General features: G+C 34.8%; 5 protein-coding genes and 1 non-coding gene across 6 annotated transcripts; 3 read left to right on the top strand and 3 right to left on the bottom strand.

Annotated features, from left to right (window-relative positions):
* The first annotated feature begins 10669 nt into the window (after positions 1-10669).
* On the top strand, positions 10670-10776 carry LOC141662361 (small nucleolar RNA R71). Its single transcript, XR_012550482.1, has one exon. It is a non-coding gene; the product is annotated as a small nucleolar RNA R71 (small nucleolar RNA).
* A 6859-nt stretch (positions 10777-17635) lies between these two features.
* LOC141660797 (uncharacterized) lies at positions 17636-18229 on the top strand. The gene has a single exon (XM_074467781.1). It carries the CDS (start codon positions 17636-17638, stop codon positions 18227-18229), a length of 594 nt encoding a protein of 197 aa, XP_074323882.1.
* Positions 18230-23035: 4806 nt separating this feature from the next.
* LOC141724944 (ribulose bisphosphate carboxylase small subunit, chloroplastic-like) lies at positions 23036-24272 on the top strand. Its single transcript, XM_074527270.1, has 3 exons — positions 23036-23261; positions 23583-23717; positions 23816-24272. The coding sequence occupies exons 1-3, from the start codon at positions 23088-23090 to the stop codon at positions 24038-24040; spliced, it is 534 nt and encodes a 177-aa protein (XP_074383371.1). The 5' UTR covers positions 23036-23087; the 3' UTR covers positions 24041-24272.
* A 1518-nt stretch (positions 24273-25790) lies between these two features.
* On the bottom strand, positions 25791-28144 carry LOC141724943 (uncharacterized). The gene is made up of 4 exons (XM_074527269.1): positions 27870-28144; positions 26889-27095; positions 26711-26774; positions 25791-26504 (listed from the first exon to the last, which is right to left on the bottom strand). Exons 2-4 carry the CDS (start codon positions 27020-27022, stop codon positions 26199-26201), a joined length of 504 nt encoding a protein of 167 aa, XP_074383370.1. The 5' UTR covers positions 27023-27095; positions 27870-28144; the 3' UTR covers positions 25791-26198.
* A 2997-nt stretch (positions 28145-31141) lies between these two features.
* On the bottom strand, positions 31142-36328 carry LOC141724942 (large ribosomal subunit protein uL15c-like). The gene is made up of 4 exons (XM_074527268.1): positions 36172-36328; positions 35480-35846; positions 32560-32711; positions 31142-31474 (listed from the first exon to the last, which is right to left on the bottom strand). The coding sequence occupies exons 1-4, from the start codon at positions 36235-36237 to the stop codon at positions 31253-31255; spliced, it is 807 nt and encodes a 268-aa protein (XP_074383369.1). The 5' UTR covers positions 36238-36328; the 3' UTR covers positions 31142-31252.
* Positions 36329-37482: 1154 nt separating this feature from the next.
* LOC141724941 (caffeoylshikimate esterase) lies at positions 37483-41723 on the bottom strand. Its single transcript, XM_074527267.1, has 8 exons — positions 41328-41723; positions 41172-41201; positions 40312-40441; positions 40046-40192; positions 39634-39764; positions 38906-39043; positions 37944-38042; positions 37483-37837 (listed from the first exon to the last, which is right to left on the bottom strand). The coding sequence occupies exons 1-8, from the start codon at positions 41574-41576 to the stop codon at positions 37619-37621; spliced, it is 1143 nt and encodes a 380-aa protein (XP_074383368.1). The 5' UTR covers positions 41577-41723; the 3' UTR covers positions 37483-37618.
* Positions 41724-60087: the final 18364 nt, after the last annotated feature.

Here is a 60087-nt window from a genome sequence, read left to right as displayed (position 1 = left end):
ACATAAGCTGGACATCCCCAAATCTTAACGTGTTTAAGACTCGGTTTCCTTTCTTTCCATATCTCATACGAAGTTTGAGGAACAGATTTTGGAAGGCACCATATTCAGTAAATATGCTGAGGTTTCCAATGCATAACCCCATAGGAATAATTTGCATAGCTCATCATGGACCGAACTATGTCTAACAAAGTTCGATTTCTCCTTTCAGATACTAATCTGGAGGAGTCCACTGGGAGACTATACCATTTACTTTGAGATAATCCAGAAACTCTCCATTCAAGTATTCACCACCTCGATCTAATCGAAGAATTATAATACTATATTTAGTTGTTTCTCCACTTCATACTTATATTCTTTGAACTTTTCAAAGGCCTCAGACTTGTGTTTCATCAAACACATATCCGAATCCAGATCTATCATCTATGAAAGTAATGAAGTATGAAAATCCACCCATGGCTTGCGTAGACATTGGTCCACATACATCTGTGTGTACCATTCCTAGCAAATTTGCAGTCTTCTCTCCATGTCTACTAAATGGAGACTGGAGTGCCACTATGAAGTGAGATTTTCATCATCCCTTTTCTTTTATTAGTTTGTTCAATCTGAAGTAAATTATGTCACATTTATACAGACCATTATTTAAAGTACCACGTCCATAAAGAATATTATCTCTAAGAATAGAACATTCATTATTCTCAATAATAAATGAAAATCCAGCCAAGTCTAACATGGGAATAATATTCCTCACAATCGAGGGAACAAAATAACAATTATTTAAAACAATAGTCTTGCCCGTAGGCATATGTAAATGAAATGATTCTACATCTTCAGCAGCAACTCTTGCTCCATTTCCATCAGTAGAATCACCTCCTCTTCCTCAAGAGTCCTACTTATCCTTGGTCCCTGCAACAAATTGCAGATTTGAGAACCACAGGCGGTATCTAATACCCAAGTAGAAATTTGATTTAATGACATATTCATTTCTATCATGAACATACCTGAATCAGAAGCGGTAGTCTCACTACCCTTCTTCTTCTTCTTCAATTCTGCAAGTTAAACCTTGCAGTTACTCTTCCAGTGCCCCCACCTTGTTACAGTGAAAGCAAACAACTTTGCTCTTGGGGTCTTCAGCTTTTGGTAGAACCGGCTTTTCTTCACCTACTTTCTTCTTCTTGGAAGAGTTCCTCTTCCTTTTCTTAGGATTGAAACCTTCACCAATTAGAAGAACAAAACTCTTCTTAGGGGGAAAATTCGATTCCGCAGTCTTCAACATGTTGTGGAGTTCAGGCAAGCTGACATCCAACTTATTCATGTGAAAGTTCACAACAAACTGCGAGAACGAACTCGGAAGCGATTGCAAGACCAAGTCTTGGCTCAGCTCCCCATCCATGGCAAAACCAAGTTGTCCAAGACGTTCAATCAAATTGATCATCTTAAGTACATGGTCATTCACAGATGATCCCTCAGACATCCTACAACCGAACAACTCCTTCGATATCTCATATCGAGCTGTCCTCCCCGCCACATCATACAACTCTTGTAGATGCATGAGGATAGTGTGAGCATCCATATGCTCATGTTGCTTCTGTAGCTCAATGTTCATGGAAGCTAGCATGATGCATTGAGCAACATTTGCATCATCTATCCACTTACGATACACAACATGTTCATCATTATGTGCATCATTAGCAGGTTCAGTAGGCTTAGGTGAGTCAATCACGTATTCCAGCTTCTCAATCCTGAGAACAATTCTCAAGTTTCGAAGCCAGTCAACATAATTAGGACCAGTCAATTTGTGAGCATCTAGTATGCTCCTTAGTGATAGTGCAGAAGACATAATGTATGTTGTAAATCTGTAAATGATAAACACATAACAACACTTAGCAAATATTCGATTTCATTTCAAAACACTATATGAATCGGGTCTTTATTCATAAGTGGCTCCCACTAGTTTATCTAATTTATTCAACCCCCTACGTGAAAAATTAAGCATTCATAATGCTAGTGGGAATAGGGATCCTACATTCCATCACACAACCCCGGCTGTGGCACAAAACGCCATGTAATGTTCAATAGGCAGACAACTCTTGTCAATTACATCTAATGTTATTCCCTAATTAAACTTTAGCCTCTTGAATAATTGAGTCACGGCTGTGGCACGACAAACTCAATATTCTAAGTCAAGTCTAACCCAACATTCCGTACAATTGAATCAGTCCCCAAAGGCCCACGGCTGTGGCACGTAACGACCTTTAGATTCTTATTCAATGTACACATCTCTATGTAATAGACAAGTATTTCTTATTTCGAAATCAAAGCCCTCGGCTGTGGCACGAAATGACAATGATTCAAAAATAAGAACTACTTTCTACCATGTTGGAAGGCTATGACCGACACAAGCCCGTTGTGTCATTGGCCAATTACTACTTGATATTATTTAATTTTAGAGGGGTTATATTACGTTACAATCATAATCATATTATAAAGAAATTCTTCCTTTTAAATTAAATATTTCAAATCAATAATCAATAATCAGATGATTCCCAGATCGGGTGGAGCATTGTCAAGAGGCGTCACTTAATAACCCTTTCTTACATATAGAAATCTGTTGTTGACAGAATCATCCTTTCTCTCATATCGAAAATTCATATTCAATTACATGTTTCATAAACACAAGAATCTCATGATTGTATTCATAATATTATTATTAAGGTTATGAAACAATTTCACTATACTAGGTTATCTAACGAACGCCTTATGTTCATTTAAGTTCACCTAAATCTATCATCGCATGATAAACTAAACATATATCACATATATCAACATGAATAAACATCAAGGTAGGCATGTTAAATCATCTAGCACATTAGTCTAAGCATTATACATCTCTATGTATCACATGAAGCATTTAAAAGCAATTAAAACAGTCAAAAACAACTTTAAAACACTTCATAGAAATATAAACAGTTCAAAACTTTTATATAAACTAAAATTGATCACACCATTAGATCTGTCTCGAAAAAACGAATCCAACGGTATATTGCACGCCCAAAACGGAGTTACGAAACTCCCAGAAAATCAATTTTAAAATCTACAGAGGGCTGTAACGCATTTCAGGAACGCGTTACAAGCCCTGTAACGCATTCCGGTGATGCGTTACACCCCTTTTAAGCCATTAAAGGGTGTAACGCATTCCGTGAATGCGCCACAGGTGTGTAACGCATTCCCGGAATGCGTTACACCAATGCGTTACACCCCTATATTTATTTTTTTTTGCAGCCGCCATTGCTTTCTTCCTCGGTTTGCGCGCCTGACAGTCACAACAGTACAGCCGCCTCACATGTCTGTTCTCTGTCTGCCTCCTTTTCCGTGCAGCAACAAACAACACAGCATATACAGACATATATATATATACTATATATACATATATTGGGCTGAGTTCTATGGAGTCCACCTTTTTATCGGAGTCCTCGGAGTCCATCTACGTTCTGCAAATAAAATATATTGTAAAACGTGTTATTTTGCAAAACATGTTACACAAATAGCATAACTTCAACAAAATCATGCAAATCTCATATATTTACGGTACAATATGTATGTTCTGCAATATGTTCTGCAACATGAACATTTATGTTCTGCAAACTAAACATGTTTTGTAGAATATATATTTTTGCAATGTTCTGCTTGTAAAATGTATGCAATCTACAAGATTTTTGATAGAATAGTGATGTTTGTCGAAAAATAATATGTTTTGCAATATTTTAAGCTATATTTTACTTGCAGAACATATATGGACTCCGAGGACTCCAATTAAAGGTGGACTCCATAGAACTTTACTCTACATATATTTATACTTATTTAATTACGAATTTAATTGCAAGAACTTCAAAAATTCATAATAAAAAATCTATACATCCTAAAATTATGAAAAAAATACCCAGACGATCTACAACACTTGTAGAACCCAGATAAATATTCAAAATTATTCTGAGAAATGATTTCTCATCAGGCAAAATTAATCAATAATATAACTTGTAAAAATCATAATTAATTCATACAAGCACATAAAATTCTGAAATTTGTACCACAGATCTATATGCATACAACCTATGCTCTGATACCATTGTTGGATTTTTAAACGCAGCAGGGCGTGGCAAAACACTTTTACACATACAAAATCCAAATAAAAGCATACAGATCATGAATAAAAATTCGACGGATCGAATCTAACCTTTTAAAATAATTCGGAGACAACGATCAGAGATCCTTAGCAGTTGCTCCTCAAGTGTGAAGCACTCCACCGGTATCCACCAAGAAAACGATGTTAAGGAGGAGGAAGGAGGTGGAGAGAATTGGGTTTTCCAAACTTTTTGGATTTTCGGGTTCGATGTGGGTTGGAATAAAATAGGGTCTATAATAGTGTATTTATAGGCAAAATTTTCAGCTGAAATTTTCCCATAAATAATATTATTATTATCCCATTTATTATTCTCATTAATAATTAAAACACCTTTTAATTATTAATCCTTTTTCTAAACACTTTAGAAATAATTCTCTCTCTTGATTTAATTTCCAAAAATTAAATCTTTAATTAATAATATTAAGAACTTTTCTTAATTAATTTATAATCAATTAAATCTCATTTAATCAATTATTAAATTTACCAATTAATTATTTATTTCATAAATAAATAATTATTAGTCATTATTAATTAATTCCTCCACCATTAAATCATTCTCTTTTTATGGTGTGACCCTGTAGGTTCAATATTAAGCCGGTAGTAGAAATAAATAATAATAAAACTATTTTATCATTATTTATATAAATTCTCTAATTTATTAAATATGATTAATTAATTAATTACATTTATTCTACATCGTGAGTGATGTTTCTCAACGTATCGCGACTATCCGGATAATATGAATTCACTGCTTAGAATACCAAGAACCTTTCAGTGAATAGTTACCGTACAATAAACTCCTTCTACCCTACAATGTTCCGATTAAATACAAGACATGGATCTCGTGTCAAGCCTATCTAATTCAATCACTTGCTTACCATTTACTATGCGTAGTTCTATGCAAATTAGAAACTCCTTTCTAATTTCATTCACTCTGGCCAGAGATTCCTGAACTAGCATAAGTGGATCAGCCTTGAACATTCGCTTCCTTCACTGGAAGGGGTAGATCCTATATTGATCATACACTATCTTCGTGTACAAATTCCTATACCCAGAAGAGCCCTAATAATTGTCCCTGGAGACTAAGAACTAAACCAAAGCATAGTTCAGTGTACACAAGATGACTATGATGACCTCAAGTCTAAGGATACTTATACAACTATCACTAGGTGAACAACTGCTGACACGTGAGTGAACTCCATCAGTTGTTCAGCTGTGCGAGTCATGTTCAGTGAACTTATTCTATAATAAGCACCTACATACTAGCTATAGTGTCACCACACAAATGTCTATGAGAACAGACATCATTCATAATGAAGCAAGCATAGTATGTACCGATCTTTGCGGATTATTAATTACCAGTTAGTAATCCTATGACCAGGAACTATTTAAGTTTAGAGTTATCATCTTTTTAGGTCTCACTATTATGATCTCATCATAATCCATAAAAATCTTTACTCTAAACTATGGTATATCTTATTTAAACACTTAAATAGATAAAGCCCGTAATAAAAACAAAACAAGTCTTTTATTAATATCAATGAAATCAAAACAGATTACATAAAAGTTATTCTTAAATCCTTATACATGATTGGACTTAGGACATATTCCTTTCAATGTGCCTGAGAATGGTCCTGGTCCTGGGTACGCGTGGAGGGTCTCTGTTAGGGCGAAAACACACGCTAATATTCACGCAAGTATACGCGTTCCCAAGTAGTTTAAGATATAAATCAGATTCGTTCCCACAGAGACTGGTTTAGGTTAAGTTCAATTTATGCACCTATGCAACAATGTATGGTTATCGCTCAATGCTAAGACAAATAACAAATTGGGTTTTTATTAAACTAAGAGATTATACTAAATAACATTAACTAAGAGAATTGAAGTTGAATTACTATATATGACAAACATGGGATCCTAACTTCATTAAATACTTCATTCAATAGCCTTATTGTTCTTAACCTTAGCATGTGATGGTGATGACACTAATCAGATAACACGAAACTGATAAACGCCAACTTTCATTGCACGAGTACCATTCTACCAGACATCCACAAAAGAGATAGAAGCTGAATAGGCACCAATTATATTGAGACCCTATATGTCTATAGAATTTGACAACATAACGGTTTAAGAACAAGTTATCTATCTTGATTACATAGGGCAAGTAAAACGGTTAGAGTTACCTACGAATCATGCATACACATACATGAACCTATGCTAGCATGGCAAGTTCTAAACCTCTATATTCATTGTCGCTTCAATAGAGATTAACACGCTATCTTATATGTTAGCTACGCACATAAGACGAATAAGCACAACCAATACTAGGATATCAATCAATTACCACACACCAAGATATCGAAATAATTAATTATTGAAATCCATAAGTAAATCCGCTAGAATCCCATGACAACGATTAGCCCATAATCGAACTCATCGTCACCATGGGTTCCAATGAAAGAATGGTATAAACAAGGTCTTAATAAACTAAATAATAATCAAAGTACGAATAAACGATATCTAGGTTCAACAAGAACAAAAACGAGCATCCAAAGTTACAACTAATTCAAAGAATCACAAGTTGAAAACAAGATCTTCTTTTTCGGAGTTGTTCTGTGCTTCTAGGTCTTCTCCTTGGTATCCCAATCTTCCCGGATGATGAAAACCCTTTTTTTAAGTATATATACGCCCCTAGTGGACCTGGACCCTTAAAATCGTCAAATTCTACTCAAAAAAGGCTTTTTCAGCGAAATCAGCGACCAGCCGCGCCCTGAGCGGCCGCTCAGCTCTCCTGAGCGGGCGCTCAGCTCTCTGAGCGGGCACTCAGCTACTGACTGGAAAAATATTCTGATGAATCTTGTTTTGACCATAACTTGAGTTCTACTTGTCAGAATTAGGCGATTCAACTGCCCACGCGAAGCTATTGAGATTCTCTACAACTTGACAATGGCCTTGGCTTCCAATTCTGATCATTTTTCATCATATTTCCTTTAAAAGCTCTTTTCTTCATTTAACTAATACCTGAAATGCAATAACACAAAAACACATCAAAATACCAACAACTTGAGTCCAAAACACCAATTTAAGCTTGTAATAAAGTATTCCAAGTGGATATAAAATCCACTTATCACACCCCCAAACTTGAATCGATGCTTGTCCTCAAGCATAAACAGACTCAAAACTACAAAACAAACCTAATACATGAATGCAACTACGTGAATGCAACTAAATGATAATGCAATCGATCCCCTCAGAATAACCATAACCAAATGAATAAGCCAATGCCTCTAAGAATGCAATAACTTGAAACAGAGTTTGAATAAATCCCACAAACCAACTCACAAACCAGAAACGTGCGTGTGTGGATGCTTAACAGATATACTCTCGATACTAGATCAATAACCATAACTTATCTATCATCGAAACAATCAAAAGTTTATAAATAGAATAGACAATAAACGCATTATGACTCACAACACCTCCTTTCTACTAGAGTTATACAAGGATTCACACTATTATTGAACACATAACAAAGATGCTTATTTGATCGTGCAATGAATGAGGTCCCAAAAGACTTATACAATAATACCCATGTAGCGAGCGTTAGGTTAGTGGATCCCAGACTATAAAAGCCTTAGGTCACTAGGCACAAAGTCCCCTAAAACTTAATAACTCGAGTATTAAAGAGCTCACTCTTGATCAATTATGCATAAACACATACTTTTTTCTTTCTTTTTTTTTCTCTTTTTTTTCCTTTTTTTTCAACAATTTCTGAATGAGTGCGTTTCGCTCCATCTCATTCAACCCTAGACTACTCATAAAAATATGAGCCGGCTACTAGCCATTTGACGCCTAGCCTTACAACAACTAGCAATGAAATCCAAGTTTTTCTCCAGATAAAAAAAATCAGTGTTTTTACGTCACTACGAGAATATCACAAATTCTAAATATAACCAAGTGATTAAATCTCAACAACAAACAAGTATGATCTTGATCTAGATCAAAAGTAACCCTATAAGACTTTGTGAAAATATTTGTTTCTGGCATGCAAATCAATTCATTAGGACTTAAACATCCCTCTATTTGTCATCACCACACTCAAATCAACATCAACTTATCAAATATCATAGTTCATCTTAAGGGATCATGCTAAATATGCATGCAAATGCAACTATATGAAATCACATAAAAAAAAACAAATATGTCCTAAATGAACAATCATGCAAAAATATGAATGAACTACAACTAAACATGCAATATGAATCTATATGGACACACACTACTAATCCTTACTTTATCACCCCCAAACTTAAAATTTTCAATGTCCTCATTGAAGGTAATAATAAGGATTTCAGGCATACCTAATTAGCGGGAGATTCACCCTCGTCGGGTGGAGGATCAGGTGGCCAATCAACCTCGCCACCAGTGTCTCGAATAACAGTACCGAAAGCATGTGTCAAATCTGCAACAAAATAACGGTGAATGTCGTGCATGGCCTCCATACGCCTAGTTACTCGCCTGTACTGCTCATCACCAACACCAGTCCTATCAACTACCTGCTGCACATGAGAAGAACCCTCTATAGGCACTGGAGGATCCGTTCGGCTACCCTCTACATCATCAAAGATATATCCCAACCCCTTGTCAGGGGGTGCACCTAAGAATGAATAACTCAAGTGATCTGGTAGTGGGTGAAGCTCAAGTGTGGGAGCATCTTCAATAGACGGCTCGAGACGCTCCTGAGAAATTTTCAGCTCTGCTAACCCAAGAGAATCGAATGGCATATCCAACTTCATCTTCCACGGAGGTGCATTCAAAACCTGAATTTGCTCTACTTTAAAGCACTCCTCTTTAGCTGTGGGTAACTTTATTTCCTTGAACACATTGAAAGTGACCTTCTGATCATGAACCTTCATCGTAAGCTCTCCTTTTTGCACATCGATCATAGTTCGGCCTGTAGCCAAGAATGGTCTTCCCAAGATAATGGGAATCTTCTTATCTTCCTCGAAATCAAGAATTACAAAGTCAGCAGGGAAGAAGAGTTTATCCACCTTGACCAAGACATCCTCCACTATACCTCGTGGATAAGCGATGGAACGGTCAGCTAGTTGCAATGACATGTACGTTGATTTCGGCTCAGGCAGACCAAGCTTCTTGAAGATAGATAAGGGCATCAGATTGATGCTAGCTCCTAAATCACATAAACACTTGTCGAACGACAAGTTTCCGATTGTACAAGGAATAGTGAAGCTTCCAGGATCTTCAAGCTTCGGAGGCAACTTCTGTTGCAGCACAGCACTGCATTCCTCCGTTAGAGCAACGGTCTCTAAGTCATCGAGCTTCACTTTCCGAGAGAGAATACCTTTCATAAACCTCGCATAGCTAGGCATCTGTTCAAGAGCTTCAGCGAAAGGTATGTTGATATGAAGTTTCTTGAACACCTCCAGAAACTTCTCAAACTGCTTATCCAGCTTTTTCTTCTGCAGCCTTTTAGGAAAAGGAGGTGGAGGATAAATCTGTTTCTCCCCTGTATTACCCTCAGGAGGAGTGTGTTCCACAGTAGTCTTCCTTGGTTCCACCTCTACTTCCTTCTGCACATCTTCTTCAGCCAAAACTTCAGATTCTGGAACTTGAGACTTTTCAGGCTCTTCGTCTTGCTGAACTTGGGGGCTTGCGACCTTTCCAGACCTTAAGGTGATGGCGTTCACCTGTTCTTCAACTTCCCTCTTGCCTGGATTTGTTTCTGTATCACTAGGAAGCGTTCCTGGTGGTCGATTCAATAAGGCATTAGCAATTTGCCCTATTTGGTTCTCCAGATTCTGGATAGAAACAGCCTGGCTTTGGCATATAAGAGCCTGGTTTTTGTACATAAGCCTCAACTCCTCCAATTCATATTTTTCATTTGAAGATAGACCTGCATCATTAGTTTGTTTTTGAAGTTGGAGTTGTTGTCTTGGTGTAAATTGTTGCTGAAAACCAGGAGGGTTAAATAGCTTATTTGCAAACTGCTGGAATGGATGTTGCATCGCATTCTGATTGTTGCTCCAGCTGAAGTTAGGATGATTCCAGTTGTCAGGATAATAAGTGTCTGGAACTGGTTGCTGCGATCTCTGAAAGTTGCTCATAAACTGAGCTGAGTCGCTAGATATAGCGCATTGTTCTGTCGCATGCGGACCTGCACACAGCTCACAAACACTAATTATCTGCTTAACATCATAGTTAGCCAGAGAATCGATCTTCATAGACAACGCCTTTAGTTGAGCAGTGATAGCTGTAGCTGTATCCACTTCAAGAACTCCTGCTACCTTGCCCTGTGGATATCTCTGGGTTGGATACGGATATTCATTAGCAGCCATCAGTTCAATTAGATCATAAGCTTCCTTATACCTCTTTGCCCATAATGCTCCACCTGATGCTGCATCGAGCATGGGTCTGGACTGTGCTCCCAACCCATTGTAAAAACAAGTGATGATCTTCCAATCAGGAATTCCATGATGAGGACACTTCCTAAGCATCTCCTTGTAGCGCTCCCAAGCTTCACTTAGCGATTCTCCCGTTTGCTGCGCAAATTGAGTAATAGCATTCCTGAGTGCAGCTGTCTTCGCCATAGGGAAGAATTTAGTAAGAAACTTCTGAGCAAGATCTTCCCAAGTAGTAATCGAACCAGCTGGTAGAGAGTGTAACCAGCTCCTAGCCTTGTCCTTCAGAGAGAATAGGAATAGTCTCAGCTTCACAGCATCTTCGGAAACACCGTTGAACTTGAAGGTGTCGCAGATCTCAATGAAATCCCTAATGTGCGTATTGGGATCTTCCATTGGAGAACCCCCAAACTGGACTGAAGTCTGTACCCATTGAATTATGCCAGGCTTGATCTCAAAGGTATTAGCTGTGATAGCTGGCCTGACAATGCTAGATTGAATGTCATTGATCTTGGGTTGAGAAAACTCCATCAAGGCTTTCGTTCGTGCTGCTGGATCTCCCATTGTAATGAGTACCTGAAACACAAACAAATAAACCGTGAAAGTAAAAGAATCCGAGTCAGTGAACTTTAACGACCACTGATGACAAGCACATAAACTAAAAATTAACACCGAGTCCCCGGCAGCGGCGCCAAAAACTTGTTAGGGCGAAAACACACGCTAATATTCACGCAAGTATACGCGTTCCCAAGTAGTATAAGATATAAATCAGATTCGTTCCCACAGAGACTGGTTCAGGTTAAGTTCAATTTATGCACCTATGCAACAATGTATGGTTATCGCTCAATGCTAAGACAAATAATAAATTGGGTTTTAATTAAACTAAGAGATTATACTAAATAACATTAACTAAGAGAATTGAAGTTGAATTACTATATATGACAAACATGGGATCCTAACTTCATTAAATACTTCATTCAATAGCCTTATTGTTCTTAACCTTAGCATGTGATGGTGATGACACTAATCAGATAACACGAAACTGATAAACGCCAACTTTCATTGCACGAGTACCATTCTACCAGACATCCACAAAAGAGATAGAAGCTGAATAGGCACCAATTATATTGAGACCCTATATGTCTATAGAATTTGACAACATAACGGTTTAAGAACAAGTTATCTATCTTGATTACATAGGGCAAGTAAAACGGTTAGAGTTACCTACGAATCATGCATACACATACATGAACCTATGCTAGCATGGCAAGTTCTAAACCTCTATATTCACTGTCGCTTCAATAGAGATTAACACGCTATCTTATATGTTAGCTACGCACATAAGACGAATAAGCACAACCAATACTAGGATATCAATCAATCACCACACACCAAGATATCGAAACAATTAATTATTGAAATCCATAAGTAAATCCGCTAGAATCCCATGACAACGATTAGCCCATAATCGAACTCATCGTCACCATGAGTTCCAATGAAAGCATGGTATAAACAAGGTCTTAATAAACTAAATAATAATCAAAGTACGAATAAACGAGATCTAGGTTCAACAAGAACAAAAACGAGCATCCAAAATTATAACTAATTCAAAGAATCACAAGTTGAAAACAAGATCTTCTTTTTCGGAGTTGTTCTGTGCTTCTAGGTCTTCTCCTTGGTATCCCAATCTTCCCGGATGATGAAAACCCTTTTTTTAAGTATATATACGCCCCTAGTGGACCTGGACCCTTAAAATCGTCAAATTCTACTCAAAAAAGGCTTTTTCAGCGAAATCAGCGACCAGCCGCGCCCTGAGCGGCCGCTCAGCTCTCCTGAGCGGGCGCTCAGCTACTGACTGGAAAAATATTCTGATGAATCTTGTTTTGACCATAACTTGAGTTCTACTTGTCAGAATTAGGCGATTCAACTGCCCACGCGAAGCTATTGAGATTCTCTACAACTTGACAATGGCCTTGGCTTCCAATTCTGATCACTTTTCATCATATTTCCTTTAAAAGCTCTTTTCTTCATTTAACTAATACCTGAAATGCAATAACACAAAAACACATCAAAATACCAACAACTTGAGTCCAAAACACCAATTTAAGCTTGTAATAAAGTATTCCAAGTGGATATAAAATCCACTTATCAGTCTCCCAACTGTACTCTTCCCTTTTCTTTCCATTATCTTAAGGGTACAAATAGCAATTAACCAAGATTTGAAGCTAAAAATTTAGATCTAAGGTTGCTTTTTATATAGAGCAAAAACTACCCAGAACAACAACAAATAAACTTTCTGGGTTTTGCTGACAATATTGCGGAACGAATATAATTGAGTCTATAACACGAAGAAAATATGCAAGCTAAAGCAGATCCGGGTTTTTAAAAAATCAAAACTATCTACAGCACACACAAACGTGGCTTAAAAATGAATGAAACTGGGCGCACAAAAATGTAGCCTAAAATGACGAGCACACAAAAATATGGCATAAATAAACAACATTCATGGTTATGAGAGAGCTAGGTTGCTTGTGTTCTTACAGGTTAAAGAAATGGACTATTTTAAGAGTTTACTGATGAAGTTGAATCTAGGGGCATCGTGACCCAAGGATGAAGGGCCCCTCCTTCTAGTGCCAAATGATAACTCCGGTGTGCGGGGCTGCTCCTTCCGATGTTGCACCTGAATCCTCGTAGCGGTTGTGGTATAGTTGCCGTGGGGTGTCTGCAAAAAAACATGGGAGGGGGGTTTGAACCCCGCGGCGCCTCCGATGTGAGAGTAAGAACTCACTTGGAGAAAATGAAGATAGATAGAAAAGTAAGGTGGTTGTGTGTGTATATGAGTGTGTAAGAGAGCGTAACCCCTAAATCTCTTCCCCTTGGGTTATATATAGCCCAAAGGTAGGGTTTAGGGGTTGGTACTTTTGGATCAAAGTCGTTCGTTGTTGGAGGTGCAGGATTCTTGGCTTGATGGATTTTATACACGTTGTTCAAGTAAGGACCACCTTTAGGATGCATCAAAGGTGTGCTGACGCGTGTCATGTTTGTCTCAGTCATTGGTTGTTGATAGCTGTCATAGTCACGTACCCATGTACCCCTCCTTGGTGGTCGTGGGGTACGCCCGGCTCTCCTGATGGCAGGGTTGGATTCTAGCTAAGAGATGATCCTGCTTCTAGGTTGGGCTTGGACCGGGCTATCCATGTGAGCCTGACTCATTTCATTACCTTGTTCCGGATTAGGGGGTCTTGGATCTTCAACTGGGCCTGCCTCACCCTAGAACTAGGTTGGATGCTAACCAGTTGCTCATATCCTATTAGTTAACTTGAGCGAGATAAACAAGAACATGTAAATAGAAGTCAAGAAAAATGATCTAGAGATGAACTATGGCTTACCTCTACAGGATGATATCAGCAATGAAGTAAACATGCTTTTGAGAAACTTCATAGACCTGGTATGATACCTCCTTTGAAACAACATGTCAATGTTCCTGTAAATTTGTTCGCCAACAAAATCTTCCCAGGTGATCGAGATGAGACTGCTTTAGTCCCTTATCAGACTTCGTTGCTTCCCTCGCACTAGTCTACGGGTAAAGGAAAAATCCTAGCCAACTACTCATTCCATAATGACGGTTTGATGTCTCAAAAAGTTTTAAGAATATTTTTCGTTAATAAAAATCTCAGAGAAGTTCAAAGGCCCCTTAATTTATCTAGACAAAGATATTTTTCAAGGTCTATTTGTCAAAGATATCCTCCAAGTTGCGGTTATAGGGAAGTTGGAGGAGGTGCTACAACATGCCTCTCCTATGAGGTCAAATAACACTACTCTGATGATAAAAATGAGGTGAATCCTGTGTAGTGTAGAGTAACTCAGGTAAATATATTAATTCTCAGGAGAAATTAATGGACGTGGCAGAGGTTCTTAGGAAGCTGGTCAAATATGATGAAGATCAATTGTTAATCATATCCAAATTATCCTAAATATATCAACTTGTACAAGAAAATTATAGATACCGCCCTAAGTAGCACATTTGTGTATAAAATTTGGAAATAATAAAATTTAAGAAATATTTAATTACAGGTCATTTATCAAAAATATCACTTTTAAAAATATTTGGAAAAATACGAACACAGATTGCCTATCAGATTGCATATGAGGTTGAAACGATTACATATGAGATTGATCCATATTTTTGTAAATATTTTCTGCAATTTGGATATTTATGAAAAAATTCCTTTGATTATATGTTATTTTTTTCCCGATTGCAAAGTTAGGCTTAATGTATAATGCTTATTAAATCATTCCTGCCATATATAACTTTTAGGCGAATGACAGACTTGATTGAACACATTCTTATCGCCTGATTAAGAAAAGCATCCTGGGCTACGAGGTATTCCCCACTGTCTATTCTTATGACAATTATTCAAGTACAAAAGCAACAGTGCCTTTGTATTCCTATTGCTTTGTGACAGCTGCAATATTTATTTTTCTGAATGTTCGTAGATTCTTAACTAAGAGCTTATTTTTAAATTTGAATAATATGTTCTGAATAGTTAATATTTGTGGAAGAATATAATTTTTGAATTATTCATTTGTGACTTGTTTAACAAATTTAATCCATATTTTCGAATTAATATAAATTTTTGACATATATCATGAATATAGAAGATATTTATTTTAATGTTTTTTATTAAATAAAAAATAATTCTACATGACCAACATTTATAATTATTGAAAGACGTTGTGATTATTTATACGAACTCATTAAAACCTTTATATGTAGTAAATAGGTAAAGAAAATAGGACATTAAAAATGCTCAAATATTCATAAAATCAAAAATTACATAACTAGAACAACATTAATAATAAATAATTACTTGAGTTCGTATAAAGGTTTTAGGCGAAATAATTACTTATAAATATAAAATTATAAGTAAATATAAATGTCATTTTCTTCAAGTAATTAAGAAGTGCAATGACTAGATAAATTTAGAAGGGTGAAAAATCAAAATACCCACCATTTGGGGAGATTTGCCCAAAATACCCATCAGCGGGAAAACCGCCCAAAATACCCACTGAATATGCATTACCATCATGCGTATTCTATTTTTAAAAAAAAATACAAAGAATATTCATGTAAGACATATGTTCATGTTTGTATTTTTAAAAAAAAAATAGAATATACATTTGTAACATGCATATTCAGCAGGTATTTTGGGCAGTTTTACCGTCGGTGGGTATTTTGGACACCTTAAACTGGAAAGTGGTGTATTTTGGGTATTTTTTCAATTTAAAAAATGATATTAATTTTAGAATATAAAAAAAGAAACAAGAATGTTGTAATTAATGTAAAAAAAAGTACCAAAAATTAGTAATAGACACATGTGGTAGTGTCTTAATATTAAGGTAATAGTTTAGGCTAATTTTTTTACCCACTCGTCCGGATGAATTTAGAACGGCTTAGAGGAAATATACAAACAACGTGAACAATAACTTTTTATCACCCAATTCATATTGATTTATTCATGGATTATCACATGGGCCTTAATTTCGTTGCATACGACAAATATATATATATATATAGAAGAGATCAACTGGTAACTATTTTGTACAGATAACTGAATAATTAAATATTACCCATTAGGTTTATGTTAGTTAGGGATTACACGTACCTAACATCAAATATTTAAAAAAACTGACTAAAAGTGTTCCACAGTGTGAACAGGGTTTCGAATTTTTATTTTTTTTTTGTTTTCCTTATTTTTTCTGTTGAATTTAAATACTATGTAATTTTGTAAATTATTTGTAAATATAATATTCTACATATTTTAGGATTTTTTACATTGAGGTTCTAATTTTTCATATTTATAAATATAATTTAAATTTTAGGATAGTCAATCTAAGAAAAAAGAAATACCGGGCATGAAAATAAAATTAAGAAAACACAAAATTGTATTACATATTAATAAACCTGACATAAATAAAAAAATACAAAAAACTAACATCCCGTATACATAAAATTTACAGAACATAATATTAATAAAAATAATAGAAAACATTAAAGTTTAAGGATGTAAAACTTTTACGGCCAATTAATTTTTTATATGAAAAGAATACATGTTTAAATCATTAACCAAAGTTACGTTATAAAAAGAATGTAAAAAGGTATGACTAAAGGTTATGTTATAAACAAAGTTTAAAAAACACAAAACATGAAATTAAAAATTAATAAAACACGGTAAAAAAATAATAACCCAAGTTTCAGTAAAAATAATTACAGAATTGTTTTCACCATATTTTCCAATAAAAATAAGGTCTGTGTTGTAATATAGTGATTGCCATGCATGTGGTCAATGAACCAAATAGTAGGGCTATGATTTATAGGAGTAGAATTTGTGTATGCATTTAATGTTCTTGGCTTCTTGCAAATTCACATTGGCTATAAATAGCCACACTCGGTAATGAAGAAAGATGCACCCGAGCTTTCTTTCTATACTCAGCTTCTTACCTCCTTCTGTTAAATTTAGTAGCTCTCCGGTTGTTCTTTTATAGCTAGGATATTACAATACGTTATCAGCACGAAGCCCTGCCGGAACTGAGAAGGTATAATTTTATTTAAATGTACATATATATGAGTAGACGTGGTTACACCCTCTACTAATATTTTAACTACATATGGCCGGAGCACCGCCTATTTACGGTACCATATAATTTTGGGTAATACCGAAATATAGTGGGAACCTTGATTTATAAATTGCCTGCCTATCGGATAATAATTCTTTTGTGCCTAACTAACTTATGCAGGATTTTCCACTTAAATATATTATTGGTTGGAGATAACCTGTATACGCAGACGTCCGTATGGCGGGTGAAAATCCATTTGTCATTTTATATATAGATCTATTTATAATATCGATGATAATAATGATGTACACATTTATTATTGCTTACTTGTTAACGCACCAGATTCAGTAGGATTGTATGTAATATTTATATTGAAAATTTAAGTTAATAATTTTGGTGTTAAATTCAGATTAAAATGACAAATCTTACAAACTTGTCGTTCGTTGCATTGGACATTTCTGGGGAGAATTATCTATCGTGGGTACAAGATGTAAAGTTGCATTTGGGTTCAAAGAAATTAGGCAACACAATAAAGGCAGAAAACACATCCACAATTGAAGAAAATTTTACCTCTATTATTTTCCTTCGACACCACATGCATGAAGATCTAAAATCTGAGTACCTAGAAGTCGAGGATCCCTTTATTTTATGGGAAAATCTAAAGGATAGGTTCGATCATCAGAAACTAGTTTATCTACCTGCAGCTGAAAATGATTGGGCTAATCTAAGGGTTCAAGATTTTAAGAGTGTTCGGGCATATAGCTCAGCACTATTCAAAATAAGTTCTAGGCTCATTATGTGTGGTGAGATTGTTACTGAGAAAAGAAAGATCGACAAAACATTATCCACTTTTCATCCCAATAATATCAACTTAGCCGAGATGTACAGGGAGCGCAAGTTTACCAAGTTTGGGGATCTCCTTTCAACCCTCCTTGTTGCCGAGCAGAATCATGAATTGGTGATTAAGAATCATCAATCCCGTCCAACGGGATCTGCCCCTTTACCATAAGTAAATAACACGACATTCCAGCAGAATGTACGTGGAAAAGGGCATAGAGGTGGACGAGGCCATGGTCGCTACCGTGGACGAGGCCGTGGTCGTGGGCATTTTCGTCCTTATTATAGCTTTGGTCACCAGAAGTGGCAACCTGAAACACAGAGCAAAAGAAAGGCACCACAAGGAGGGAAAACTAACAATTTATGTCACAAGTGTGGAATGGAAGGGCATTGGTCACGTAATTGTTATATCCCACAACATCTTGTTGATTTATATCAGTAATCTAAAAGATCAAAAGGGAAAATGGTGGAAACCAATTTCGCCAACAACTTAGATGATTCTCTTATAATATCAACCGGGGGAATAAGCGTTAATGGTCCTAATGAGACTAACGAAACTCCCATGTGGGAGGCTGAGGATTAGTTTTCATAAAATTATTAGTAACCGGAGGAATGAGCATTAATGGTCCGAATTACTATAGTTACTAGTGCGTACTGTGTGCTTTATTTTATCTATGTAATGTGTTATGTTCTTATCAAATAAATCATGTTTCTTAATTATATACAGAATGGATTCTGAAGATATATGCATTGCTGATTGTGGTACAACTCATACGATTCTACAAAATAAAAAATACTTTACCCATATAACCAAAACTGAAGCTCAAGTTGGAACGATTTCTGGCGTATCTAATATAATCGAAGGTTTTGGAAAAGCTAGTTTCGTCTTACCTAATGGTACACACATACATATTCCAAATGCATTATTTTCTAGTAAGTCCACTAGAAATCTTCTTAGTTTTAAGGATATCAGATTTAACAATTTTCACATCGAAACCACTTCTGAGGCTGGTAAAGAATATCTCCTTATTACTTCTGCTAATTCTAGCAACAAAAAAATCTTAGAAAAGTTTCAGTCATTTTCCTCAGGATTATATATGATGAAAATCAGAACCATTGAGTCACACAATGTCATTGCTTCCAAACTCATAGATCCAAAATCATTTACCCTTTGGCATGAAAGATTAGGTCATCCTGGAGTCTCTATGATGCGTCGTATTATAGAGAATTCTACCAGACATCCTCTTAGAGATCTTAAAGTTCTTTCTAAAAATGACCTTCCATGTTCGGCATGTTCTTTAGGAAAATTGATTACTCGGCCATCTCCTACTAAAGTTAAGCTTGAAAGTCCAAGTTTTCTAGAAAGGATACAGGGCGACATATGTGGACCGATCCACCCATCATCTGGTCCATTTAGGTACTTCATGGTACTAATAGATGCCTCAACTAGATGGTCTCATGTTTGTCTTCTCTCAACTCGTAATGATGCTTTTGCAAAATTACTTGCCCAGATAATCAAGTTGCGAGCTCAATTCCCAGACCATTGTATTAAGTCAATTCGTTTAGATAATGCCGGTGAGTTCACATCTGCAACCTTTGTTGACTATTGCATGTCTGTAGGAATTTCAGTTGAGCACCCAGTTCCTCATGTACATACACAAAATGGGTTAGCCGAGTCCTTTATCAAAAGACTTCAACTTATTGCAAGACCGTTGTTATTGAAAGCCAAATTACCTACATCTATTTGGGGTCATGCAATACTTCATGCTGCTAATCTTATAAGGATTAGACCAACTGCCTATAATCAACATTCTCCACTACAGATGGTACTTGGTCAAATCCCTAATATTTCTCATTTCAAAATCTTCGGAAGTGCTGTATATGTACCGATTGCTCCACCACAGAGATCGAAGATGGGAGCTCAAAGAAGAATAGGTATCTATGTTGGTTTTGATTCAACATCTATAATTAGATATCTTGAACCACTAACTGGAGACTTATTTACTGCACGATACGCAGATTGTCATTTTGACGAATCTTTGTTTCCTCCCTTAGGGGGAGATAAACATGTGAATAAGATTAATCCTGACATAACATGGAATGCATCGGGGTTACATTTTCTAGATCCACGTACCGGTAAATGCGAACTTGAAGTTAAAAGAATCATACATATGCAAAATATCGCAAACCAAATGCCTGACGCATTTAACGATTCTAGAAATGTAATTAAATCTCATATACCTGCAGTAAATACTCCAGCTAGAGTAGATATACCAATTCAAAAATCAAGTACAAATGAATTGGTTACAGATTCAAAGCCACGCCTGAAGCGTGGTAGACCGGTCGGTGCGAAAGATGTTGCACCAAGAAAAAGAAAGACAAAGAAAATTGCCCCTGAAGTGGCACATGCTCCAGAAGAAGCAAATACCCCCGAAGTGGTATTATCTCCTGAAGAGATTCCCGTCCCTGAAGATTCGGGATTAAACAATCATGAAATTTCAATAAATTATGTGCATGATATGAAATTATGGGATCGAAGTAAAGCCATAATCGATGATGTATTTGTGTATTCAGCGGCATTGGATGTCGACATAAATTCTGATCCTGAACCACAAAGTGTGGATGAATGCCGTCAAAGAAAAGACTGGCTAAAATGGAAAGACGCAATTCAAACAGAATTAAATTCATTGCGCAAAAGAGAAGTATTTGGACCTGTTGTCCAAACACCAATCGGTGTGAACCCTGTTGGGAATAAATGGGTATTCATAAGAAAAAGAAATGAAAAGAATGAAATTGTGAGATATAAAGCCCGACTTGTAGCACAAGGGTTTTCTCAAAGGCCTGGCATTGATTATCATGAGACATACTCGCCAGTAATGGATGGAATTACTTTTCATTTTATATTAGGTATGACATCTAAAGAAAAATTAGAAACACGTCTTATGGACGTTGTTACTGCATACCTATATGGATCACTCGATAGTGATATTTTTATGAAAATCCCAGAAGGATTAAAAATGGATGAGTTCAAGAAACCTCGTCATATATACTCCATTAAACTTCAACGATCATTGTATGGATTGAAACAATCTGGTCGTATGTGGTATAACAGACTTAGTCGTTATTTACAAAAGAATGGGTATATTAGTAATCAAATTTGTCCATGTGTTTTTATCAAAAAATCACAATTTGGTTTTGTGATTATTGCTGTATATGTGGATGATTTAAACCTTGTAGGAACAGCTACAGAGGTTGATGAAGCTGTCATATATCTAAAGACAGAGTTTGAAATGAAAGATTTTGGGAAGACAAAATATTGTCTTGGTATACAAGTCGAGCACTTGTCATCAGGAATTTTCCTCCACCAATCTACATATACAGAAAAGGTTTTGAGCAGATTTTACATGGATAAATCTCATCCGTTGACTACTCCAATGGTGGTTAGATCTTTAGAACCAGATAAAGATCCATTTCGACCACGAGAAGATGATGAAAAAGTTCTTGGTCCTGAAATCCCATATCTTGGAGCAATTGGTGCACTTATGTATCTTGCGAATAATACAAGGCCAGATATTGCCTTTGCTGTCAATTTATTGGCTAGATTTAGCTCTGCTCCGATGGCCAGACATTGGAATGGGATCAAGCATATATTTCGTTATCTTCGTGGAACCGTTGATTTTGGGTTATTCTTTCCAGAAAACTCGACATCTCAGTTGATTGGATATGCAGACGCTGGATATCTGTCAGATCCTCATTTTGGAAAATCACAAACTGGATATGTATTCACATATTGCGGTACAGCCATTTCATGGAAATCCACGAAGCAAACTACAGTGGCAACCTCAACAAATCACTCAGAACTAATTGCAATTCACGAAGCCAGTAGAGAATGTGTTTGGTTGCGATCTATTATCAAGAACATTCAAGAATCATGTGGATTGCCGGACATCACGAGAAGTCCTACTGTTATGTTTGAGGATAACACTGCATGCATTGATCAACTCAAAGAGGGATACATCAAAGGAGACAGGACGAAGCACATTTCACCAAAATTCTTCTATACTCATGAGCTTCAAAAGAATGGAGAAATTGATGTACAACAAATTCAATCATGTGACAACCTTGCAGATTTATTCACAAAATCATTACCAAATTCAACCTTTGCAAAGCTGCGACATAACATTGGAATGCGTCGACTCAAGAATATGCTGCAACAAAATTCCAGTGATTGATGTTTTCTTCCAAGGGGAGATTGTACTCTTTTTCCTTCGTTAAAGTTTTTATCCCACTGGGTTTTTCTTTGACAAGGTTTTAACGAGGCAATTGATGATCCACACTATCATGACAATCAAAGGGGAGTGTTGTAATATAGTGATTGCCATGCATGTGGTCAATGAATCAAATAGTAGGGTTATGATTTATAGGAGTAGAATTTGTGTATGCATTTAATGTTCTTGGCTTCTTGCAAATTCACATTGGCTATAAATAGCCACACTCGGTAATGAAGAAAGATGCACCCGAGCTTTCTTTCTATGCTCAGCTTCTTACCTCCTTCTGTTAAATTTAGTAGCTCTCCGGTTGTTCTTTTATAGCTAGGATATTACAATAGTCTGTCTATATTTTCACCTTTTCTGTTAATTATAATTGTTTTGTGTTTGAACATTGAGATGTTTGAATGGCAAGTCCTGCGAGTGATATATTCATCCGAATGGGTAAGGTAACGAATAACGAAGGGCCAATATCACTACATTGGAAAATTCAAGTCATCAGATCAGATAAGATGATGGGTTTGTGCCACATGTCAACACATTACAGGTGCATGCTGATAAGGTGATCAATCCAAGTTTGCACTCACTCTGTGGCTACAATATCACAATGTCAGTATCAGTAATTCAATGGCTAAAATTGGCCTAAATTTTACCGGATAGGATTAGAAACCGTTGACACCTAAGTGTCTATATATTTCAAGTCTCCAGAGAAGCTACTAGCCCTGTCAAACACTGATAACAGAAAACAGTGTGGTTATTCAAATGGCTTCCTCGATGATCTCATCAGTAGCTCCCGTTACTCGTGCCACCCCTGCTCAGGCTAGCATGGTGGCTCCTTTCACCGGCCTAAAGTCCGCCGTGGCTTTCCCAGTTACCCGCAAGGAAAATGACATCACCTCCATTACCAGCAACGGGGGAAGAGTGCAGTGCATGAAGGTATATTTCACCAACCTTATTACCTACTTGTTACATTTCACTTGATTTCGCTGAAACTTGGACTTACCTAGTTGTTACATTTACGTAGTCGCTCACATGACTTCACCGAAACTTGAACCGTGTATATTCGGTTAATTAAAAATTGCTAAGTAAACAAATTTTCTCAAAATTTACCACATCTACTTTTAGTAGTTGTTAGTTTTGTGATCAGACTCTATCGGTATTTTCCTGAAAGTACTAGGTAAATATGTTGGAAATTACTTGTGCACCGTGATATATTTTTTCAAGTCAGTAAATAATGTTGGTTTCTGGTAAATGCAGGTATGGCCACCAATAAACTTGAAGAAGTTTGAGACACTCTCATACCTTCCTCCTCTAACTACTGAGCAATTGGCCAAGGAAGTCGACTACCTTCTACGATCCGGATGGGTTCCCTGTTTGGAATTCGAGTTGGAGGTCTCACAACGATCCTCATTTCTTTCAAATATTACTTTACCTTTATTAATTTTTTTTAAATACGCGGATGTTAATTATAATTTTACGAATAATTGCAGCATGGTTTCGTGTACCGTGAGCACAACAAATCCCCAGGATACTATGACGGACGATACTGGGTCATGTGGAAGCTTCCCATGTTCGGGTGCACAGACTCATCCCAGGTGTTGAAGGAACTTGATGAATGTGTCAAGGAGTACCCCTCAGCATACGTCCGTATTATCGGATTCGACAACGTTCGTCAAGTGCAGTGCATCAGTTTCATTGCCCACCAGCCAGAATAAACAAATCAACCTAGCTATTAATCTTTCATTCTAATAATGATGAGAGTTCTTAGATGGTTGTTTCATTTTATCTATCTTTTTCGGCTCATAAACCTCTGTTCGTTTTCCTTCACAACTTTGTTAAATTTGTATTTAATTTTGTTGTTGTACCTCTCCAGCAGAAGGAATCTGGAACTATAGAGGACTGATATATAATATTTTTGTTTTTGATATAATAATTCCTCTCCAAATACTTGTTTGTTTGTATGTCATATTCGTTGCCTTGTAATTAAATTGAGAAAGGAGGTTAAAATATATACTTTCAAGCTGAAACTATTGAGAAGAATTAAAGTGAACTTGAAAGAATAAATTTGTTTATTAAAGCAGTAGCAGCAACTTTTCCAGGTTATCTGCAGAAACAACTGACTGCAAATCAATAAAAACTCATGTTGTTAAAAGTGAACCCTGAATTGACATACTGATTCAAATTTTATGTAACAAACATGAAAACATTTTCCAAGTATCACAAATCCTTTTCCTAAAACATCAGCTAGCTTAAATAGAAGGCTATAAGCTTTAACCTTTAAATCCATTTTTCATCTCCACCGGTCACCAACGAGTGTATCGATTCCAACTACTGCATAGTCATCCGTACAACTGCATATATATTTTGGTATTGTTTGGCAGATGTTTGGAGTTTAAACTCCATAATTCATTGTCAACAGTATATATAACATACTGCTATAGTATTGTTTGGGAGATGTTACGGGTTTAAACCCCCATCGCCAATAATATAGACACCTTTATTGGTGCTTCTTAGCGAGTTCGTGCTACTAGGTGGTTTGCTTATAAGGTGATCCTAATCTTTGCCCTTTGACAAGCTTTTGAGTGAGTGTTAAATGTGTATTACCCACAATATTCTTAGACAACAACTCTTCCATGACGACCTCAGTTTGCCAGATTAGGTTCACAATCATCGCTGCAAGCTATTAACCCACAATGTAAACTGTTTTGTTTGCATATGAGCAATTGAACATCAAGGCCAAGTTGCATGTTTCGACAACCTTATCTTGACATGGCTGGCATCAGAATGACTGAATGAGTAGAAACAACAGTGTCATGGGTCTTCTGCATTTCCAGTTTGATGGGGCTGCTGCTGCTGCTGCTGCCTTCTGCATTATTCCATTATCACCTCGCGATGCCTTGTCCTTTTGTGCGTTAGATGATGCCTACGATGTTCTTAAAAGTATCCTTATTACTAAAAGAATATATCAATAGATTTCCAACCATGTCTTCATTAGACTATTCTTCATAGAGACATTGCCGCCCATTTTAATATATGTTATCAAAAGCTCTGGGCTCTGTTGATTTATTAACCAAAGCTTCATGTTTACAGTTCACACAATAAATTACACTTTCATTCAATTACGACAGATTTCCATTGCATTCAGATCAACATGAAAATCCTTTCAGATTGACATTGAAATGCAGATGAAATATAAACTTCCCACAGCTTAATAGTCAGAACTTCAAACTATTAAATTCCAGTAAAATGGCTTGTAAGAACCTGAATGTGGCATCTCAGAACCTTTTCAAATGAAACCTTATTACAACTGAAAAGTAACTACCACCTCACCTCACATCACAAATAGCATAAAAAGAACATAATATGCAGCATTTAGTAAATGTAAATCAGAAATTCTTTGCAAGTAAAAACTGCCCACCCAACACAAGGACAAAATTCTCAAAGAAAACACCACCTAAACCACTGTAAAAAGCAGAAACGGTCCATATATTTCACCATCCAAATGGAAAGAAAAACATGAATCCTAATATAAACAAAAATATTGGGGATATATTTACATATATTTGCACAGTGAACGAGTACAAATATCACTCAAAAGACTTCTTTCTTACAGATTTTCTTCATACGCCGCCCACAATATTATTAGACCCCAAGATGTGACTCCAAAACTCGGTCAATTTTGCACTTTACATTAATTCCTTAGTAAATCTACTTACAGAGAGACACTATAAACACAAACTCGATTTTTAGAGACATATCTACACTGACAAAAGGATATCACTTTCTCTCTCTCGAAAAAGCTTAAGCTACTCTCTTGTAATGTTGATCTCATCTTCAAATATCTATGTTCAGTAAAGTATTTGCTCAACGAATCTAAGCCATTGTGGGTATGCTGCAGCTGCGGCTATCCCTGTCAAAACAATCGAAACCCCCCTCAATTCTAACAACTGGTATGTTACCAAAATTTGCCCGACCACATGCTCCTTTCCTTGCAGATGATGATGGAGATGCTGGCATACCATCCAGAATGGAGATTGTCATAGGTGATAGCTGGGTGACCTCGTCCCCAAATCGAGCATCTTGAATTAGTGGGTTAGAAACTCTGCTTGGCGGCGACCCGCATAAAAAAGGGGATGGCGAGGCAGTCTGAGTACATGTCTGTTCCACTGTATAACCACCCTGCAATTATATTGATTTCTTTATGTGATACTCAAATTCTCTTTGAATGAGATTGATTGCAAAAATAACGAACTTATATTCACATAAACACCTAGAGACTCATTCTATGAATAAAAATCCACAGTTTAACTCAACACACCACACGAGTTCAATGTGAGCACATTTGGACAAAACAATGTACTAAAATAGAAAGCACAAAATCATACCCTTGATAAGATGGTGTCCAACAGTTCACTTCCCGCTTTTGAATCGCTGAAGTCTGATTGATCACTGTTATTATGATATCAAAATCATATTGTTATGATTTTGTAAGTTAAGGACCTATAAATTTGAGAGTCGAACAATACAATAATTAAAGGGAGGTGAACGAATGAGAAGAATTACCTAATCTGCCATCTCATCTGACTAATTGGATCATTATAAGTGGTATTAATGAGGCCAAGGCGTCGGGGTTTAGGACATACTAGATTGTCTCTCTTAGCAGGTTCAGATACAGGAACAGTAACAGATCTCCTCATTGCTTCCCTGTTTTTGCTCGCACTTTGGAACACACAATTATATATACACTTTCGCCACCAAATTCAAAAATACCTTTTCAAAATTGATAAACAAGAAAATATCAAAGATTAGCTGGAAGACAAAACCTTAAAAAATGCCTAAAAAGTATTCTTCATTGAATTTTCATTTCATTTTGTAGCAATGCATCTGTATATCCAGCATATACAGTTAACGGTCATCTGGTCGAATTATGCACATATATATTTATAAAAAATCCAACTGCCGGCATAGTAACTGCCATGAATGAATTTAAAATTAAAAGCTTTTGTATGCTCAACATGTACAAACATATTTAAAAATATGCCTCCTCCCAATATATAATCAAGAAATTAAATACTGCAGGAACAATTGCATAAAAAACTATTTCTCCTTTTGTGATCTGTTCATGATTTTAAGAACAAACATGTTGAACACACTCATTTCCTCAAAATATATATTACATATTTCTCGTATTCCTTTCTTCATTAACCTAAAACTAGCATTTGATTCCATTTACAGGAATAAATTTGGTGAATAATTAGTAAAATCCTTAGTTTTTCAATCTAAACATCAAGAATTAATAATCAAAATAGAACTCAAACACGTAAATGTACACATCATGCTTTTAAATATGGCCAAAAACACAATAGGGGGGAGATCATGATACATCAGTAATTACATGTATCAAAATGATTTAAAATTAGCAGAAAAAAGAGAAACTAACAACAAACAAAGAACAAAAGCTGCAGAAACATAAATAAAAATGAAAAATTTACAAAATCAGATAATTTAAAGAATAATGTAAAAAAGAAAGTTAATTCGTTGCACCTGAGGGGGTGGTTGAGGCAAAGGGAAGGAGAGGGGGTCCTCCTAGAGGAGGAATTGATAGGCTTTGTACAGGAAACCAAACACAACCAATTTTTCAGAATTAACTCATCATATATATATACCCGATAATTCCCTTCTATTTATGGTAAACAAAATAAGATGGACAAATCTTAGACAAAAAAAATACAAGGTGGTTCCTGTACATACGTGTGCGTGTGTATAGATAAAAGTGGTGTTTGTGTCACGCTGGCGGTACTTCCCGCGTTATTTGCCATTGATTTTCGCCCCCCCCACTTTATTTTATCGGATCATTCACATAATCACATCTACCCCTGTCATATTCTATCTTATCTTTCTAATATTACCATTTCTTATTTAATAGGTATAAAAATTATATCTCGATACTTTTTAAAATAATTTATAAATTTTGCAAACAAATATGGGCGATATTATGATGTCTGCTGGTACTGGCAGCTCAGTCCCTCGGTTATTTGCCAGCTATTTAAGCCGAGGCGGAAGCGGTGCTTTTTCAACTTAAAACAACATGCTTATGATGCGGGACTGAAATCAACGGAAGTTGAAACTCATTGTCTCAACTTAGTTACCATCTTAATTGAATAGACATTTCTACTTTGTCAAAAAAAAACATGACAAATATGAAATGATTCTAGAATATTGCTGAATGTAGATGAATTATTTATGGAATGTGAAATTATTTACTGATTTGGCATTGTGGTAATCGGCGATCGGTAGATTTCCGATCTGATTTCAAGTAATCGCCGGAAAAAAACGGTTTTCAGGTGAAATGAGTCAAAATCGTCCTAAATCGGGTCAAAGGCAGCAAAAATCGGAAAATTTTATATGTGAAATAGATGAAATTGAAATATTATCGGAGATTCGATGGTTTGAAACAGGGGAAGAAGTTGATATATTCAGTTGTAGAGAAAAGCTACTATTTACAAAAGTGAAGATGGCGAAGATAATCCCCAAAAACCTATCCCAGTTAACAAAATGAGTGTGTATTTTGGACGTAAATGTGCCTGAATAATTTTATTTTTCTACATGTACAAGGCTCTAACATTAAAAAAAATTATCCATTGAATGGGCTGTTATTTCCGTTTTTTGATTATATATAAATATAAATTAATATTTAATTAATCCGATTTCTAATCCGATTAATCCCTCCGATTAATTTCCGATTCACCGATTAATCCTTGTAAGGTACGGTGACCGATATTGTCCGATTTCTGATTTCTATAACACTGGTCAAGATTGATAAATTACTTGTAGACATGCCAGATAAATTCTATAGATAGAGGCATTGTGCAATATTATATCCTATATATAATTGGAGTATCCTATATATAATTGGAGTAAGGGAAACAAACAAACACCACCAAAAAAATCATATATGTACTAGATTTGTAAAAAAATCATAATACTTATCGATTCAAAAAAAAGAAATACAGAAATCACAATAAAAATTAAATTGTAAAAAAAATTAAAAACAAGTTAATAACGATAGTAGACATACTTTATATATAAAAAAAAAATTCATGTTTAATTGGAAGTCACACCAAAATTCACCCAAAATCTTTTTATTAAAAAGTTTTTAATATAAAAAGTAAACAAACTAAATTAAAATTTCCAATACTCAGCATCTGAAAATTATAAAGTCAACAATATAAAATTTTAGTAAATTAAAAATTACAAAAAACATAAATTTCCTTTTTATTAAAAAAAAATATAAAAAGTAGACAAACTAAATTAAAATTTACAATACTTACCATCTGAAAATTATAGAGTCAACAATATAAATATTTAGTGAATTAAAAATTACAAAAAATATAAATTTCATGAGTAAAGCAAGTAAAAGTAAATAAATTCAAATTAATACTAATGAAAATAATATTATCAACTTATTTATGATAATTTATAAATTCTCACATTTTCTATCATTATCTTAATATTGTATTATATCCTATACATAATTGGCGTAAAGTAAAAAAGTAAAAATTTATTTGTATATGATATAATAAATTTATTAAGTGAGTATGTATAAATTTAATAATTTTAAAATTAGAAAAATATGAAATTTTAAGCAAAAAACAATAAAACAACTAAAATAAAAATAATAATTTTAATTAAATAAGTTTTAGCAACTAAATAGAGTTAAAGGTGTCATTTTATAATTTTTTCAAAAAAATAAATTAATTTATTTCAATATTAAAAGTTCATATAAAATATTTGTAAGATATCCCATGAATTGCAAACAGATTTCAAAAAGTTAAAGAAACAAATAAACAAATAAGAAGAACAAATACATAACAAAAAAAATAAAAATCTACAAATAAATTATATTAATTAATTAATACACCAAATATTACAACAAACAAACATTACATTAAAAAATAACTAAAAAACAAAAACAAATTAAAAAACATATTAGGTGTGAAAACAATACTAACAAAATTTTAAATATTTTATATACATAGGCGTCATTGAAATGAAAAAAAATAATAAAAAGGATTATTTATATAATAAAAGTAGTAGACATACTCTATAAAAAAATTCACCTTTAAATCGGAAGTCACACCAAAATTCACCCAAATATTAAAAAAATTTAATATAAAAAATTAGACAAAATAAAGTAAAATTTACTCATAAATATAAAATTTTAATAAATTAAAAATTACAAAAAAACATAAATTTTATAAGTAAATTAAGTAAAGTAAATAAATTCAAATTAATACTAATGAAAATAGTATTATTAACTTATTTATGATAATTATAAATTCTCATATTTTCTATCATTATCTTAATATTTTATTATTTCCTATATATAATTGGCATAAAATATAAAAATAAAAATTTAATTATATATGCTTTAATAAATTTATAGGTGAATATATATAAATTTAATAATTTAATAATTATAAAGATATAAAATTTTAAGGAAAAAAAATACGACAACTAAAATAAAAAAATTATTATTAATAAAATAAGTTTTAGTAACTAAATAGAGTTAGAGATGTTATTTTATGATTTTTTTTAAAAAATAAATTAATTTAATTCAATATTAAAAATTCATATAAAATATTTATAGGATAAAACTAGTACATATAAATCAGTAAGAGTTGTTAATACTTGTCGATTGTGCATTACTGGTATCGAAATTACCCTAAAGTGGCCCTAGTGTAGCATCATCCAGGGTCACCAACAGCGTAACAATACCTTATTCAACAGACCCTGCCATATTCGAGAAAGCAAACTAACACATAATATATATTTATAATCTCGCTAGAAAACTGAAGTTTCTTGAAATGTCAAAGATTTGATGCTTTACATGTCTTCATAAATTGAATACCAATGAATGGTGTGAATCAGGCAGAAGCGGGTTCGGACCACTCAGGTGAAGCTCTTTTCTTTGCAAAGTATTCTTCTGCGCGGGCAAGGTTGTTAGACACTGATGGCTTCACCCACTTCTTTCGTCCAGGTAATGTGGTCAATGAGCAACCAACTGCTTCCAGCTTCTCCTTTGCTGCAGTTGAAAAGGCTCGGGCCTTGAAATTCAGCTTTACACTTAGGTCCCCGTCACCTAGAATCTGATACCACAAGATATTTAAGCAGTTACCAACCCACAAAAAGTATGAAATATACTTATGAACAGCCACAAATTCCAATGAACCATGACTTCAAACCCAACAGAAACTTGGATCAACATCTATTGTACTCTCTCAAAATTTGAACTTTATAAACTCAGTCATCCAAACTGATTTTTTCATAATTTATCACAAAGTTGTATAATTTTTAATCTTATTGATACTCTTCCTTATCTACGGGGAAAAGGACTTCTAACAGCAAGAAAACACATTATTACCCATCCACTGTATAATTTGAGCTTTAAAAATTATAGAAAACAAAATTCTAATAAAGAGGAAGAACAATTTTTTAAAAGTATGAAAAACGTATTATTGATACTACAAACCAAACATTATGTCTTAACATATCGATTTCTGGTTGAGTTGCAGCATTATACTTCTATTACACACACAGTGAGAGCTCAGAGCTGTCTGATACTTTAGCTGACAAATGGCAGGTTGTATGACGATTACAACGTTCATATGAAAGCTAACTCGGAAAGATCTGAGAATAAAAATATTAGCATGGTACTACAAATGACATTGTACCTTTTCTTCTTTTTTATTTATTTAACAATGACAAATGCCTGTCCATCCTAACACAGAAATAGTTTGTGACAGATCCCTTGCCTTACAATGAGATAAAGTTAAGCCACAAATAATTTACCCAGACCATGCACCTTTTTAAGTTTGTGATACACGGTTTATTCTACAGAGTATAACGAAGGTGGTAAAAGAAACCTACCGCTCAAGGGTCTTTAAGACTTACTGTGTAGCATGATAATAAATAGTTGATATTCCCATTGTTTGAAAAAATAACAGAAAAAGATGCACTTGACAACTAGGCAGTCCTTAAGAAGACTTGTTGAACCAAGGCATGAGACAAATATATAACTATCCATAAATCTTGTTAAAATTTCAATGTCAGTAGGAAATAAAGGTTCAAGTTCAAGTTAGCTGCAATTATCTGATATATTGGTTAGCTTAATTAGACGGTTTCCATTAAATATAAAATTTAAATGCTATTCCGGATGTGTTTAGAACATTACCTTTAAGGGAAGTCTTCTTTCTCTCCCTGATGGGTTGATTAGACCTTTACTTTTTAGTGATTCCAGTGACACCTCATCCCCCTCCTGGAATCCTGCAGCTGCTATATCTTTCAAATTCACTGGAAGATATTTTGGTATCCCCGCACGCATACCTTAATTAATTTTAAAAAAAATCAAATTACTTAGCAGATGAGTAAAACACAGCATTGAGACGGGAGAGGATAACTCTATGATGCTACAAGAACATATGAAATTTTAACTTTAAAATATTTGTAATATTGATAAATGAAATTATCTAAGGGAAAAGACAATTACCACCAAAGTCGCCATCACGGAAATATCTTAGGGGAATTGGTATAACCAAGTCTGACATAGCAGAAAGGGGAAACCATCTCTAAACTCTGAAAAATGAAATCTTTTAAATGCACCGTGGCTGCAGGGAAATTGAATACACAAAACACAGGGCTCTATGACTAAATCTCGCTCCAGTCTTATGAGTTCCAAAATTAATGAACCAAATGAATCTATAGCCTTTATTGAAAAGCAAAACCTTTTTAATAGTACTTCAGTATCAAATTTGGTTTCACCCCTAAATTCTTATTTCTCCTAAAATTCTCAAATATCTTTCCATGAAATAATTAAAATTGTTAGATTCATATTATCTTACTTGTTAAGACGTAAAGACGAGGTTATACGACACTCTGCCGCCTAACTGCCTAGGGCGCTCGCTTAGATGATCATTAGGCGGATTATACGGTTACTATATAAAATTGGATTTATTATATATGTAAATACATTTTATATGTTATAATAAAATAGAGTAATAATAATTATATTTTAAAAAGTGAAATTCTATAGATAAAAGAAAATAAGTCCGATGCATACAAATCACGCAACTACTTTAGCTAAACTAGATAAAATCATCGAGGTCAGGGAGGTTTTTTTCCCGGGCTTTCTTTGTCTTGAACTTGGTATTTCACCATAATCATTTTCAGTATCTTCATCATCGTTGTAAAAGAGTAAAAGAAAAGAAAAGAGAATAAGAAGAAGAAAAGAAAAGAACAGAATAACATACATATATGTGTAGAAGAACATACATATATACAAATATGTATGTATATATATGTATGTATGATTAGGGTTAAGTAGGGACAGCTGTAGCAAGCGAGTCATCTTATAACTTAAATATATGAAACTGGGTTCGACTGTGCCTCAAATAGAATGGGCTGGACTCGGACAAAATCGGCCCAGGTCAAAATAAGACCGCATAGGCGGATTTGGACGGATTAGGAGGTCGCCTAGCCACCTAGACTACCCTAGGCCTACCCACTAAAAAGGAAGACGGGTCGAACGTGTACCCATTTTTTACTGCCTAGTTGCCTAGGCGACGCATTAATAACTATGCATATTATTATTGCAATTCTTTTATTATAATCCTACCAAGTTGCACAACTAACGTATCTATCATAATCAAGTACATTTTATTTTCTTAATTTTCTAAAAATAACCTTAAATAAATAATTTAAATAATTAAAACACCCTTTATTAATATGCAAAATCCCTTTTTAATAATACTTTGATACCAAATTTGGTTTTACCCCTATTTTTCTCAATAATTCTATGTTATTTTTTAATAAAACAATACAACTGTTGGAATCCTATTTTAAATTGCAATTGCAATTCTTTTATTATAACCCTACTAAGTTTCACAAATAATGTAATACTATAGATTTATAATATATAAGTTATTATTTTATAAAGTACTTATTTGACATTCTTAATACTTGAATTTTATATTTGATAATAATGTTGATGTAATTCTTTAATGGGTGATGGCCCAAAATACCCCAAATTAATTAAAGAGTGTCCTAAATACCTTAAATTAAATATATGGCCCGAATTGCCTACCTGATGCGGGAAATCGTACAACATAATCTGCGGATATGATTATATCGTGCAACGTATTTCATACATTGCAGGCTATGTTAGTCGGACTAGGAGAAGGAGTATCGGACACAACACACGTCTGAGCCAGACTTAGGGACATGGTGATTCTATTCTGTTTTTTGACACATTTACTTGGAAGCTACATAATTTTTTAAATAGCAGGTATAAAAGATGAATGTCGTGGCAAAATTACCCAATAAAACTCACACTTAATGTCATTTTGCAAAAGACTTTGCAAATTAGGCTTCTCTTCTCCCTTCTCTGTTCTCATCCATCTTTCTTCTCATATTATAATTTATTTTATATTTTGCATCCTACATCATACTTGATACTTTAGTTGGTCAGTTTGGCATGTTTCAGTCAAAGAATCTGACACGGAACAAGTGTTGTCTCCGGCAGGTAGGAGTAGGACAGTCGAAACTGTATAGTGGATAGTCGAACTAACATAGGATGCACAATACTTGTCACATACTCAACGTAGAAGCTGTTTAGAACATACTATAAGGCAATAATTATTGCTCTTATAGACAAAATTGCAGAACAATTTTTTTGTTCTAAATAGGAAGGAAAAAATATGATGCTCCTAAGATAGTGCCACCAGCACATCAATACAAACAATTTAAGTATAACTAATGACAAAATGTTTTCTTAGTATTTAGTAGGGGATGATAGTGTTGTCATCCAAGGAAGTCAAGACAAGATAAATGGTAAGCACAAAGCGAACAATTTTTTCAGACACTTACACTGCAAAGGTCTATACTCTATATGGACCTATCTTCTAGCCTATATACATTTTGGAATAAAATTAATAAACAGCCAAATAAAAAACAGATTTCAGCCATACACTACATATTATTCTCATAGAGTATGGTATGCATACACAGACTACCATAATTTAAATTTTCGAACAATCGTCTTATATAAAAATCACAACTTTCACTTGATTAGATAACAAAAGGATTAATTTAATTACCTCCAGCAATACCCCTCAATTTAGGTAAGCGACGATAAAGCGGCATTTGCCCTCCTTCAAAACCCCTCATAATACCTGGCCCGGACCTCGATTTCTGCCCTCTCATCCCAAACCCACAACTCCCCCCTTGTCCAGCAGCATGACCTCTTCCCTTTCTTTTTGCTTTCTTTCTCGACCCGGGTTGAGGACCAAGATTATCAAGCCTAAGCCTAGGACTAATAACTGAAGTTGAAGCAGTAATAGGTGATGAAGATGAGGCTTGGTTAAGCACAATTAGTGGTTTTCTTGATGAACAGCCTTTATGGGTCGAATTTAATTTAAAAGATACGAATTGGGTTGTGCTTGCCTTGAGATTACTCGCATTTCCCTAATTAAATGTACCCCAAATTTAATCAGTGCGAGATTATTTAAGAAAGTAAATTTATGTACTTCACTAAGAAAACACACACACAAACAGAGTAATTTATGTACTTCATTAACAAAACACACACACAGAGTAATTTATGTACTTTACTAACAATCCAGAGAGAGAGAGAGTAATTTCCGTACTTTACTAACAATACAGAGAGAGAGAGATTTATGTACTTTACTAATAATATATATATATATATATATATATAGAGAGAGAGAGAGAGAGAGAGAGGGAGGGAGAGAAGAGAGGGAGAGGGAGAGCGAGAAAGAGGGGGGGGTACCTTGAATGAAGCAGAAAGTTGAAGTGATGAAGTTGCAGTTGAAGAGAGAGTGAGAAGAGAAGCCATGGCTCAAACTTCGAATTACCGAACGGATATGGTTTGATTTGCAGTTGCTGCTTACTGTAGTCGCGAGCTGTGCTTGAGAGTGCAGGTATATTCATGTTATATAATTTGAAAGAGGATCATAAATAAAAAATCAGAGTGGCGCAGCGGAAGCGTGGTGGGCCCATAACCCACAGGTCCCAGGATCGAAACCTGGCTCTGATATTTTTTTGTGCAGTAATTGTCTCCACAGTCCAATGCTTTCCTTTTCTTCTATTTTGCAGAGTGCTTTGCCTGCTAAATTTATTACTATTACTACATGTAATGCACCTGCTCTTTCTCATTTTATATCTTTTAATAGAAAAAAGAGTTATCAACTTGAAAATAAAATAATATTTGTTTCTAAACTTCTGTTAATGGACTCTTTGGGCCAGCAGTTTCTACATCCTACGTGGATCGGGTTTGGATCGTATCGGCCCAAATCCATATCCATATCCATTTATTTTTTCAGATTCGGATTCGAATCGGATCGGCTTCGGATTTTTTATAAGCCGATCCATATTCAGATTCGTTCGGATCACGGATTTCGGATCAGATATCCGCTCCAATTATATATATTTATTTTTCTAACTTAACTTATTACAAAATTTATTTAAAAATTTACAAACTAAAATATTAAAATACAAGTAAAATACAACGAAATTCAAAAATAAATTACAAACTAAAATTCGCTTTTTGAAATACACATACCGAGTTGCACAATATTTTAATGTTAACTATGAAAAAATTGATGTTGCGAAATGGAAGTGTTTTATGAATTCAGATTTTGGGATATGCGGCTCTAAAAGATAAAAGAACTAGTAGAAATGAGGTTGTAGAAATGGACTGTACGCTTGAGACCGAACCGAACGAAATATAAATAATGGAACTTAACTCGAGGATAATAGGTTTAAAATTAGAATTATTAAAAAAAAATTATTTTTATTATATATATAACTAGATCGGGTTATTAACGAATCGGATCGGCCTAAATCCATATCCGCTCCATTTATAATCGGATATTTCTTATCGGATCGGATCCCAGATCGGATTTTTAATAGGTGGATCCATATCCGCTAAAATGGCCTCGGATCGGATCAGATTTTCGCTCCATTGACATGCCTAATCCTACCTAGTACAATGATTGCATTATTGGCAGTAAGAAAGTATTACCCTTCAGACAAAATGACTCCGGAGCTATGAATAAAATTGACGTTGTGCCACAAAATATCATAGTGAAAATTAAATGCCAAGAATAAAGTTTTTAAAGAAAACAAATTCAGTAGCCTAACTGCAATTAGTTCTTGTCTTATAAATGATGATATATAAAAGCCTGTTATCGAGATAAAAGGCTACAATTGAACTCCTAGTGAGGAGAACACCGAGAATCAAGCCAGGAGATAATGTCATTAATTACAGTGAAAATTCTGTCGTCCGGTTCGCCTTCCAGAATGCAATGATATCCCCCTTCATAGAGCTTTAATGTCTTGTCTTTGCTAGAAGCATTCTCGTAAAGAAATTGGCTCACCATGGGATCTGTTACTTTATCATCAGCTCCATGAAGAATAAGCATTGGTAAAGAGATCTGCAGGATCTCTTGTAACTGTTAGCTTCTCTCCAAAAAACTCCAATACCAAGTCTGCCCACTATTATCATATACTAATAAACAAAAATCTTAATGTACTACAGACCTTATTCAGTTGAGATTCAATATAATTTGTGGCCTTTAGAAGCTCCACGGCAGTCTTTAACCGTGTCTGGTCATTGTAGCAAATTACATTATAAGAAGCCTGAAATAGAAGTGGGGTCAAATTTCAAGAGTATAATTGCGATAGGCAGAAACAATAATACAGCTGAATTTATGTAAATCAGAAATTAAAAAGATGTTTCTCCATGGCAATGGTCAGCTACTATAGGCCTATCGGGCGCATGAAACTGCAATGTGCAGTGAAATAATAGGTAGTCAAGTCTTTAGAGAAAACTGAATAAACTAAGGTGAATGTAAAAGGAACATGACATTAACAAGCAGTACAAACATATAGATTTAAACAGTGACAGTTCAAAATTTAAGAGCAGTAACTCTATAATCTTTGAATGAAGAATAATGCATCAAGGACAATGTCATCCAATTCAACAAGTATTTTTTTTTAAAAAAAAAAACTTAATAAAATCTATCAATTTACCTAATGACATGGGGCTACAGATATCTAATTCTGTAAAACAACGTTAAGCCATAAGCTACAGTAATATACAACTTGAATTTTCTCTCGAAAACGAGATAAAACTTGATTTCCTTTCCTTGCTCAGTAACGTAAATGAATTTACATTAAGCTCCCCTGTTGCAGCTTACAGTCCATGTAGACACGGAACACCATGAAATTTTAAAGATAACAAAAGCTATAAAAAACAGGACAACTTACAGAATCTACTTCATATCAATACTGTCCATCAAAAATATCATGGAATCTACTTCATATCTATATTAGCAAACTACTTAACTTGATTAGCAAGTTTAAAGGTTACTTAACTTCTGTAAAATAATTCAATTAGAAAAAAAGATTATATAAACACTTCTGTTGGCCATTTTTCTGTTCAAGGCACTATGGCTTTAGCCAATTTCATTTAAAGTTTGGAAAGTACAGTATGATCACACCTGTTTCCTTTTCTTCAAGTCTCTAATCGCAAGCTCAGCTAAATCTTTCTGGGGTACTAGCTTAGCTTTCGGCAAAACTCTAGAGAGCATGATTAGGGCCTTGGCAAGTGGTTCTGGAGGTCTCATGTCCTCTGCAATCTTGGCGGAAACTCAATGTCAGGAAATTTTGTTAAAGAATATAGGGATCTGTAATAGCTGAAAAAATCGTTAAAATATGCATTTTTTTAACTCTACAGATTTATACACGAGGCAAAGCATCCATCTCATTCACTGACAATGTACTGAAAGTTGACAGTCACCATTTATTTACAATCAGATAATTGATGCAGAACAACCAAGTGATAGTTATTGTTTATTATGTCAAATGTAAAAGAATACAGTAAGTGCAATATTCAGTTCAACATTAACTTGAAAAGGCTAAACCAATGAAAGGTTTGATCAACAGTACATATCTATCATTCATATCTGGAACTATTCTGGCAAAATCAGATAACATATCCAACTCTATGAAGATGAAGTAGGAACATATCAGGTCAAATGCCGGACTCGTGAGTCTAAAAGCAAAAATTAGAAGTGGATTTCCAAACAAATCCAAGGTTTAGATATTTGATGTTGTGAGTAGAAACTTTCACATATCGATCTGAAAGTTTAGGGTGATTATCTTAGAAAGGTCAATAATGAATTTCTAGCAATGAACATCAATAACTTATCGTTAAATATCAGTTTACCTTACACATTGGAGCTACAAGTACTACCCCATCCCATTCACGTGGCTCCTTCAGATGAACTTTGATAGCAACTGCACCACCCATGGACTGACCCAATAAAAAGCGAGGTACACCTCTTACTTCAGGCCTTCCTATCAATTATAATTAAAAGAATTACCAAACCATACCAGCCAAATGACTTGCTAACCTATATAGTACTAATACTTAAGAAAGTAGAAAATTCACAACATTAACAAGGAAGCTTTTGCAATTCATGCTTTTAAAATGGACAAAGGGATATCAATTTATAGTCAAGTTTACAAAGGCAACCATTGCCAATGTGAGACTTCCGTCTAGCATGGAGGCGTAATAGTAGTAGGGCTGATGGTAAAGGAGCACCTTGTTCAGGGAACTGGGTTCACATATGGCGCACCTTTAATTATCGTATATTGTTCAATCACATTGTCAACTATATCGTCAAAGCTGGAGATATAACCATGTAATCCTTCTGAAAGACCAAAACCAGGATGATCGATTGCATAAACACCATATCCAGAAGCAGCAATTTGCTTGGCGATACCTAAAACACACAATTTACATGTAAAATAATAGTATAAATGGACATAAATTAATGCCTGCGTTTGACCAAGACCCATTGCAAAAATCAAAATCAAAATATCAACAAACACTATCACAAACCTTCAAAGAAAAAAGTGCAAGTATCACCATATCCATGACAGAAACAAAGAGCAGCTTTGATCCGGACACCAGGTTTAGGCAACCAACTTTTACAGAAAATTTCTTGATGTTTTGAGTTCAACTCATACCACTACATATCCAATTAATTTAATGTGTAAATGTGCGTAACAATGAAAAAAATTCAATCTCCAAGAACTGCATTGTGATATTACCTATAACTATAAGCAACTAACTAAAATCAAGAATATTTTGGCTAGAGAGCTAAACACTGAAAACCAAAAGATTCTTGGACCTTTGTAGAACATAATGATTACTTTATTGGCATGAATGGTAAGTATATTAACAAATAACATATATACTAGTTTTTATCTATAAACCATTTTAGCCTGCAAGTCTAGCAACAATGAATCTTATAAATATTATAATGTATTTCAGTTCACATATGTAAATATTATTAGTCAATCATTTATAGGACAGTTTCGTAATCATACGATAATCTCATTTTCAAATTCAGAGGATATTTTATTTATTTAATCTTAAAGGGTTAGTTTGCTAAATGGTATTCAGTGGAACATGACTATACATTATATTATATATATGAATATAAAGTAACATTCCACTACCACCTCTCTTAGCCTAAAAACTTTAAGCACCTCCGAAATGCACCCCTTGAAAATATAGTTAACATTCATCATATATTTTAAGTTTCTGACAAACTAATTTAGTTTCAGACTTTACGAATCACGAGCCTTAAATTCATTAAAATGCACTAAAAATTAGTAATACATATGATTCAGTGTTTGTAAGCTAAGATAGATTGTATTCGAAACAAGCATCGTGAAGGGGGGGGCTTACTTTACCTCTTCAGTTCTAATCCCAGGAGGAGCCATCTGTCCAGCAGTTGACAATAACATTGAAACACATTTAACTAAGTTAGCAATCAGTATTTAAATTTAAATTAAATTTGGTAGCTCCAATATAAAAAAAAAACACACACACATATCATAAAAAAGAACCTGAAATAAACAGTGATCCAAGTTGAGTTGAATCTGAGTGAAAGCAGAACGAACAAGTCGACGAGCAGGCGCGAAGTCCAAGTTCTGAGAAGCTATTTTATTGAGCTCGTCACTCAAGCCAAGGATCACGGGCTTTTTCTTGGCCATGATGATCAAATTGTTTGGTTTTGGATCGGATTTTGGCCCACTAGTTCCGATCCGAGGAAAATGACGGTGTTGCCGGAGAGTTTGGTTTAAACAACGGTCCATTAAAAAGATAGTTAGACTAAACAGAGAACAAGACAATGGGGGAGAATCTAGATCGGTCAACTGTTTACAACATAAAAACTGCGCTGTAATTAGAAATGATGGTGACTTATAATAGAATGTTGTACTAGATCCTCATTTTATCAACATATATTTTAACCCATTCTTTTTGTCAAACTTATACTCCTATCTTTTACGTATCATATTTTGTTTTGGACCAGACGACCATGCCAATATGGATTGCAACTTTCATTCTCGCGACCAAGTTCATGTAAGCGTGATCGGTCGGTCCAACCCAATTTTTTATAAATGACAAATGAGTTGGGCGAAGTTAAAATATACTGTTAAAATATACTCCATTTGTCTCACTGAATTTTTTGAATCGTATTTTAATATTTTCATAAATCATGATTTTTTAAATAATTTTAAATATTTTTTCTTTAAATAAAAATATAATAATTATATATAAAAAAATTCTAAAAATAAATTATGAAATTATATTTTTTTACAGTAATTTTAAAATGCGTGTTAAACATAGAATTAGTGAGACGGAGGGGAGTATAAATAAAGTAATTGAAGGGAAGTGCAACAATAGGAGGCGAATCTACTAATGTTCATGCTATAAAGAGAGTATAGACAAAAGTGTTGAATTTATTTTGAATTGAAATATTGAATTTAGTTAATTTTATATTATACAGTTGATAGATTCATAAATGTAATGAGTTAAACGTCTAGAAAAAAAGTGCAAAGAAATGAACACATCATACGAGTATAATTTTTTATTAATATGATTTATAGTTTTAGAAACAATTTTTTAAATAAATTTTGGGCCGAATAAGAGTTGAATCCAAAACCTAAAAAAATAAAAAATAAATTTTTAAACACTTAGCTTATCGTGCTCCGGTATGAGTATTAATGGACATGGAGATAGTTCCCTTTTTTGCAATAGTATGCAATTTAATCTTAATTTATACGAATGTGTCTAAGCACTGGGATATTCATGATCCAATTTTTATGTACTTAATTGACTTTGTTAAGTGATTATGTTAAGTTTTAGTGGTTTAAATTTATCATTTTTTATCATTTTCATTAGATTTTTTCTTTTTTATATTATGTGCTGGAAATTAAAATTTTAATCATATAATTTCTAATTTATCATCATGTAATTATAAATAAAATTAAATATAACTCAAACTATGAAAAATTTATTAACACTATAAGAACACTTTAACTTTTTTAGTCGGGGCATGTTTATACATATTTATATCTTAATTTTTTAATAAAAAATTATGTATTTTTTTATTCTGTAGGGCACGTGTCCCGTTGATTATTGCATAAATCAGCCCTTTTGTCTAGGTGTGTGTCATTGGCATACTATAATAATAATTTTTATAAGTATTGATTTTATCGATGAAATTGTGTGTATACGTACGGCCATCACAATTATTTTCTATGAATCAAATAATTTTTGTTGATAAGAATTTTTTATGCAATATATCATAATAATGAAAATGAAATAACTTAAAATTTGTCATATAAGTTGTTATTGTAAATACATGAATAGAGTAGTAAAAAAAATTGTATATGAATATATTTCAAGCATAACTATTTACGGGCATATTTAGCTCGTAGCTTATGGGACTTATCCCTTATACACATGTAATAATTTATCTAATAGTTCTCCGCGACTCAATTTATAAGTATAATTAATGCTTTATTATAAGTTGGTAATAACATATTTTTTTAACTTATTTTATCTTTTTAATTTTTTATAAATTTTAATTTCTAACATATATGTTTTAAGTATTTTTCAAATTTAAGATTCATGTATTAGGTTAATTATATTTAATACTTATTTATTTTTGTTTAATTTAGTAAAAATTTCAGTGATTTATCATTAAATTATCTAAATAATTATATATTTTATAAGTATTTATCTATCTAGTTATCAATTATACTTTGCTTATTCATTTTTAAATTATAAATCTGGGATAATTTTTAAATGAAAGCAGTGGAACTGAACTAGAGCCTCAGTGTGTCCTAGAATTAACTAGGGAAAAGAAAATAATGAAAAATGTGTGATTTTTTTCCTGTTTAAATCTTTCCAAAAGTGAGAATAAGATTTTGGAAATAAATATACAAGAATATTTCTTTCAAATTTTTAAAAATCTTTTCTTTTCTTTCGTAAAAAAGTTTATGAGAGCAAGCTAAAAAAATTAAAATACAACTTTCTTTTATATAAATGTTTCGGAATGTTTCGGGAATACAGTTTACCATATGCTTGATTTGATATTTACTAGTTATGGACGAAACACAAAATTTAATGGATGAATCATATATTTTAGCTGCGCGACCTGAACCCAAAAAAAATTGTTAAATCCGCCTTATTCGAATTTTTAAAAGATAAAAAAATAAGTAATAAGTAGATAAAAATTTACAACTTGCTTATTTTCATTCTTTTTCAAAATTTTGGAGTACAATTATAAGAAGTGAAAATATTTTAATTACTTTTCACCTGTTTTTTTTTTAAATTTAAAAAATTAGGGGTATAGGTTAGGGGTGAACATAAACCGACCAACCCGTTAAAACCAAACCAAATTGACCCTTTTTTGGGTCGAATAACCTGAATCATTCGAAATCGAAAATTGAATGGGTTAATTTTTGATAAACCCGATTAAGTTGTTTGAGTTAGGGTACTATTGGGCTTGCTGAGCAGGCCTAACTCCACATTAGTATGATATTGTCCGTTTTGGGCCGAGCCCGCACGAGTTTGTTATTGGGCACCTCCCAAAAGGTCTCATACTTATGGAGTTGTCTGGCTGCTAATATTCTAGCAAATTTCCCCTCCCACAAACGTTGTGGGACAACTCCTAACAATCTCTCCCTTCACACATCGGGCCCGACACCTGTCAATTCTGCCTCCTTCAGTGTGACCAGGCTCCCCCTCGACCCATACTGAAAGTCCATCTGGCTATCTGCTCCCCCTAGACCCATACTGGAAGGCCCGTCTGCCTTTTCCTTGAGCCCATTCTGAGGCAAGCCCATCTGCCTCTTCCTAGGTCACTTTTGGAGCCCATCTGAGATTATTATGGACCGTTTATAACCTGAAGCTCTGATATAACTTGTTGGGCTTGCTGAGCAGGCCTAAGTCAACATTAATATGATATTGTCCACTTTCGGCCGAGCCCGCACGGGTTTGTTTTTGGGCACCTCTTAAAAGACCTTATACTAATAGAGTTGTCTGGCTGCTAATATTCTAGCAAACTGCCACTCACACAAACGATGTGGGACAACTCCCATGGTTGGGTTAGGGTAGAGAAGATTTTTACTCTTATGTAACCCAAAACCCAATTATATATATATATATATATATAGTGTAACGCCCCCAAATCCGGGGTCAAGGGATTTGGTCGTCACTATGAAATCTCAATCCAAATTAACCTAATTAATCAATAAATAAATGCCAGCGGAAGATATTTAGCAAAAATGACTCCAAACTAATCCAAGATCTTTTAAGGTTACAGTTCTAGAAACAAGAAATCCAAATTCCACCAATAATTTTTCACTTTCTTTTGAAACTCATTTTAACAAAATCCAATTCAAAACTAAACCCACTTGTATAACTTCGAAATGAAGTATATTAGGCCCAAATAAAATACACAACTATAATATAATATAAAAAATTTTACACAATAAAACTTACACTAGTTTGCAAACCCTGGACCAACCACCTTCCAAAAGCTTCTTCTTTGCTTCTTCGAATTACACAGCTAAACAGCGCAAGTTAATCCTCACTGGAGGTTAAATTTAAAAACCGGCAAGTATGAGCGAAAGAAATGCTCAGCAAGTTCATTATAGCATATATATAGGGTCTTTTGATATAAAACTAACATCTGCAATAGCGCAGAATATTTTAAAATCATAATTGCTGAAACAGAAAATTTTAGTTGAGGAACCCCAAAATTGGTTCCTTAATTGTATTCAAAACCATTTTGATATTTTTGAGCGAAATGTTTCAGCAATACTTTGAATCTTGACGAGATTAAAACTCGTAAAATAGTGTTTACGAAAATATCGTAAACAACAATAACATGAAACAATAATTATGGATTGAATCACAAACTTTATTCAAAATTGAACTCTTTAAATTAATACTTATTTTGTTGTCATATCAAATTAGATATTAATACTAACTTTAAGGCTCACAACCTACATGCGCTAAAATAGGGAAGTCAACATCAATCATCTGCATTAATACCACCTTTGATATTTAACAACAACTTAAATATCAACATCAATCAGCAACCGAATCAAAACTGTATTCCACCTTTATTCAAAACCAAAAACAGTTGATAAAACATTCCTTATAAGATTATCAAAAACAATATAATAATTTAGATTGAAACACCGGTATGCTGAAGCATATCCAACTAAACAAATGGGGCACCCAAGGCACATATCGGCCTAATGGTATTATATCCTGTATAATACCTAAATCTCCGCTGGACCACCGCCACGACCTCTTACGCAACCATCCATTCTTAAAACATTTTGTTGAAAGGAGTCATAATACTCGACACCCTTATAAACTTTTATTCGCCCATTAACTTGGGCAGCAAAACCAAAACAACGTCATCTTTCTCAAAATCCAAAATATTTATGAATCCGATAGTTGGATAAGTAAAACACTTGACTATTCTGAACATAGAATAGCATATAAGTGCTTGCATAAACAAAATCATTTATTTCAGCGATATGTAAAACATTTATCTATTTTAAGCTGAGAATAGGGAAAGCAATACTTGCATGATAAAATTTAAAATAAATATCACTTGAACAATAAGTGATGATAGGGATACCTGCCTTTGGTTTTTAGCAGTTAGTCACACTCGCAATAATACAATCCCTCATTTTGACATCTCATGGCATCACCGTCTTTATTCTACTAATCCTTTGGCCTGCTGCTCATGCAGTGTTGCAACCCAATATTCCATACTATTCAACTTTAGTCTTTATCCATTACATCTGGTCCTGATCAACTTGAATGATCCGCATCTATAATTAAAGATACAACTTTAATCGTACAAATGATGATTACTCGACAAACTGCGCGTCAAAACCCTATCGTCTACCCATACGATAGCTCACACATAAAGAAGATAGTCAAACACAAGACCATTGACCCACTTACACACGTATTTCATGTTAGATATATTTGATAATGTCATGGCTAATATGTTTTATGTTTAGCTTTCAGATCTTACTTGAACAGGATAAATCAGTACTTAACTGTTGATCAGTACTTATACTGGAAGTCAGGACTTAAGGATATCAGTACATATGTTATCAGGAGATAATCGTCAGAAGATAGATATCAGAACTTAAGTGCTGAAGGACAATCAGATAAGGACAGTAGCTGATTAAAGGAAAAAAGATCAAGATAAACATAAGAAGAGATATGCATGAAGAAGGAATTCTGTAAAGAATGGAATACTTGGAAGAAAAGATATCTGATTGATATATTTTAGGAAGCAGAATTATATTCCATATCAATTAGCGATTATCTTGTAACTGTGTAGTATATAAACACAGATATAGGGTTTACACTATAAGTGTTATCATTATTAGAGAAGATTATTCATTGTAACCCTAGCAGCTCTCATGATATTTGTTCATCACTGAGAGGTAACAGTTCCATACTGTAACAGAGTTTATTGTTTCAATAAAGTTTGTTTTCTGTTACTTAAGTTCTTAAAGTTCGATTTGAGTGTACTATACACTGTATTCACCCCCTCTACAGTGTGTGTGTGACCTAACAATTGGTATCAGAGCCTATCTGTTAACATACATACAGTTAAAGATCCAAACACAATCATGTCGGACACAGAAACTCCAACTAAGCCTACCAAAACTGAGGAACCACCAAAGACACAAATTCAGAGTCGGTATGAGACCATCAGAGTTCCCATACTGAGACCATCTGAATATCCCATATGGAAGGTAAGGATGACCATGTTCCTGGAAGCAACAGATCCGGAATACCTTGATAGAATCAAGGAAGGCCCTCACAAACCAACCAAACTCGCTGTTGCAGTTGCAGGTGAAGCAGCAAAGACCGTACCAAAGGAGAAGAGTGATTATACTGCTGAAGACATAGCATCAATTGCTAAGGATGCTAAGGTACGACACTTACTGCATAGTGCCATTGATAATGTAATGTCAAACAGGGTAATCAATTGCAAGACTGCTAAGGAGATATGGGATGCTCTGGAAACAAGGTGTCAGGGAACTGACACAATTAAGAAGAACAGGAAGACAATACTCACTCAATAGTATGAACACTTTGCCTCAAAGACTAATGAGTCATTGAATGATTTATATGATAGATTTGTCAAACTTTTGAATGATTTGTCATTGGTTGATAAAGAGTATGATCTTGAAGATTCAAACCTTAAGTTCCTGTTAGCTCTTCCTGAATGCTGGGATTTGAAGGCAACGACAATAAGAGATAACTACAATCTTGATGAAACAACTCTTGACGAAATCTATGGAATGCTCAAGACTCATGAGCTGGAGATGGAACAAAGAAGCAAGAGGAAATGAGGAAAGTCAAGGACAGTTGCTCTTAAGGCTGAAGAAGAATTCCCTAAAGCAGCTTCCTCAAAGAAAGACAAGGGTAAAGCTCTTTTCATAAAGTCTGATACTGAGTCATCAAGTTCTGAGAGTGATGATGACTCAGACTCTGAAAGCTTGCCTGAGACTGATGCTGATGAGGAGATGATGAAGCTGTGTGCTCTTATGGTGAAAGGAATCACAAAGATTGCATACAGGAAGTTCAGGAAGGGAAAGAAGTTTTCCAGGAAAGGCATAAGTTCTGATAAGAAGAATTTCAGAAGATCTAAAGGCAGAGGAGGAAAGTCTGACCGAGGAGATTACACCAATGTTAAATGCTATAACTGTAGTGAGAAAGACCACATATCTCCTGACTGCAAGAAGGTAAAGGGTGACAAAGGCAAGGCTCTTGTCACAAAGCAGAAAAGCTGGACAGACACCTCAGACTCTGAAAGTGAGGAAAACTATGCATTGATGGCAAATGCTGATAAAGAAAGTGCTGAGAGCAGTTCTGAAGCTGCTGAAACAAAGGTACCTCAGACTACTTATGCTTTTCATACTGATGATATTAATGAGTTGAGAAGATATCTTAAAACCATGTTTGTTAGCTATAGAGATCAAACTTTAACATGTGAAAGATTAACTTCTGAAAATCTTGCATTTAAGAAAAGAAATGATTTCTTAGAAAAAGAGTTAGTCATGTTCCATCAAACTCAGAAGGATAGAGATGATGCTTTTTATGTTAGGAATGAAGTGCTAAAATTAAATGAATCTCTAAAAACTGAGTTAGAAAAGGAAAGAGAGATTATCAGGACTTGGACTAACTCTGGCAAAATAACTCAAAATTTGCTAAGTAGTGGAAACTGGAAAGAGGGCTTAGGTTATGGAGAAGATAAGAAAGATAAAGGAACTGAAGAAATTAATTCAGTTGATAAACAAAAGCCAAAGTTAAAACCTGTTAAGTTTGTAACTGTAAAGTCTGAAAATGAAAAATCAGAAGTTACAAAGAAATTAACTTCTGATAAACTAAAACAGGAAAAGACAGCTGAAGTGAACATAGGCTTAATGACAAAGAAGCAGCTTAAGCATAAGCTGAAAGATGTCAAGAATGCAAACAAGGTAAAATCACCTAGGAAAAATAGGAATGGAAAGGAAGGTGTGAATAAAAGCAATGATTATAAACCTGTTCCTGATGTTCCTAGGAAAACATGTCATAACTGTGGAAGTTCTAACCATCTGGCTTCTTTTTGCAGGAAGAATAAGAATATTAACTCCTTACCTTCAAAATCAGGAGTTAAGAGTCAGTCTGTTAGATACAAACCACAAAATCCTTGTTTTCATTGTGGTAGTTTATGGCATTCCATTTATACTTGTAAGGAATATCATAGTTTGTACTATGATTATTATCAAATAAAACCTTCTTTGAAGAAAGTTTCCATTGTTCCTTCTAGTGTAAATTCTGATTCAAAGTCTGATAGTGTAAGTTCTGATAAGAAAAATGTTAACATAAACTCTGATGCTAAATCCGCTGCAAATGTTAACAAACTTAATAAGGCCAAAGGATCCAAGCAAGTCTGGGTCCTTAAAATTAATAATTAGTGGTCTTTGTGATTGCAGGGCAACAGGAAAAATATTCTAGTTCTGGACAGTGGATGTTCAGGACATATGACTGGAAATAAGGCCTTACTATCAGACTTTGTGGAGAAAGCTGGCCCAAGTGTTTCTTATGGAGATAGCAACATTGGAAAAACATTGGGATATGGCAATATCAATCTTGGAAATGTCATAATTAAAGAAGTAGCTCTAGTCTCAGGACTTAAACACAACCTACTGAGTATAAGTCAAATCTGTGACAGAGGTTATCGTGTTGATTTCTTTGAAGAACACTGTAAAATTGTGAGTAAATCTAAAGGCAAAGTTGTTCTGAAAGGATACAGGCGTGGTAACATTTATGAAGCTAAGCTTTCAACAAGTACTGATGGTTCTGCAATCTGTCTAATGAGTAGAGCATTAATTGGAGAAAGCTGGAATTGGCATAAGAAACTCTCTCATTTAAATTTCAACAATATAAATGAACTGGTCAAGAAAGATCTTGTGAGAGGATTGCCAAACACAGTATTTGCTCCTGAAGGTCTTTGTATTCATGTCAGAAAGCCGAACAAAGTAAATCTTCATTCAAGAGCAAGACTGAATCATCAATTCTTGAGCCTTATCATCTAATACATGTTGATCTATTTGGTCCAGTAAATGTCATGTCTATTGCAAAGAAGAAGTATGCGTTGGTCATAGTGGATGAGTTCACCAGATACACATGGGTGTATTTCTTGCATACAAAAAGTGAAACTGCATCAACCTTGATTAATCATATCAAACATCTGGATAAAATGGTCAAAGATTCTGTGAAAGTTTTAAGGAGTGATAATGGCACTGAGTTCAAGAATTTGATAATGGAAGAGTTCTGCAAAAGCCATGGAATAAAGCAGGAATTTTCTGCTCCTGGAACTCCACAACAAAATGGAGTTGTTGAAAGGAAGAATAGAACTCTCATTGAAGCTGCACGTACAATGCTTGAAGAAGCAAAGCTTCCAACCTATTTCTGGGCTGAAGCAGTGTAGACTGCTTGTTTTACTCAAAATGCAACACTCATTAACAAGCATGGAAAAACACCATATGAGATGGTGAAGAAAAAGAAGCCAAATCTGAAATATTTTCATGTATTTGGATGCAAGTGTTTTGTTCTCAAGACTCATCCTGAACAGCTATCAAAGTTTGATTTAAAAGCTGATGAAGGAATCTTTGTTGGATATCCACTTTCCACAAAAGCCTTCAGAGTCTATAATTTGAGAACAAAAGTGGTCATGGAATCTATCAATGTCTCTTTTGATGACAAAAAGATTACTGGTCTTGAAGATTTCATTGACCATGATCAGCTGAGATTTGAAAATGAAGACTCAAATTCTGATACAGAAAATCCTGATAGTCTAAGTCCTGATACTGTAAAGTCTGATGGATTAAACTCTGATGTTATTGAAACTGTGGAGACTACGTCAAAGGAAGATGCACCTATGCAGGGGGAGCATACTCAAGATCCTACCACATCTCAAGAAACATCAGAACATACATCTGGCTCTTCAAGTTCTGATAAGCCAAGTTCTGATAGTGCTGAAAATCTAAATACTGAAGAATCCAACTCAGAGAGCATAGTTTCAGGGGGAACATCAGAAAATGAAAATGAAAATAGCATGGATCTTGGGGGAGGATCCAGTTCTAGAGAAAAACTTCCATCTGCAAGGAAGTGGACAAAATCACATACACCTGATTTGATAATTGGAAATCCTGATGCAGGTGTCAGAACTAGAACAGGTACTTCAAATGAATGTCTTTACAATTCTTTTCTCTCTCAGACTGAGCCAAAGAAAGTGGAAAAATCTCTTCAAGATGCTGATTGGGTGCAAGCAATGCAGGAAGAGTTGAATGAATTTGAAAGAAACAAAGTCTGGACCCTAGTGCCAAGACCAAAGAATAGATCTGTTGTTGGTACAAAGTGGGTATTCAGAAACAAAACTGACAGTGATGGCATAATTACAAGGAATAAGGCAAGGCTGGTTGCAAAAGGATATTCTCAACAGGAGGGAATTGATTATGATGAAACATTTGCACCAGTTGCTAGGTTAAAAGCCATAAGGATATTCTTGGCTTATGCTGCTCACAAAAAGTTTACTGTCTTTCAAATGGATGTGAAAAGTGCTTTTCTCAATGGAGAATTGGAGGAGGAGGTATATGTTGAACAACCTCCAGGTTTTGTAGATACCAAACATCCAGATTATGTCTACAGGCTTGACAAAGCACTTTATGGACTTAAGCAAGCTCCTAGAGCATGGTATGAGACTTTAGCTCAGTTTCTTCTGGAAAGTGGATTCAACTGAGGGACAATAGACAAAACACTGTTCTACCTCAACCATGGAAAGGACTTACTTCTGGTCCAGATTTATGTTGATGATATCATTTTTGGATCTACAAATGACAAACTTTGCAAAAAGTTTGCCAAACTAATGCAGTCAAGATATCAGATGAGTATGATGGGGGAACTTAGCTATTTTCTGGGCCTTCAAGTCAAGCAGAATGAGGAAGGCACTTTTATTTGTCAAACCAAGTACACCAGAAACTTGCTGAAGAAATTTGGAATGCAAGATTGTTCAAGTGCATCCACTCCAATGGCCACTGCGACAAAACTGGATAAGGATACCGGTAAATCAGTAGATATTACTGACTACAGAGGTATGATTGGCTCTCTACTCTATCTAACTGCTAGTAGACCTGATATCATGTATGCTACCTGTCTTTGTGCAAGATTTCAAGCAGATCCTAGAGAACCTCACTTAACAGCTGTAAAAAGAATCTTTAAGTATCTTAAAGGAACAGCTGCTCTGGGATTATGGTATCCTAGAGAATCAGATTTTAAACTAATAGGTTACTCAGATGCAGATTTTGCAGGTTGTAAAATTGACAGGAAAAGCACAAGTGGAAGCTGCCAATTTCTTGGAGGCAGATTGGTTTCTTGGTACATTAAGAAACAAAAGTCAATTTCCACATCAACTGCAGAAGCAGAGTATATTGCTGCAGGAAGCTGTTGTGCACAAATTCTTTGGATGAAGAATCAGTTACTGGATTATGGGTTAACATATTTCAAAATCCCTATTTACTGTGATAATCAAAGTGCTATTGCTATGACAGGTAATCCAGTTCAACACTCAATGACAAAGCACATCAGCATCAGGTACCACTTCATCAGGGAACATGTGGATGAAGGTACAGTGGAATTGCATTTTGTTCCCACAGATCAACAACTAGCAGATATCTTCACAAAACCACTGTGTGAAGCTACTTTTACAAGATTGGTAAATGAACTTGGAATGGTTTCAGGTTCTTTCTCTAAATCTGCTTAGTTTTGTTCTGTGTTATCAGACTTTATGCTCAGTATTTACAGAATTAATCTCATTGTGCTTAATTGATAAATGTCTTTAAGTACTGACTGTTGTCTGATATATGTTTCTAAACTCTGATAAGTGATATGTCTGTTCAAGTACCTATTTAATCCTATGAGGATAACTGTGCTAGATACTGACCTAGTAGTCTTCAATAAACAAATGATTCCATGTAAGAAGTAATTATTTCAGTGGAAACCCTATGACACTAGCAAATTCTGATAATTGAGCTTAGTTAAGTTTACTTTGTATATCTTATTACTAAGTCACAAATTAGAATAATGCTACTCATCTGTTAAGTTCTGATACTAGTAAAACTACTGAATGTACTAAGTGCTGATAAACCTCACTTATCAAAAGAAAAAGCAAAAAGATCAAAGAATAAAATCAGGTACTCCTTTGAGATCTAGAGTAAAAATGTAGAAGGGACGACCCAAGTGCATTGCTGGTATTAAGTAGATATGCATTAGAAAAGCAAAATATTTTCTTGGTGACTTTTCACACTCTATGATTACTGGAGAAATACTCTGATAATAGCATAAATTCTGATACACAGTCGTGACTCACTTACACTGAGAAGCCACTGTAAAATAGAATTTCAAAAGATGCATAAAATTAGCACAAAATAGTTGAGGTGGACTCAAGCATGAACTCATTCATCAGTAGGTTTCAGGACAATGACAGCTCTTTAGCAAAATTTTAGTTATGCCTTATTTCTAAGATGTACTGAAGTGAATCAGACTTTACTCTTTGTCTGTTATTTAGCTTAATGCACACACTAATCACTCCATCTGAATGATGAAAATTTCTGTGATGGTCTATGTTATTTTAGATTAACAGTCATTGTGTCATTATTGCACAAATTCTGAGGACAAGTTCTAGTTACACGTTCTGATGATTAAGTTCTGAAGTCTATAACTCAGAACTTGTATGAGGATCTACTAAGATGGGCATTCCTTTTTCGAGTTAAGAAATTATGTTCTGATGACTGTTAAGTTCTGGTATAGGTCTAAGTTCTGATTTCTCAGTCTAATCCTTTACTTGGCTTATCTATGAATAAAATTTGATAACAGTCTCAGTTCGAACTAGAATATGTTGAAGTGGAAGATTAATAGTCACTATGATTAGGATTAATGGTATTCGTACTTGAACAGTCCACTGTTTCTTGTTTCTTGTGCGGTTTAAACCATGATTCCTCTTTCCAATGAATGTTATTCTTTTTCAAAGTCTAGGGAGAAGAGGTAGAATTAATTCTACCTGTCAGCATTCAATTTCTTTGCGTCTCCTGGCATTCTCTTGCCTATATAAGCAGCCACTTCATATCAGTCTTTCCATCAAATTCTTCTCACACACTTATCTTCATACTTCTTCTTTCAAAAACACAATGGTCAGATACAACATGTTTTTGAACTACCAAAACTTCAATATGGAGCTAAGTTGTGCCGAGTGGCAGCAGGAATGGCATGTCACAGCCATTCCTGAGGAGATATGGGACTCTGTCCCATAGGAGGTACTGATACACCTTCTGTTCTTCTATATGGACTACCATCGCCATCTGGAGTGATTGGAGGAGGAAAGGCTGGAAGCTCTCCGCCAGCAAGAGCGAATCATCCGACTCGCCATTCTGTTTGTCGAGAGTAGGAAGAAGAAGATGACTTAATCTCGTCTTCTTCCTGTTTTTCTTCATCATCAGCTTTGTCAGACTTCTTAGCTAGGACTAAGGCTGTTGATGTTAGGATTAGAAGCTTAGGGAAAATCTTGTATAAGTATTGATGTAATTTCCATTTCATAAATGTATTGTCTTGATATATTAATGAAAGTTGTTTTTACTTCAAGATTTTGTCTCTGAGTTATTTTATCTTGTGTTGATAAATCCTGATTGATATTCTGATGACCATATAAATTTTGTTTTATATTAAGTTCTGATTCATTTTCAGCACTTACTTATCTAATTTATCTTGGTCATTTTCATGTGATGTATTTTCAGAATATCAATGATGCAGTGAAAAATAATTCAATCAGTGCTAACGGTTTAAATTTTGAATTAAAACTGTTTCTCTTGATAAATGGAACGGTTTTTCCTTGAAACTAGGCAACTGGGTAAGTAATGATTCCTATTTTCTCGAGCCCAGTAACTGTCCGTTATTACTGCATGTCTGACAGGTGTCCAACGGTAACATTTTTGTTCAGAGTATAAGTACAATAGAGAGAAGATTTCTTTAATCTTTTATTTTCTTTATATTTTATCTCTCTCCTTACTTTTACTCTCTTTCTCTTTCTTTCTCACGTTGGTTTTTCATACAGACATTATCTCAAACACCTAACAGGCATACTTGAATCTCAATTTTTTTCACATGGCACCAAAGGATTTAATCATTGATGGAGCTAAGTTTGTCCCCAACAACTATGCTACAGTTCTTGATCACACTAAAGCTCCATCTGAATTGCACTTTGTGCAAGATCTTCTTGCACATAGTGAGGTTGGGTATGCATTAACACAGCCTGAATTCTTTTCAAGCCAACAAGTTCTGAGGTTTTGGAGGACTGGACTTTTTGATGATGGTGGTCAACGTGGAACTCCCAGTATTATCTTCCAAGTGGGTGATTCATCCTTTGTAGTCACTCCTGGTACAGTACGCAGGGCTTTACATCTTCCAGAAGATTGTACTTTCTCCATTCCAGAGGACTCAGCCCTTCGAGAGTTAATGGCTGAATTGGGATATGAAAAGAGTCTGATGAAACTTGGACAATTGAAACAGGCTAATATCAGAAGAGAATGGAGTTTCTTCTTTGATTGCATCACCAAAGCTTTTGGGAACAAATGTTCAAATTTTGATGCTATCCCAATTCTGAGTCAGCACATAGGGTATGCTATTATTCATCAAACTCATTTTGATTTTGCAACTGGAATAATTGGTTTTATTGGGGATAGGATGACAGAGGATCGAGATGTTGTTTATTTTGCTAGATTCTGTCAACTTATTTACACTTACTGTACTGATGAACCTCATTTAGTCAGCACTCAAACCCCACCTTTTAAGGTTGCAAAACGATACTTTAATGACCTGGTAAATGCTGATACTAAGAAAAAAGTGGTTAGACCATTACAGATTCCTAAGTCTGTAAAATAGATCCTGGTAAATGCTGATCCTGATACTTATAGATCTGTTTACTCTGATGTCCAACCAACTCCAAACACCCAAAATCCATCAACCTCAGTACCTACCTCTCATTCTACTCAACCTACCCTCAGAACATATCTCAAATCCTATCTCTCCACTTCACAGACTGCTCAACCTTCATCTTCAGCACCTATTGTGAAGCCTTCATCTTCCAAGCCAAAGAGGACAAAGAATGTTCCTCAAACATCTCAAAAGAGAAGGAGGATTGTATTGAGAGATGAATCTGATTCTGAGGAACAGGTTTCTTCTAGAGAACCTGTTGTTACTGAAGCTGAGAAAGAGGTTTCTCAGAAGGATTCTGAAATTGGGGGTTCTAGGCTTCTCAAGAGGCTTAGATGAATGATAGTTCCTAAAACTCCCAAGGAATCCAAATCAACAAGGAAGTACAAGAAACAGAGGGTACAAAGGCCAGTTTCAGATGATGAAGAGGAAGCAGCTAAGGAAGGAGATCAGGAATCTCTGATCTCACAAGACAAGGAATTTGCTCCAGTCACTTCTTCTCCATCAACTCCATCTCAGGAAGCTGTATCTGACAAGGCTAACTCACCATCTGTGTCTCTTGTTGATCCAGGCACAAGTGCTGATATTGATGTTCAACACTTGGTTGTGTCTGAAGTATTTCTCTTAGAAGCTCCAACAGCAAATAATCCTTCCACAACACCTGTTACTGATGCTGTTCAAACTTCAGAGTTATCAACAACACCTTCTCTGCATCAAGATGCTGATGATCAGACTTTAGGTGAGCATCAGGATATGGCTGTTGATCAGAACTTAGTATCAGATCAGCAATTAGAGGATGCTGAAGCCACCATTACTACTCACACTGTTGTCTTATCAGAAGATACTGATTCTTTAAGTTCTGATGCTGCAAATGCTAGAGATACTGGTGAAGCTGCTCCAACTATAGATGCTGATGAAGCAGGTCCTTCAGGACATACTCCTCAACAGACTCTTCCTAAGTCTGAACTGGTAAAGGAGTTTGTTATCGGGGATGCACCAGTACCTTGGAGTGAAACTCCTGCAGGTCAGGAGTGGACTAAGGAATGGAACTCAGTTTCATGTGTTCCAACTGCAATACATCTTGCTGAGCACTTGACTAAAGCTGATGAAATGTTAAATTCTGATGATTTAAAAACCCAGCTTAGAGTCACTGCATTGAGTATTAAACATCTACAAGGTCTTCATTCAACTACTCATGCAGAGCTACACAAGATTCAGGAGAACTTTATCAAACAAGAACAAGTTTGGAAAATTGATAAGAAAAAGTTCTTTCAACCTACCATTGACAGGATTGCTTATATTGAGAAAACTCAAGAGAAACAACAAGCTCAGATTGATGACATTCTGACAAATCAAGCTTCTCAGCAATCGCAACTTACTAAAATCCAATCCTCAGTGGAATTACTTATCTCTCTTTTACTACCTGCTGATGCCAAAAAGGGGGAGAAGGTAATTAAGTCCAAATGCAACACTAACAAGACACTGCAAGGAAAGGATGATGGAAATGATGATCAAGGATACTCTGGAATGGGTAGCGGTCATAGTCAAGGTAGAAGGTTTACATCAAGACAAGCTAGTCACAGGACAAGTTCTGATACTGGGAAAAGAATAAGTTCTGTTGCTGGTAAAAGGATAAGTTCTGATGAACTTCTAGATCTTGATGAGGAAATATTAAGACAGTTATTTCTTCAAGAAAATCCAGGAATGGACTTGGAAAGTTTAAAGGAAGAAGAAGCCAGACTTAAATCAGAGAAAGTCACATCTAAATCTGAAGCTTCTGGTAAAAAGTCACTTCCAAAACTCAAAGGCATTGTGATCAAAGAAAGGACACATACTGAAGCAACGTTGGCTAGATCACAACCACAGATAGATCCAAGATCCAAGGGTAAAGAAAAGGTTGGTGAACCTATCAAGGTTTATGTACCTCCTGAGGAAGAAGAAATTATTGATGAAAAAGATGATCTTGCTCTGACTTCAAGAAAAGTTCTTAAAACAACCTCTGACATGGCTCAAGTTGTTCAAAGTCAAGAAATTGTAAGTTCTGATATTCAGAAGAAGCAAGTAACCTCTGACAGAGCTCAAGTTAACTTAATATCAGAAAATAGATCAAAGACACTCCTACCAGGATTCACTAAAGCAAAACAGACTCAATCTTTGAAGACTACTGCAAGTGGTTTTGAAGCAAGAGTAGTTACTGGAAAGGAAGCTAGAGATAAAACTGGATTGGGAAGTGCTGATGAAAGAAGAGTACACAACACTACCAATGATCCAACTTCCTTGAGTGAACCAAGTATTGGAGCAACTCCTGAGAGATTGAATCAACTGGAATCTGTACAGATGGTTTACCATAGCTACTTGAAAGAATACATCATGTTATATTTCATGATAGATGGTAGGGTTTATCATATAAGACAAAATGCCATTACATTGAAGTATTTTGAAGAATTGGAGCATGTACTTTTCTTACTTCAAGTGGATGACAGAATAACAGAGACTGCTGCAAACTACTTAAAAGAACAGATTCAGAGACAGAAAAGGCTTTATTCTGTTAAGTCTGACAGCATATATGTTCCAAAGTACAGAGATCACAATGGTGATATTGTTCATATGAAGCCTAATACTGCACAGATCAGAACATATCTTGGTATTAAGGGACTTGAATTCAATCTAGAGTCTGACAAAGCTTATGTCATAAGACTAGATCAGGAGTTGAGAAAAGCAAAGATCAATGATCTCAGAGCTGCAATTTTTCAAACTGGTGAAGATACTGCAGAGCTTAAAGATGTCAAAAGGAGAATGATTGATGAACTCAGATATGCTGAGAAATGTTTGTTGAAGAACTATCTCAGAACAACTCCTGACATCAGAGAGATCAGAAAATGATGAAGCCAAGTCGAAGATCTACAACTGCTTAAATTCTGATATTTATACAGACTGAAGTTGTTATCAGAAGTTGAAATTGGTAAAAGCTTTAAGGACTGTAAGTTGTAGTTATCTAGTCTAATTCTCATGCATTTGTACTTAATGTTTTTGACATCATCAAATATCTGTTAAACTTGTATATTATGTTAATCTACAAGTTGGGGGAGATTGTTAGATATATTTGATAATGTCATGGCTAATATGTTTTATGTTTAGCTTTCAGATCTTACTTGAACAGGATAAATCAGTACTTAACTGTTGATCAGTACTTATACTGGAAGTCAGGACTTAAGGATATCAGTATATATGTTATCAGGAGATAATCGTCAGAAGATAGATATCAGAACTTAAGTGCTGAAGGACAATCAGATAAGGACAGTAGCTGATTAAAGGAAAGAAGATCAAGATAAACATAAGAAGAGATATACATGAAGAAGGAATTCTGTAAAGAATGGAATACTTGGAAGAAAAGATATCTGATTGATATATTTTAGGAAGCAAAATTATATTCCATATCAATTAGCGATTATCTTGTAACTGTGTAGTATATAAACACAGATATAGGGTTTACACTATAAGTGTTATCATTATTAGAGAAGATTATTCATTGTAACCCTAGCAGCTCTCGTGATATTTGTTCATCACTGAGAGGTAACAGTTCCATACTGTAACAGAGTTTATTGTTTCAATAAAGTTTGTTTTCTGGTACTTAAGTTCTTAAAGTTCGATTTGAGTGTACTATACACTGTATTCACCCCCTCTACAGTGTGTGTGTGACCTAACATTTCATATAACACGTAATTCACACAGCAC

Source organism: Apium graveolens, chromosome 5, assembly GCF_009905375.1.
Source record: "Apium graveolens cultivar Ventura chromosome 5, ASM990537v1, whole genome shotgun sequence".
NCBI classification, from domain to species: domain Eukaryota; kingdom Viridiplantae; phylum Streptophyta; class Magnoliopsida; order Apiales; family Apiaceae; genus Apium; species Apium graveolens.
This window is presented reverse-complemented; position numbering and strand designations above follow the sequence as displayed.

What these genes read in the sequence shown, in the direction of transcription:
- LOC141660797 (XM_074467781.1), top strand. Translation starts at nt 17,636, where the DNA reads ATGACAAATCTTACAAACTTGTCGTTCGTTGCATTGGACATTTCTGGG.
- LOC141724944 (XM_074527270.1), top strand. Translation starts at nt 23,088, where the DNA reads ATGGCTTCCTCGATGATCTCATCAGTAGCTCCCGTTACTCGTGCCACC. An exon ending in GAAGAGTGCAGTGCATGAAG is followed by an intron (nt 23,262 to 23,582) that starts GTATATTTCACC and finishes TGGTAAATGCAG; the next exon opens with GTATGGCCACCAATAAACTT. An exon ending in GTTTGGAATTCGAGTTGGAG is followed by an intron (nt 23,718 to 23,815) that starts GTCTCACAACGA and finishes GAATAATTGCAG; the next exon opens with CATGGTTTCGTGTACCGTGA.
- LOC141724943 (XM_074527269.1), bottom strand. Translation starts at nt 27,022, where the DNA reads ATGAGGAGATCTGTTACTGTTCCTGTATCTGAACCTGCTAAGAGAGAC. An exon ending in CAGATGAGATGGCAGATTAG is followed by an intron (nt 26,775 to 26,888) that starts GTAATTCTTCTC and finishes TCATAATAACAG; the next exon opens with TGATCAATCAGACTTCAGCG. An exon ending in TGGACACCATCTTATCAAGG is followed by an intron (nt 26,505 to 26,710) that starts GTATGATTTTGT and finishes ATATAATTGCAG; the next exon opens with GGTGGTTATACAGTGGAACA.
- LOC141724942 (XM_074527268.1), bottom strand. Translation starts at nt 36,237, where the DNA reads ATGGCTTCTCTTCTCACTCTCTCTTCAACTGCAACTTCATCACTTCAA. An exon ending in AACTTTCTGCTTCATTCAAG is followed by an intron (nt 35,847 to 36,171) that starts GTACCCCCCCCT and finishes ACATTTAATTAG; the next exon opens with GGAAATGCGAGTAATCTCAA. An exon ending in AAAGAAGACTTCCCTTAAAG is followed by an intron (nt 31,475 to 32,559) that starts GTAATGTTCTAA and finishes TTGTGGTATCAG; the next exon opens with ATTCTAGGTGACGGGGACCT.
- LOC141724941 (XM_074527267.1), bottom strand. Translation starts at nt 41,576, where the DNA reads ATGGACCGTTGTTTAAACCAAACTCTCCGGCAACACCGTCATTTTCCT. An exon ending in CTGGGATTAGAACTGAAGAG is followed by an intron (nt 40,442 to 41,171) that starts GTAAAGTAAGCC and finishes TTGGATATGTAG; the next exon opens with TGGTATGAGTTGAACTCAAA. An exon ending in TTGCACTTTTTTCTTTGAAG is followed by an intron (nt 40,193 to 40,311) that starts GTTTGTGATAGT and finishes TGTGTGTTTTAG; the next exon opens with GTATCGCCAAGCAAATTGCT.